The sequence below is a fragment of the Malania oleifera genome, chromosome 6 (genome assembly GCF_029873635.1).
Source record: "Malania oleifera isolate guangnan ecotype guangnan chromosome 6, ASM2987363v1, whole genome shotgun sequence".
NCBI lineage: Eukaryota > Viridiplantae > Streptophyta > Magnoliopsida > Santalales > Ximeniaceae > Malania > Malania oleifera.
This window is the reverse complement of record NC_080422.1, coordinates 87741398-87813486: the sequence shown is the minus strand read 5'-3', so window position 1 is coordinate 87813486 and position 72089 is coordinate 87741398.

The window sequence follows — 72089 nt, the reverse complement described above, 5'->3', positions numbered from 1 at the left end:
TTTTCCTCGATTGTTAATTAATAACATAAGCAAAGCATGTCACAATAATAGAAGAACAAAGCAAGATTTATACCATAATATATAATTCTAAAGTTTACTTAATAATTTTAAATCTTGTATAGATCTCGGGCTATGCATAGGAAATATTTTTGAGAAAAATATAATGTTCAATTACAAAGTTTTAAATATGTGGATAAATGATAGTCATATATTTTATTAATGATGTTTTTTTCTTTTTTTCTTCTTCACTCAATTCATCTAAATAGTACAACAACCAATCAAGTTCTAAAAATCAAGATTCCAGCATATTTTGTGGATTTCCAACAACGGTTCCCTTTTCCACCGCCCTCACTCAACTGTTGCTTGAAGCTCCATGTATCTTTTGGAACTTTTGCCTTCAATCGCTAATTGGTTGACTATAGGTCTTCTTCTAATTTCTTTGGGTGCATGAGGATAGACATGTGTTAACTCCAAGGTTTCGTTAACCATATTTTGATGATAACAAACTATTTTGATCTAATGATTTGTATTTAAAGTTGTAATTATACATGTAGTCATTTAGAGTTGTAAAATTTAAGAAGTTTTTGAAGACATAAATTGTTTAATTTGTATTATTTTCTCTCTATTGTATTGTTCTTTAATGTGTAAATCTCTAAGAATATTAAAGACATGACATTTTTGGACTTGTACTAATAAAAAATATTAAAAAGGAGATCGAACTAGGTATTGCAACTTGGGACAGTTGACTAGCCCATAGGGGGTGGTTGCCCGACCCCTAAAGGTGGTCCACAAGGTCACCCAAATTTGCCATAATAGTATGATTTTTTATTTTCTCTTTAATGGCTAGTGCTAAGCTGATCAACCTATGTAAACGATCGATCGGCCTCACAAAAAAATCTTTATAATGAGCATAAAATGGTTAGTTTTTCTCTAAACTATGTATATATGTCCATTTATGTCTAAAAAAAATTAAACTATTTGCCTTAAAAGGTTTAAAATCTTGTTTTAATGATAAATCAGAGGAACATAACATATTTAGTTAAGTGATGATATTTCATGACTCAAGTATGTGAATACAAGGTCAAGTGTTCACAAGGATCATTGAAAGCTTATACTCCAAATAAAGATGATTAAATGAAACCTAAAGAATATTAAGGCAAGGAAAGATGATCTAACAAAACTTAAAGATCATGAGAGTATGAATATTAAAGAGAACTTGCTAAAAGCTTAAAGTATATTAAAACTTGAAAACAAGATAGAGTCAAAGAAAGACAAGTATGAAGAGTTAAGCACTTAAAATGTCAATGTCTTAAGAAGTCTTTATATAAGTATTTCAAACAATTTTAATATGGATGCATGAAATTCTTAAGTCAATTTCTTGGACCTAGATATCTTTTAAAATACTTGGAAAATAATTTTATAAGGTCAAAAGTTATTTCAAAAATGTTAAAATTATTTTTGGAATGAAAAATACTAAAATGGAATTTTCCAAATTCTGCTATTTTTTTTCTATATCCGCACTGATGTACATTTTTCTTTATCAAACACTTCTTATCTTGTTGACCTTATAGGTTACATCCAATTTTAATAATGACAAATACTTATTGTATTTGATGGATGTTTGAGCATATGTGCAGGTATACAATTGGAAACTCAAAATGATGGCACAAGAAGTAGAAGTTGGAGGCCCTTAAGACCTTATTTATGTTGTATTTAAATTCTTTATTCATTATGGTTTGTAATAGTAAATAGGGTATGGATTGTAAGAATCATATACATCACTTGCATGGTATGATAGGTAAGCTCAAAACGAAAAAGGCCTAGAATGACCCTAGGACACTCACACACACACACACACACACACACACACACACACACACACACACACATATATGGTCATATGGAAAGGGTGATTACATAATTAAATAGAACCGAAATGCACTTAAGTTGCATGTTCGGTCAACCGTAAGTACAATATCTCTCGGTCGACTGAACCGGTGCCTAGGTCAACAGTTTGGCCATTGCTCGGTCGACCGAGCTATGCTAGTTCATTCCCTCCCGATCGACCGAACTCCCACCAAAGTCAACATTTGACCATACGGTCGACCGAGCCTAAATCTTAAGCCAACAACCTGGTCGACCGAGGTCACACGTGGGAGAACACAACGCTCCGGTCAACCGAACTACTTAGTTCAAAACCTCTGGTCGATCGAACCATGCAGTAAAGAAAAATCGCCTTTGAACCATGGTATCTAGTCGACCAAACTTCTAGTTCAATTTATGCCCAGTCGATTGAACGTGCACAACTTGTTTAACCAAACCTTACTTCGGTCGACCGATAATCTCGGGTTGCCCCAATATTTGCTAATAAGTATTCCTAGGGAAGACTTATTAGCAAAGTCTCCTAGGGAAACTTCAAGCTTAACTCTCTAAAAAAATAATTTTAATCAACAAAAAACAAGAGAGAGCTTAAGCCTAATGAGAAGAACACTCAATCACACTTACAAAGAGATTTAAGCAATAAAATCTGGTAAGAATGAGTGTAGGAGGCTCAAAAATGAGTATAAGAGATTTTCGAATTTCAAAGGATTTTTACTAATTAAGATTACTAATTTGATACTAATTATTCCAAATAAGGGGATATATATAGAGTTCATCAAAAATATAACTGTTCATGACACATGAAATTATTATAAATGTTTTGATACATTTTAACACAATTTACCCCGTTTAAGTATTTTAACCACGGTAAAAATATTAGGGCAACCCGAGAGTATCGGTCAACTGAAGTAAGGTTTGGTTAACCAAGTTGTGCACGTTCGGTCGACTGGGCATAAATTGAACTAGAAGTTTGGTCGACCAGATACCATGGTTCCAAGGCGATTTTTCTTTGCTAATAAGTCTTCCCTAGGAATACTTCATTGAGCCTTTGAGTTTTGCATTGTCATTGCAATACTCAAGGAGTTCACTTTGGATTTTCATTACTAAAATATTTTACAAATCATTCTCAAAATATCTCTTGTGCTTATATTTGATAAATATATATTTTGAGATATTTGCTTGAGTGCTAATAGATCTTTGTTGCTATACCCTTGATTGAGATCATCATTTTAATACGAAGATCAAATAACTATTTTTACAAATCATTGTTGAATATCTCTTATGGTTTACTTTGATAAAAACTTCTATTGAGATATTTGGAGTATACTTGCGATCTTTACTAGTGCACTTTGATTGAGAATATTATTTTGACACAAAAATCGTCTCACTTACACTCTCACGAAATTATTGCATTATTGACATTAATTTGAGAGTAGACACCTAGGCTACACTAAGCTTATCATATCTTATCATTTGATAGTGTGTTGATTATATTGGTACATATCAGCTTGTGTAAGAAGCATTTCCTTGTACGCAAAAATTGTATTTCAAATTGGTTGTATTCCAGGCATGAGCCCGAAGAGGGAGATTAGCCCTGTTGAATAGTCTTAAACTGGCTTAGACCCGATTAGGAAAGCTAGGTGCGCCATCTTGGTATGACATGTTGGTTGAGGTCAGCACCTTGAATTGACCTTCTTGTAACCGGTATTGCTCCATCCGTTAAGTGAGCCATTAATGGAATCCTCGGGCTTGCGAGCTAGAGGTAGGGACGTATGCATAGTTGGCCGACCCCGATAACATATCGTGTGTGTATTTTATTTTTTCGTAATTTATTTATCACACATGTATGTTATATTGTGAATGTCGCGCATGATTTAATTTTCGAACGTTATATTTATCTGCGTATTTGGACTGCATAGACAGACCCTAGGTTGCTAATATACTACTGTTAGATTAGCTAAACCTAGGAATAAATTTTAAAATTCCAATTCACCCATTTCTTGGGAATACACCAAAGCTAACAATTGGTATTTGAGCCTTGTGGCATTGACTCAAACATTTTTTTCTAAAAGATCGAGATGGCTCTCATTGGTGTATCCCCATTCGGAGAGGGACAGTCACCTTCCAGTCCTCCGTTATTTTGTGGTGTTAATTACACCGTTTGGAAAATTAGAATGTGCATATTTGTAAAATCTACAAATTGGAGGGCCTGGCAAGTGATTGATAAGGGAATTTGTATGCCAGTAGAAAATGATATTAATTTGTTGCATGCAAATTCACATGCCATGGGCATGCTATATTGTGCTTTAGACGCTAATATTTTTCTTGAGATTATGGCATGTACAAATGCAAGGGAGATCTGGGTTGAGCTGGAAAAGAGATATGGAGAGACCCAGGAAAGGAAACCATCACTCCAGAGATGTCAAGTTTAGATGATCAGGGAGTGGTAAGTGATAGGGATAGTGCATCAACAGAACATGAGGTATATGATTCTCACTCTAGCTCGTTTGAGGATTTATGTGTTGAATGTTGTGTTGCTACATGTGCTGAATCATTTGTTGAATACGATGATAATTTTGATGATGATGCCTGTGATGATTCTTATGCTGAATGCTATGCTGTGTCATATGATGAATCATCTCATATTCCCTGTGATAATACTGTTGAAATTGCATGCAATGATTCATATAATAGCTATGACATATCTTATGATGAATCATGTGTTGATATGATAAATCAAAGCATGCATTCGTATGAAAAGCTAGATAAAACTTTATTGTAAATGGATAATTTCTAGCAAAGTTATCTAAGCAGAAATCCATTTTGAAAAATGAAAACAAAAGCATGGCAAAACAATTAATAAAAATAAAAGATTATTATGCCATCTTAGAAAAGAGAAAGACTAAGAAGATATTGAAAATTATCTGCTTAGAAGAGAAAATGGATGAATACTCTAGAGCTTCACTCGAAATTAAAAATGAAAAGAATAATCATAATAAAGCCTTAAGAATTTAAAAAAAAAAATTTTCAACAAAGGTTCATCCTTTAAATCCAATAGCTATTTTTATGCCTCATCGAGCAAAAATAAGATTTGTAAGCATAAACTTTCATGTATTTACAAAACCTACGTACTTTATAAAAGAAAAGGGCACAACCGATTTACTTTCTCATCTAAAAGTGCCAGATGGTTAGAAAAAGAAATGATGTGGGTAATCATGAAGGCAAACACCGTAGGACTCAAGGAAAAGTGGATTCAAATTGAAATTATCTTCTGATTAATCTTTCCTTAGTTTCTAAATTTAGGGGTTGTGATGATTGTAAGTCTGGGAAGTGGTCTTCGCTTAAAATATCAAATCTTGGTATATGCTTTAACTATATAATATTGTTTTACTAAGAACCATTAGAAAATCACATCAGCATGGAAATACATGTAATATATCCAATCTGAACTAAAGGAGGAGTTTTTGGTCAAAATTAGGTCAAAACTAAAAAATTGACCATGCTCGGTTGACCGAGCATTAAATGAACTAGAGCTCCCGCTCGACCGTCGCTTTTGACTTTGACTGTGTGGTTAACCAACCTATTTAAGCTTCACAAATTCGGTCGATCGAACCTGTCGGTCTACACTTGGTCAACCGAACCGAAAACTGAGCACCTACCTTGGTCGACCACCCATTTCAATACAAGTTTCCTCCGGTCGACCGAACATTGCCGATTTGTAAAGAATTTAAAGGGACAGTCGACCAAACCTGTTCTTGGTCGACCGAACCTCAGTTCTTATTTATGTCCTTCACGTTTAGAACTCAGTTTTCACTTGAAAAACTTCAGAGCTCCTCCACCGTTCCTCTAAGTATTATCCCATATTCTTAGACCAGTACCAAACCCATCTCCTCCAGCATTCATGGCTCATCAAGATGATTGTATCGAAGCCCATGATATGGCGCATGCTAAGGACAACTAGTTTCGATGAGAACAAGCCAAAATCATATATGTGCGGGAGTTTCGCCCAAAAGAAGCTATCTTAGGTAAGATTCTAAATCTTGAATTTATGGAACAACGTTTCGAGAATATTATGAATACGTTCCATTATCAGGGGTGGAAGACCTTTATCTCTTATCACCCCAGTGGTCATTACCCTACCTATGTTATGTTGTTCTACGCAAACCTAGGTAATAACATAGGTAGGGTTATGTTGTTCTACGCAAACCTAGGTAATGACGTTCTCAGTATTTTTTTCTAGGGTAGTGAGGACTGATATTCGATTTGATACAAAATATTTATCTGATTTTCTAGATATTGATCATGGCTATTTTGAATGCCCTGACTCAATAACTTATTGGATACACGAACATGATTTTATTGTTGCCATCTTTGCTAATCTGACTATGTCTGATTCCCTAACCTCTAGTCAGAATCACCCACCTCAGTATAGGCAGTTCACCTTAGAGGCTAAGATTATGCACCACATGATTACATACAATATCCTACCTAAGGCAAGATCCAGGGTGCATGTCTCCTTCCTAGATTGCTTTGTCATGTGGTGCCTATTCGCACGGAAGAAGCTTGATTTAACCAGCTTGATAAGTCGATGCATGATGTCTAAGATAATCAGGCATAGGATCATTATGCCATATGGGAGGATTTTGAACAAGTTATTTCGAGCAGTGGGAGTCACCCGATCCAATGTCGCCGTGCTAAAAAGGAGAAGGTCTGCAGATATATTCTCCGCTGTCACCATGAGAGTGATGGGACATGAGCTGGTCGGCAACATATGGTTGCCATTTGGTGCGAGGGGTGCAACATCTTAGGAGGAGGCCCCATAGGAGTTACCACCATAGCCCATGCAGCCGACGAATACTGATATGGTGGCTTCCATCACCAGTCTTTTTGACTCCTTCGAGCAGTTCAGAGGATCCGTCCAGTCAAATGTTCGAGATCTAGCATCGTCATCCAGTGCACTTCATGATGAGTTTAGACAGTTCTCAATCTCTTCTGCGAACTGGTTCACGGAGATGGAGAGGGTCATTGCGGTTAACTTCAGTGAGTTGAATGACCGGATCTAGGAGATGTGGGATGAGAGAGATAAGATGACGATGGACTTTGACTTCGATGTAGGCAATGGCACCAATGGAAGTATAGATGGGGGCGAGATCTAGCTTCAGGGGAGTATTCTGTAAGATCAAGAATTGTATTTATGATTCATTATCATTTATATTCTCTGATCTGTACTTGTTTCTCTGATCTGTACTTATAAACAAATTTTATTTTTCTTTTCTTTCTTTTCTCTTTTCTTACATACTATACTCTCACCCGCTGTCCATTTTGGATTCTACGGATATTTGGGTTATCTGCTTTTATTTATGTCTGCTGGTATGTATTGATTTGGGAAAACCGTGGTTGACTATTTCTTAGGTATTGCATGTTCTCATGATTATGTTTGTGTGTAACTCATGTATGTATATGCCTAGATGATAGCTCTCTGTTCTCTTGTTGGATATCCTGTGATAAACGACATATAAATCACTATCTATCTGATTGCACGAGTAGTTTACAATGCCTCCTGCATGGCGGATGCAGTGGATGTGCAATTACTTGCTGGTAGATCATTAGGTTCTCGCAAGCCCTAAAACTTATGATATACTGGCTGTTGGGATTCTTTTATGTAGGTTTATTTGGGAAATGTCCTTTTTTACAAATGACATGCTGTCGAAATTTTGGTGGACTTTTCCAACATAAAACCTTGTCAAATGATGATTATAGTAAAATTAAAAGTTAAAATATTTTTGAAATGATGAGTGAAAACGCAATGAAAATTAAACTTCATCCTCACATAATCATCAAGTATTTAAGGAGCATAGCTCCATCCCTAGAGAAAGACCATAAAGAACTCATATGCATCATGTTTTGACTTTTTAAATATTGAGGCTCTTCTAAGAATCCTGATCATCATTATATCCTGTATGTTTTGATATGGATTGTTCTCGGTTATGTGCTTTATTTCATGCCTTAATGTATGTATTCTAATGCATGTGTGATCTATAGAGATGATTATACTAAATAAATGGTAAAATAAATAAATCAATTTAGTATATTCGTTTTAAAAGAATTAAAAATTGCTTGCTTACACGTCTTGGCATTCTTAATGAAATATTTATCCATCTAGTCTAAGCAGTTTATTTCATCTAAAGGTTGGATTCAATTTGTCAGGGGGAGCTTTCAAATAAATTTTACAAGTCTAACAACTAATCTACCGCTGATATCTTGTATTGACTTAGACTTTGTGAAACTTGATTATTGTTTGTAATGCATAATTCTTATATCTATTGCATAATGATGATGGTATTTATGTTTTATTGTATTGATTATACTGGACCAAAACTATTTGAGTTTCCTAGTTGTGGATAAATTGTTAAGTCCTATAAACTAAAAACATGTCATTTTTATACACGAGTTTTTTTGGAATGTCCTATTTTCAAATGGCATGCTGTCAAAATTTTTTGAAAATTTTCCAAACTTATTGCATATAAAAATTATTTTCACCCATTGCTTAAAGCTGTAATTTTTATGGCCTTTTTTGCTATTGCCAAAAAGGGGAGATGAAGAGGCAAAAAATTGGGTTGAAATTGGATTGCACTTAATGCATATTGTTAGGGAGAGTCGTCTAAGGCTATACCCATATTTTTTGCATGATGTATTTGTCATCATCAAAAGGGGGGGAATGTTGACCTTATAGGTCACGCCCGGTTTTGATAATGACAAATACTTGTTGTATTTGATGGATGTTTAATGATATGTGCTGGTATACAATTGGCAACTCAAAATTATGACACAAGAAGTAGAAGTTGGAGGCCCCGAAGACCTTATTTATGTTGTATTTAAACTTTTTATTCATTATGGGTTCGTAATAGTAAATAGGGTTTGGATTGTAATAATCATATGCATCACCTGCATGTTATGATAGGTAAGCTCAAAACGAAAAAGGCTTAGAATGACCCTAGGACACTAACACACACACACACACACACACACACACACACACAAACATATATATATATGGCCATATGGAAAGGGTGATTACATAATTAAATAGAACCGAAATGCACTTAGGTTGCATGTTCGGTCGACCGTACTGCACAAGTACAATATCTCTCGATCGACCAAACCGATGCCCGAGTCAACAATTTGACCATTGCTCAGTCGATCGAGCCATGCCAGTTCATTCCCTCCCGGTCAGCTGAACTCCCACCAAAGTCAACATTTGACCATATGGTCGACCGAGCCCAAATCCTAAGCCAACAACTTGGTCGACCGAGTTCACACGTGGGAGAACTCAACACTCCGGTCGACCGAACTACTTAGTTCAAATCCTCTCGATTGACCGAATCGCGTAGTAAAGAAAAATCGCCTTGGAACCCTGGTATACGGTCGACCGAACTTCTAGTTCAATTTATGCCCGATCGACTGAACGTGCACAACTCGGTCAACCGAATCTTGCTTCGGTCAACCGGTGCTCTCAGGTTGCTCCAATATTTTTACCGTGGTTAAAATATTTAAACGAGGTTAATTGTGTTAAAATGTATCAAAAAATTTATAATAATTCCATATGTGTCCTGAAAGGTTATATTTTTGGGGAACTCTATATATACCCACTCATTTGGAATAATTAGTATCAAATTAGCAATCTTAATTAGAAAAAATGCTCTGAAATTCGAAAATCTCTTATACTCATTTTTGAGCACCCTACACTCATTCTTACTAGATTTTTTAGCTTAAATCTCTTTGTAAGTGTGATTGAGTGTTCTTCTCATTAGGCTTAAGCTCTCTCTTGTTCTTGTTGATTGAGATTATTTTATTAGAGAGTTAAGCTTAAAGTTTCCCTATGAGACTTTGCTAATAAGTCTTCCCTAGGAGTACTTCATTGAGCCTTTGAGTTTTGCATTGTCATTGCAATACTCAAGGAGTTCACTTTGGATTTTGATTGCTAAAATATTTTACAAATCATTCTCAAAATATCTCGTGCTTATATTTGATAAATATATATTTTGAGATATTTTCTTGAGAACTAAAAGATATTTGTTGTTATACCCTTGATTGAGATCATCATTTTAATACGAAGATCAAATAATTATTTTTACAAATCATTATTGAATATCTCTTGTGATTTACTTTGATAAAAAATTCTGTTGAGATATTTGGGGTATACTTGTGATCTTTGCTAGTGCACTGTGATTGAGAATATTATTTTTACACAAAGATCATGTCACTTACACTCTCACGTACTGATTGCATCATTGGCATTAATTTGAGAGTAGACACCTAGGTTACACTGAGCTTATCATATCTTATCATTTGGCAGTGTGTTGATTATATTGGTACATATTAGACTGTGTAAGAAGCATTTCCTTGTACGCAAAAATTGTATTTCAAATTGGTTGTATTCTAGGCATGGGCCTGAAGAGGGAGACTAGCCGTGTTGAATAGTCCCGGATTGGTTTAGACCCAATTAGGAAAGTTAGGTGCGCCATCTTGGTAAGGCGTGTTGGTTGAGGTCAGTCCCTTGAATTGACTTGGTTGTAACCGGTTCCGCACCACCCGTTAGGTGAGCCTTTTGTGGAATCCTAAGGCATGCGAGTTAGAGGCGGGGACATAGGCACAGTTGACTGAACCCCGATAACATATCGTGTGTGCATTTTATTTTTCCATAATTTATTTATCGCACGTGTATATTATATTGTGAATGTCGAACATCGTTTAATTTTTGAACGTTATATTTATCTGTGCATTTGGAACTGCATAGGCAGACCCGTTGCGAATATATTGGTGTTAGATTAGCTAAACTTAGGAATAAATTTTAAAATTCTAGTTCACCCTCCCTCTTGGGAATACACCAAAGCTAACATATCTTAAAAAGCGTTCAACATGAAAGTTGTGGTATTTTTTCTTAGCTTTATATTGATACCAAGAACGTCTAATTTGGTGTTGTATATGAAATGTTATAACCACAATACTGAAGGGGGGTGGAAACTATCAGACGAATGAAGTTTAATCTTAGAAGGTTGAAGAATTTCCTCACACGGCTGAAGATTAAGTTTAGTCTACTAAAGAATTTCTGGATGAATTCTTGAAGAGGCAATGTGTCCTCAATAGAATGAACCTGAACTTTAGTAGACTGAACCTGAAGTTCAGTAGACTAAACCATGTCAGCCTAGTCGACTGACCTTGTCTCTAGTTAATTTTTTAGTGTTTTAAAGAACTTCAGAAGATTGAAATTGATACTTCAGTTTACTGAACACTGTTAATAGCTAAAATTTTTAAATGTTTTAAATTCAAATTTTGTATTTCTTGCGCCCCAAACTTTCTAAAAACTTGGGGAACACTCCAAGTAATCTTGGGCAGCACAAATGAAACCTTTATGAGCCTATTAATACATGGTTTATGAAATCAAAACACACCAAGAAAATACAGCAATCAAGCTTTCTTGCTCTCAAATCTCCCAATTCTCTCAAAGCTCTCTTGTACAATCATTTTCTAAATTTCACTACTAAGGTTTTGTTGATTTAAAAGCCACGATTCTTGTGTTTTTAACTGAGTTTTGCAACTAAGAAAGAACCCCGGTGATATCTTCTTGAGTTTTATCTTTCCATTTTGTGATTTTGATTGAAGTATATAGATTTTAATTGTACTAATATACTCTTTTGGAGAGTGTCTTTGTACACCAATATTTGTTTCTTATTTTGTAGACGGTTCGGGTTATTGAATCGTTGTTAGACCGAGCATGGGGTATCGCTTGGAGAGGCATTGCTCTAGCCTATTGAAGGAGTGACCGAGCGTGGGGTATCGCTTGGAGAGGGGGCTCTACCCTTAAGGAGGGAGTTGTAAAGGTTTGCTCCACTCGAAAAGGGGTGCTATAGTGGTTTTCTTAGGTGGTATTGACCTAAGGCGAGGATGTAGGTTGGGTATAAGCCGAACCTCGTAAAAAATCTCAGTCTCACTCTCTTCCCTACTCTCATTTAATTTCTTGTTTATATTAACTGCGTGGTTGGATTTTAATTCTTGATCATATATACTACGTGGATTGAAAATTAAATAAAGCTAGGTTTAATTTGTTTTAGAGATTGCGGAAACCGAAAGGGAGTACGTTGGTTGATCAATATAAATTGCGAAAACCTTAAAGGGAGTACGTTGATTGGTTAACACCCAAGACAAATTAACTAAAATATTATTTAAAGTTTGAGTTGTTGAAAGTTTGAATTAAGGAAACACAACCCATTCATACAGCGCTTTATTCAAATTCATGTATATAGGGTGACAAACAAATTGTACTTTGAGATCTTGTAAAAGCTAAAAATTGCAAAAGTACTACATATCATATCTTGATTAAGATATTGTGGTTGAATGGTTTAATGTTTGTTTAATTGATATTGTTGAGAATTATTGGGTCATGTTGATATTTAAGTTATGATTAATTTAACTAAGCATTAGAAGTTAAAGCAAACTTGTGTGTTCACTAAATTAACAAAAGGTTGCGAATTTGTAATAAGAGTTAAAAAAAATTTAATAACCCAATTCACCCCCCTCTTGGGACTACACCTTAACTTTCAATTGGTATTAGAACCGTGTTATAATAAATCATAAAAAGTAGTTATATAAAGATCTACATGACACATGTAGGAGTAGCTCCCTTTGGAAAGGGTCAATCCTCAACTAGACCACCTATTTTTTGTGGACTTAATTATACTTTTTAGAAATAACGAATGAGGATTTATCTTCAAACCATGGATTGGAAAGCTTGGAAGGTTGTCACAAATGGTGACTTAACTCCTACCAAACTAGTAGATGGAAAAGAGGTTTTCTAAGGAAGAAAAAGAGATGACCGAAATAGATCATAAAATGATGCAAGTCAACTCTAGTACTGTAAACGCCCTATATTGTGCACTTGACATTAATGAATTCAATAGAGTTATGGCTTGTAAAACTACAAAGGAAATTTGGGATAAACTTGAAGTAGCCTATGAATGTACCGTAGATGTTAGAGACAATAGAATTGATATGTTGACTAGTGAATACGAAACTTTTAGGATGAATCAATTACAAACATGTACACCAAGTTTACACATATCATAAACTCATTAAAATCTTTGGGGAAAACATATTCTACCTATAAGATGATACGTAAAATCCTTAGACAACTTTCACCCGTATGGGGACCAAAAGCTACAGCCATAACGAAAGGAAGAGATCTTAAAAACATGTCACTAGATAAACTCATAGGATCCCTTCTCACGTATGAGATAGCTTGCGTGTATTGTTAACTTTTTTGCACTTTACTTTTATTGCATGTGTATGTTTATTTGTTGATCGCATAGACTAACCCTAGGTTGTGTAATACTACTGTTAAACCAATTAACATAGGCGATAATTTTTAAATACACAATTCACCCCCCTCTTGGGATTGCACCAAAGCTAACAATATGTATAAACACTTAGAAGCATCTAAGCTATCACTTAAAAGGAAAGGGGGAGCATCTGAACATAAATTCCCATTTTGTTTTGCTCACATATATTTTTAACTTAGATCTATTTTGAATTCAATGTAGCATCTACTTAAATGAAATGATCTTTGTGAAAATTTTAAGTTGATATATATTGCTTTGCCACATATTGTTTATGTTTGCCATGTGATCCTTACTTTAAATTGTCTGGCATCCTTAGGATCATTGTGGTTGTGCTTTTTTGGTTATATTCTAAGTATGTGTTTAATTGACAAACCAGAAAAATGTTGTTTTCTTATTTTAAATTAAAATTTCTTTTTCAGCAAGCGCCCCCAGTACTTTTTGCAAATATCAAAGGGGGATATATATATTTATTTATTATTATATACATATATAGTTTACATTGCATAACTGGTTTGGTAACTTCACATGAAAATGCATGCGAACTAGTTAGATCATCTTTATGCTCAAACCTATTTTTTATATATGTCGCATGTCTTCAAATTCTAATTTTCTGCGGGTCTTATGAAATGCTTAAATTGCAATGGTTTGAGGATATTTTTGATTTGACTATGTTTTCATGTCATTTAAATCTTTAAATGACCAGTTATATTACTTGTGTGCTTAATTGCCATATTTTTCAAAAACAATTATATTTTTTTACATACCCTTTTGCTGATGACAAAAGGGAGAGATGTGTTAGAAGAGAAGAATTAGTTCTTTCTCCCTAAACTTTGTCATTCAAAATGGCAAATGATAATTGAACTTTAATGCAAAACTTGAGTCATTCTAAAGTCTTCATGCTTGTTTGTGAACTTTATTGAATATCATTACGTATCTATGCATACTGTTAAAGGGAGCCTTATCAGGCAAACCCATATTTTGCTCCTGTGTTTATCATCATAAAAAAGTGGCAGATAGTTGACTTTTTGGTCAGATTCCTATTTTGATTATGACAAATCACAATATCTCATCTGTGTGCTTTTAGTACTTGCGCAGGTTTATGTTTTAGTTAGCACAAATGATGATGCAATGTAGAAGTCATAAGAGCACCTGAACGAGCATACCCCGGCGTATTCTATGGAGTTGCAAAGGAGCAACGCATGAAGATCGATTTGTGTTTCAACTTGTATTATATTTTTTTATATTTATCATTCGGGTCTGTATTAATTATCTATCGATCCATAATAATTCGCATATCTTGCATGGTAGGGACTATAAGCTCAAAACCGTTGAATGACCTTAAGGATCACCCTTCGGTCGACCGATACAGGATTTTTAGGGATTAGCTTAATGACCATAGACTGACTTTAGGTCCCAAATTATCACATGAAAAGTCCTCTATAACTTAGAAGTTACATTTATGTGAACATGGGTGTCTTTAAAAGAGAGTTAGGGATTGAATGCACAAAGTTAGTGTGTTTAGTTGACCGAGCCCTAACATACAGAACAACTTATGTCGACCGAACCTCTCAAGGGTCAAAACGTTTGGCTATTTGGTCGACCAAGTTTGAAATGAGCGTCAATGCCCTGGTCGACCGAAATGGCACATAGGAAATCCCAATGCCCTGGTCGACCAAACACCTAGTTGTAAAATGGTCTGGTCGACTGAACGTTCAACTACGGTCCACCGAACTTAGCCTGGTCGACCGAACCTCAGAGGTTATGAAATCACCTCTAGTATGGTCAACCATCTTCTCAGTTCAAATACACCCTGGTTGACCGACCTGAGTGACCCGATTGACCGAACCTCTTAGGTTACCCAAATTTTACCAAGGTTAAAATGGTGTTATTTTTTTTAACCATGCTTAATCTTTTATAAAATTCCATCTATGTCCCCTAACAATTATATTTTTATGAATGTCTATAAATACTAGTTCATTTGGAAAGATTAAGTATGGATTAGAAAATATCATTAGCCAAAACTCTTTGAATTTCAAAACCCTTGTTTTATCATATTCAAGCCATAAATCCATCTCTTACTCATCCTACTTGCTAAAATCCTTTGGTAAGAGTATTATTGAGATTGTTTATAATGGCTCACACTCTCATTGTATATGTTTGATATTGATTTTTTGGAGAGTGAGCTTGAGAGTCCCCTTGTGATTTAGTTCATAAGTTTTCAGTGGGAATACTCTCTAGAGCTTGTGAATCTTACATTATTGTTAAAAGTATTCAAAGGCTTGTTCTTGTGCTTTGTGAAATATTTTTCAAACAAGTTTGATTTCAAATATCTCTTGTGCTAGAATTTTGAGAAAATCATCATAGAGATATTTTGATTGTATTCTTTGAAAATCTTTGAAACCCTACTTGTGGTTGAAATATGTTTACATATTGTTTCAAAGATAGATTAGTAATACACTCTTGTATTAGATTGCTTATTAACATTAGATTGAGTGTTATTGTACATATCTGCACTGAGCTTATAGTTCTATCATTTGACGTTCATTGATTATTGGTTGTACGTATTGATACATAATCTGCTTGTATTAGAAGCACATATCTTTGTATACAAAATTTGTATTGAATATCTACTATATTCCAGGTGTGGCCCGAGGGAGCATAGATCTAGCCCGTAAAGATCGGTAGGGCCTTCTCTGCCCCTCAAGGAAAGTGTGTAAAGGTTGAGGTCAGCCCTGTGAATTTGACCTAATTGTAATCGGTGCCATTCCACCCGCTAAGTGAGCCATAGTGGAATCCTCAGGCTTTTGAGTTAGAGGCAGGGACGTAGGTCGTATTGGCCAAACCCCGATAACATATCATATGTGCAATTTATATTTCTACAATTTATTTACTACACGTATATGTTACTTTCAATAGTCTGTGAATACTGCGTATGAATTAATTTCCGCACTTTATATTTATCTATGCATTTGGGATTGCATAGGCAGACCCTAGGTTGTGAAATATTGTTTGTGGAACTGGAATCAACTTAGGAAATTTTAAATACCCAATTCACCACCTCTCTTGGGAATACACCAATTCCAACAAATACGTTAAGCCAAACAAGGCTCCCCTTAAGATAATGCATGATTTATAATATAGCAATGTAATCAAAAAAAATATTTGCCCTAATAAATGTTCTCTCCCCTTTTTGACATCAATCAAAAAGGTATACAAAAATTTACAAAGTTAAATATTTCTCCCCTTTGTTAAAAAAAAATTGTCTCTCCCCTTGTGTGAAGCAAGTTATCTCTCCCCCTTTCTAAAGATATAGCTAGTTTATGAAATCAAATTTCATGTTGAACATACAACAACATTTCAATTGACATTGATATTGGTAAGCAATTCAGTTCATTAAAGTCAAAAATTCATGTGTGCATCAACATGTATCATATATCCATAAATAATTTAACATACAATAGCCATTACCAAATTTTAATTTAAGTTGCTCCCCCTTAGTTATGTATTCTAATATATCTCTAGACAACTTCTCTACTATGCAGCAATCCTAATTCACGTCTAATTTTGGATAAACTTATCCTACAAAAGTGGTTTTGTGAATATATCTGCCCATTGTTCATCTGTGCACACAAACTCAAGTGTCACATCCCCCTTTTGCACATGGCCATGAAGAAAGTGAGTCTAATTTCTATGTGCTTAGTTTGTGAATGTGATATAAGGTTCTTTGAGATGTATATTGCACTCGTATTATCACACTTTATAGGAATAAATTTATAGTGCAATCCATAGTCCATTAGTTGTTGCTTCATGTAAAGCGTTTGAGCACAACAGCTTCCAGCCGCTATGTATGTAGCCTCGGCCGTGGATAATGCAATCGAATTCTATTTTTTGGAAAACCAAGAAACTAAGGATTGTCCTAAAAAGTGACAAGTGCTGCTCATGCTTTTTCTATTTACTTTACTACCAGTAAAGTCAGCATCAGAATAACTAACCATCTTAAGAGAAGTGTACTTAGAATACCATAATTCAAGTTCAATAGTTCCACTAAGGTATCTAAGTATTCTTTTAACTGCTAATAGATGTGACTCTTTAGGTGCAGCCTGAAATCTTGCGCACAAGCATACACCAAACATGATATTAGGTCTGCTAGCAGTCAGGTATAACAAGCTACCAATCATTCATAGTAGAGCTTAACATCCATCGATATACCTTGCTCATCTTTATCTAATTTTGTGGTAGAGCTCATAGGTATTAGTAAAATTTTACCATCTTCCATGTTAAACTTTTTGAGCAAGTCTCTAATGTATTTTGATTGGTTTATAAAAATCTAATGTTTTTCCTATTGACTCTACGAGTCCAATCCTGTTTTGATAATGACAAATCATTTGGTATTTGATATGTGCATTGAGTTTGTGAACATGACCTATATTAAGCATGCACGGAAAGATAACGAATCATGGAAGTCATAAAGTAAAGCTGACACATTTTGGCAAGCTTTATGGAAATCAAAGAGTACAAGAATCAAGATGCAAGCGGCAAAGTTCAAGAACATCTTGTGAATGGATATTTAGAACTTATGTATTTACATTGTTGTATGATTTAATTTGAGGCTCAACATATACCTAAAATGATTTTAGGTTTCATACATTTCATGAACATCATTAGGGAACTTTCATGGACTTAGAAATATTCTTAAAACCTTGGAAAATGTTTTTATAAAAGAGCCAAGAAAAAAAGTAAAATTAGTTTTTTAAATTAAAAAAAAATGAGAAAAAGGGGACTTCGGTAGCCTGAACTCAACCTCAGTAGTCTGAAGAATTTCTTTAGAAGCCTGAAGATTAAGTTCGGTAGCCTAAAGAATTAATGGGAAACACAGCAAGTTGGTCGAGGTACTTCAGTCGCCTGAACTTGGGACTTTAGGCACCTAAACTTGGGACTTTAGGCGCCTAAACTTGCCACTTCAGGAGCCTGAACCACTCTTCAATTGCTTGACCCTGTATTCCAAGTTAATTTTTCAAAGGTTTAAGGAACTTCAGTCGCCTGGGCTTTGACCTCAGTCGTTTGACCTTGCGGGAAAAGTTAAAATTTTGATTTTTATTAAAAGAACCCGTGAGCTAAGTCTTTGATCCAGCGATTGAGATCAATTTTAAGGGTAAGACAATATATATACTGAATATCTAAACCCTAAAACAAAAGCTAAGACACACAAAAAAGAGAAGAACACAGCTTATTGAAAGAATATTGAGAAACTTGCTCTTATTGCTATACGATTGCCTACACTTCAACTTCTAATCATCAAGCTTGGGCAAATCAACTTAGAATCTCAAAGGGAACTCGTTTACTCATCTGGATTTTAATTCTAGTATTGAGGTTCAATCATTCAAGTTATTATTTTCAAGAACTTCTCATCTCATTACTCATTATTGAATATCATTAGAGAAATTGGTCTTGAGTGTGCACATACATATAAAAAGTGCCTTTGAAAAGATCATTACTTGAGAAAGTTTTTTAGTTGATTGGTTTTTGATATAAGAGTATATATATATACTGTTCATAGAGCTTATTATTGCAAAATCTATTTTTGACTAAGTATTAAGAGGTTGATCTTGAGTGTGCATATATATATTAAATCTTTTTTATAAGATTACCACTTGAAAAGAGCTTTAGCTATTGATTCAATATTTTAGGTCGAAGTGAGTTTTTCCATTCAAAGACTTGATACTTTTAATAGTGCAAATTCACTTGATTAGATATCCTTGGAGTTCTTAAATACATATATTGTTGAAGGATATTTTCTAAAATAAATCACATTGGTTTTTGATCTTTGGAATTCATATCTATATATATTTGCAGATTGCAAAGGCTATGTTGTGATTGAATATTTGAAAGAAAACTTTGTTATTTTGATTGATTTAATATTCAAGACAAAGTTTTTATTAATAAGTTCACATCAAATATATTTGTGCATTTTTGCAAAGTGAACTAAGAACCCTAAAATTCTCCAAAGCGTTTTAAATATATCATTACTTAGGAGTTTTGGTTAAAGAGGGATTTGTGTGTTGAAGCATATCATACATAAACGATTGCATCGTTTCATACATTCTGAGTTTCAAGTTATATCATATGTTAATGTATTAGGAATTTGAATTGTACTCGCGAGCTTTTTGTTGGAAGAAATTTTGAGTGTTTCAGATTTCATTGTATTCACGGTTCGGCTTGTGAACCGGGGTTTGAGGAGAGAGTTGTATCTCTTGTAAGTAGTAGAGTAGGAGGGAGTTGTGCCTCTTGTAAGTAGCTAAATGTATGGGAAGTTCCGTCCCAATTTAAGGAGCTGGGATTTAGTGAAATCCTTGAGTGGTTGCTCAAGGCGAGGACGTAGGCCAAGTCAATTGAACCTTGTAAAAATCATGTTTGTCTTCTCTCTTCCCATTACTCTTTACTTTCAGCACTGCATTTAAATTGTTTATATTGCATGTATAGGTTGGATAACATTGCACATAATTAATTGAGTAATAAGAACTCATTGGTAAATATATAAGAAGGGTTTAAGTGGTAAATAAGTGTCAAAGAATTTTTAAATACCCAATTCACCCCCTCTCTTGGGATTACACCTGATTCAACATTTTCTATTTGATCTGAAATCCTAGAAAGGAGTTAAGTTCACCCATCATGCTCATTTCAAATTTCCTTTGCATGCAGATGGCAAACTCATTACACAACTCTTCGTTTGTTGCTCCAAAAATGATATCATCTACATATATTTGTACTAGGAGCAAATTCTCATTTTTAGTCTTTATGAAGAGTGTTGTGTTAATTTTCCCTCTAGTAAACCCATTATCTAGGAGAAAATCACTACGTATTCTATACCAAGCTCTCGGAGCTTGCTTCAATCCATACAAGACTTTAGTCAATTTATAGACATGATTTGGAATTTTTGGTTTTAAAATTATGGGGGTTGTTCGACATAAACTTCCTCATTAATATAGCCATTTAGGAATGCACTTTTAACATCCATTTGATATAATTTGAAATTCTTAAAAGCAGCATATGCTAGCAACATTCTTATGGCTTCCATTCTAACTACAGGAACAAATGTTTCCTCAAAATCTATGCCTTCCTCCTGGTTATATCCTTGAGCTACTAGTCTAGCTTTCTTTTCTAACTACTATTCCCTTTTCATCTTTCTTGTTCTTATATATCCATTTTTTTCCAATGACTGTATGATTATCAGGTTTAGGAACTAATGTCTAGACTTTATTTCTCTCTAATTGATTTAATTCCTCTTACATATATATCACCCAAGATTCATCATCAATTGCCTCACTCATATTCTTAGGCTTTTCTTGTGATAAGAATGCAAAGTGACTAACCATATTTCTACGTGAAGATCGTGTAGCTACTCGACGTGATGGTTCACATATGATTTGATCAATGGGGTGATTCCTTACATGTTTCCATTCCTTAGGTAACTCATTAACCTCTCTTTCTACTTGATTATCTTTAGAAGATGTTTCCTTAACTTCATTGTTCTTATCTGAATTATTTTCAATAGATAGTTTTTCTAATCCCTTACTTATCTCAATTTCATCCTCATCAAACTTTTTAGAAAATGGATTGGACTCATCGAATACTATCTGAATGGATTCTACAATGGTCAATGTTCTTTTATTATATACCTTGTAAGCTTTACTATCTAAGGCATACCCTAGAAATATACCCTCATCAGATTTGGCATAAAATTTTCCTAAGTGTTCATCATCTCTAAGAATAAAACATTTGCAGCTAAAGACATGAAAATATGAAATATTTGGTTTATGGTCATTCCACAATTCATAGGGAGTTTTATTTACAGTGGATCTAATCATAACTCTATTTAATACAAGGCAGGCGGTGTTCATAGCCTCAGCCCAAAAATACTTAAGGTAATTTATGTTCGTTAAGCACAGTTCTAGCCATTTCCTGTAAAGATCTATTCTTTTACTCAACAATCCTGTTTTGTTGTGGAGTCCTAGGTGTTGAAAAATTATGAGATATACTCTTTATGTCGCAGTAGTTCTTTATACCCTCTTTAAATTCTGTTCCCCTATCACTTCTAATGTGGGTTATTTTGTATCTCTTTTCATTTTGGATTTTTCTGCAAAGTCTAGTAAATTGTTCACAAGTTTCATCTTTATGTGCTAGAAATAGTACCCATTTGAACCTAGAATAATCATCAACAATGACGAAAGCATATAATTTACCACCTAAACTTTGAGTTGGATTAGGACCATATAAATCTAAGTGCAACATTTGAAGTGGCCTAGTGGTGTAGATAACTTTCTTCTTCTTAAAGCTAGATTTTACTTGTTTTCCTAGTTGACATGCATCACATATTTTATCTTTCGCAAATTTTGTCTTAGGTAATCCCTTAACTAATTCTCCTTTGACTAGTTTAGATAATAAATCCATATTTGCATGTCCTAATCTCCTATGCCAAAGCCAACTAGCTTCATTTATAGCAGAAAAGCAAGTTACATGTTAAGAAGCAAGATTATCAAAGCTAGTGGTGTAGACATTTTCATGACAATCAGCAGTAAACAATATTTTGTTTTTAGATTTATTCTCTATAGTGCATTTGTCATGTTCAAATGAAACTCTATAACCTTTATTACACAATTGACTTATACTTAATAGGTTATGTTTTAAATCATCTACTAATAACACATTATCAATAACAAGGGAAGGTTCCTTACCAACCTTACCTCCTCTAATGATTCTACCTTTTGCGTTGTCACTAAAGGGGATGAATCCTCCATCCTTAGGTGTGATGGAAGCGAATTTTACTTTATCTCCAGTCATATGTCGAGAACATCCACTATCCATATACCATCTATCCTTTGAAGAGAATGATCTCAAACACACTTGCAATGAACATTCAATTAACTAATTTTGGTACCCATATTTTAATTTCAAATCAGAATTTTTCTTAGTCATTTTCTCAAGCATTTTAAGAGTATACAGATATTCTTGTTGCAATTCATCATAAAAAATCATGCTATCATCAGTATCAGAATCACTAGAATAATATGATGAAGCCGAGCAAAATGATTGTACCTCGTGGTCTTTGTTAGCCATTAGGCATAGATTTGCAATCTAGTCGTCACTAGATTCAGAGTCTGAACAGCTGGTACTGTGAGTGTCCCAACCGACCTTTAGTGTCTTCTTCTTCTTTTTGGATGCTTTCTTTAGTTGGGGACAATCTGGCTTGATGTGCCCAACTTCTCTGTAGTTATAGCACGTAGGAGGATAATCCTTTTGCTTCCTTCTACTTGACTCTCCCTTTTTTGTTTTTGAGAACCAAAATTTTCTAGTATACTTCCTGTTCTTTTTCAGGAACTTTCCAAACTTCTTGGTTAGAAGACATATTATCTCCTGATTTTGAATAACTTTCTTCACTGAAATTTCTTGAGGATGATTTGAGGGCAATTACTTTCTTATTTTTATTCTCCTCACAAAGTCTTTCATTTATTGTCAGCTCGTATGTGATGAGCGAACCAATCAACTCATCTAGTGTCATTGTTTTCAAGTTCTGTCCTTCTGCTATGGTTGTAGCCTTTGCCTCCCAAACTGATGGTAATCCTCTAAGAATTTTCCTGATCATTTCATAAGTGGGGTAAGTTTTACCATGAGCATGCAATGAATTCGTGATGTAAGTGAACCTGGTGTACATGGATTGGATTGATTCACTTGAAGACATTTTAAAAGCTTCGTATTCACTTGTTAGCATAACTATTCCACTGTATTTTACATCTTTAGTGCCTTCATATGTGACTTCTAATTTATCCCATATTTCCTTAGCAGTTGAACATGTGATGACCCCATTAAATTCATTTACGTCTAAAGTATACAACAGATTCATTGCAGTAACATTAATTTGAAGAGCTTTCATGTCCTTATTTGTGTATTCATCTTCAGTCTTGGCTATATTTTCTTTCTCTACAATTTTCATAGGAATATGATTTGCTCTAGAAACAACTTTCCATACTTTCCAATCAACAATTTGAAGAAAGATTCTCATTCTTTGTTTCTAGTATGTGTAGTCAACACCACAAAAGATGGGTGGTCGTGTGGATGAGGGTCTCTCACCGAATGGGGTTACACTGATGTGTGCCATTGTGATCTTTTACAAAAAAAAATAAAAAATAAAAAAATAAAAAATAAAAAAAAAACGTTTAAGTCTAGTGTATCTTGGCTCTAATGTCAAATGTCAATTTAGATGTAATCCCAAAAGGGGGGTGAATTGGGTATTTAAAAAATTACTTAAGATTATTGTATCATTCAATCCCTAATTTAAGATTTAACAGAATAATCACAAGTTAGGGAATACTTAGATTTCAATTTATTACACTATCTAATAAAATTAATTAAAATTAATATCTTAATAAGGTCCATAATACGCAATTAAATCTCAAGTGCACATAATATTTAGCAACATACATGCATATAAGATTGACAATTAAACACAAGCAGAAATTAAAAGGATATGAGGGAAGAGAGATGCAAACATAGATTTTTACGAGGTTCGGCCTACCCTGGTCTACGTCCTCACCTTGTGCAACCCACTCAAGGATTCCACTAATCCACTCTTTTAATTGGGATAGAGCTTCTCTTTGCAGTCCACTACTTACAAGAGGTGTAGCTTCCTCCTTACCTCGGTTCACAACCCAAACCGTCAATACAATAACATGATTACAATTTTCTGCAAACTCAAATGCTTCTTAACAAACTAATGAGTACAATCAAATCTTAATACATACTCAAATGATATAACTCGAAGCTCAATAGAATGTATATAATATGATCAATGAAATTCTTTTGCCATAATAATTTGATAATCTTTGTATAAATATAAATATATATATATATATATATATATATATATATGACTATTATGCTTCAAAGATTAAATCCAACTGGATGATCCTTATAAAAATATATGTAAAATAGTTTTGCTCCAAAAGATCTAAATCAAATAGTTATTTGCAATAGTGAAACTGATATGAAATCTTTGAATAAGATATATAAAATTGAATGTGTAGAGACCCGAAGATTATAATTATTAAATGATAAAGAGAAGGAAAAATTTTAAAGAATCAAAGTAGAGTTCGTTGAAAAATGTCCTGGTTTCGTCGACAAACCTTCACGCAGTAGTCGTGGATGAGCTTCAGTATCTTATCAACGAAGAGAAATTGAGAAGGGGTATTTCACACCCATTGGTTCATCAACGAGCTCTTCACCTTCATCGACGAACTTCCTTCATCGGTTCTTCGACAAATCCACGTGTTCCATTGACGAAACCACGTGGCAAGCCATCTATAAATATGCTTAGATCGAATTTTCAGCAAGAAAACCTCTCTCTCTCTCTCTCTCTCTCTCTCTCTCTCTCTATATATATATATATATATATATTTTGGTTCCTCCACCTTCTCTCTATGATTTCGGCCCCATTTCTCCTCTGTTCGATGATTAGAAGCCGCCACAAAGATCCTGGGGAGATTCTCTACAACTTAGCCAAAGCAGAATTTTTGTTTAAGGAGTTTAGGCACCATCCCAAAATCAGGGTGAGTAGGTTGTTTTAGGGTTTTGTAGTTATCGGGCTTTTCTGAACCCAAATTTTTGGTTAGATGGAAATATACTAGTGTTTGGGTTGATTAAATAAAGGTGCTGTGATTGCAGGGTTTGGGTTTCCAAACACCTCAGGCATGGGTTGAGGATCCCAATAGGTGTTTTATCAAGAACTCCGGTAATATTGATAAATAATTAATAGTTCAGGAATTTTATGAATAAAAGATAAATGTGAGCTTGGGGAAAAGGTAGGTATGGTTATTATTCTGAGATGGGTTAATTGAATTGGGAAGTGTATATTATTACAGGACTCTGTGTTTGGCGCGGCGGGCGTAGGAATATAATTGGAGTCAAATCTCTTAGCCAGTTAGGTAAGATATGCTATGCCAGCAAATTCAGAAATTTTATCTGTAAATTATAGTATTTGATTATGAGATAGAGAGTATAAATTATATAGTTATACAAATTTCACGATATGAGTTCTATTTATTAATTGTGTGGCTTGAGTCAGTATTTGTTCAATACAATATTTATACAATTTTCAGAATATCATAATCTACAATATTTATGCACAGAAATAATTTTTACCAAATTTATAGTCATGATTTACAATATATACAAAGACAGATATTTTATAGTATTCACAAAATACCATGATTCCCGGAATTACAAAACCATAACACTTAGATATTACGGTTTATTCAGTACAGATATTACAAATCATACAGATCAGATATTATAGATATTTTAGCTCAAATAATTTAGTATATTCAGATCAATTTTACAATGTTATGGTTATTTTGAAATCATGATGAAATAGTAAGATATATATAGAAAATAGTATTATACAGTATCAGACCCTGATGAATCATATCAGTATTAGAGTACGATACCGTAGCTATTTCAATTCAGAGTGCAACTATACGTCTCAGATAGAGTATGGAACAGCCGATTGTGCCACACGTGGTGTGTAGTGCTCTTTGGTGTCTAGACCAAGTCGAGTGGGCCTTTCTTGCTACATGCATGTTTATGCATATAGTTAGACTAGCACTAGTAGGCTAACTAGTGTTTAGTCTCGCCTACAGGCCGCACAACCAGTCATGTGGGGTAAATCATGACATACAGTTTTCCAGGGAATTTTTCACAGTTATTTATATGTATACAAATTTACAAAATAACATAAGATATATTATAATACTAGAAGTATGAATAAATAGAAAACTCAAATATTACAGTTGTATTTTAGGCCACATAGGTGTGAGTTATACTGTATATTATTTTACATGCTATCTTAGTTTAAGTTATTTATCAGTATATTATTCATGTAAACACACTAGTAATAGCATATTTCATCTTATTGAGAGTTGTCCCTTCCTTGTAATTTAACATATTTCAGGTGATCCAGCTAGATGAGCAGATCAAGCTTGGAGGTAAAGGGGATAGTTATACTACCCTGTCAGTAGGGTAAGTGGTTTTGGGTAGATATATTTAACAGTACCTTATAAGAGATATGGTGGGAGATTTTTGGAAAGATGTGTGTGTATTAATGTTTTGAAAAGGTACTAAATTCTGGTATTGTAAATATGGGTGTATGACTTTATGTTTTCCATTGCATAGGAATGCTATTTTGTGAACAGGAATTTCCTTAGTGCCCACCTAGGGCCTGAGATGTTACAATAGATAATACAAGGGTATTAGAGTAATTTTAACATATAATTAAAAAAATGGTATGATTTTTTGGGTCGTTACAAAATGCTTTCAAAGGTTTAAGCTTTAATAAACCCTTTAAAATTCTTTAAGTAATATATATATATATATATATATATATATATATATATATATATATGAAGATCTCAAGTTCTTGCTCTCAAGGAATATTTAACAATAGGATTGTGAGAGTATAAGCACTTTGATAATAAATATCTATATATCAAAAATGATACTTTGTCCACCAAACCTCAAAGAACATGATTTTGCTTGCAAAAAAATGAGTGAATGCCCTTTGATCGTGAGAGTAATGTGTCCCCAAAAATCTGAATGCAATAGCGTGTAGGCAAGAGGTTCAAACGTTGCTAAAGTACTTTTCTTCTTTTTTTTTTTCTTCTCCTCTTGTTCTTCTTGTTGTTCTTCTTTGTAAAACTAGGGTTTTAGGTTAAAATATATAAGCACGGTCGGCAAATGGGCGCATCTTAACCATTGGATCAACCAAGATATATTTTGGTTAAGAAAATTCTACCTGTTGTGCACTGGAGCATCAGTTTGCCCAACAAACTCGTCGACGAGTGCACACATTCATCAATGAGTGTTCAACACTCTTTCGTTGACTCCGTGCAACCTAACTAATGATCTTGCTCACAATCTCAATGCACAAGTAAGATACTATGTGATTTGTTGTTGACCTTATAGATCACACTCGACTTTGATAATGACAAATACTTTGGTATTTGATGGTTTTCAAGTGTATGTGCAGGCTTAGAAGAGCATCTCAAGGAATGGAACTTGAAGCAAGATATGAAGACCCTGAAGATTCTATTTCATATTGTAAATTCAATTAATGTAATATGGATCTGTAATAGTAACTAGGTATATGGTCTATAATAATTACCTGCATGTCATGCATATAAGATATATGACAAGCTCAGTAAGACCCTAGTATGACTCTAGGTCCCAACACTCATGCGCATATATCATACAAAATTGAGGAGTGTTAAAAAAGCATTAAAATTGAATATTATTGGGGAGTTTGAGAGAGCTCGAGTGACCGAACCCAAGGAGTTCAAAACTCCTCGGGCGCCTAAACTGTTGAAAAGTCAACAGTTGACTTAGCTCTCGGGTGACCGAGCCATTTTTTTGCATATCTTCCACGGGCACCTGAACCCTCTGAAAGGGACCCCTCACCAACTTAGGCTACTGAGGAATTTAGTTCAAAATAGGCCTCGGGTGACCGAACACATGTGTTTGGGCTGCCAAATTGTTTTAAAGACCTTTTAGAAATGTGTGTTCGAGCGACCGAACCTCAGTTTAGCTACCCAAACCCTGACGGGTTAAAATTATTTTAATTGAGGTAAACACGGGTTAATGAGGGTTAATACTTCCTTAACACTTTGAAATTTTTCTAATGCTACCTTGAAGGTCCCAAACAGTTATAATTTTTACCTTGCCTATAAATATAGGCTCATTTATGAGGATTAGTAATTAATTAGCAAAAATTATTAGCCAAAAATCCTCTATTTTGCAAATACTCATATTGTCCAAATACTCTCAAATTCCCCTGCTCTTGATACATTCTGAGATTGTGAGAGCTTATAGAGTGTGCTTGTGATTGCTAGATAGTGTTAAAACTCCTATTTGCTTGAATAATTATTGATATTAGTTTTAGGGAGTTTCGCTTAGTTTTATCCCACTGATTTCATATTATAAATCTTTGTTGGGATAGACTAGCAAGCTTAGGGATCTTTGCATAGTTGTTGCAAGACTTCCATAGCTTTGATTTTTTTTGTGCAAAAATATTTTCAACAAGCCAAAACATTTGTCAAACTAGTAGTGTGCTTATCTCATTGAAGAAAATTTTCTTGAGTTAGTTTGAATATCTGATTGATATCTTTGGAATCTTGATTGGTCATTGAAATTTGCTTTACCTAGTTTCAAAGATATTGCTTGTATTGAACACTCTTGAGCATTCCATTGATCATACCCTATTGAGTGTTGTTTGCACAACTATTTACATCACTGAGCTTACACTATATCCATATTGTTGATGTGTATGTGATTACACATATAGGGTACATATCTATTTTACATGGAAGCATAATCACTGTACTAGTCTTATTGAGAAATATACTTTTGTGTTCTAGGCATGGCCTGAGGGAGCATAATCTAGTCCGGTAAGGATTGTGTGTAAAGGTTGAGGTCAGCTCTATGCTAATTGACCTGGTTGTTTAGGTGCTACTCCACCCTCTTAAGTGAGCATTATAGTGGTAATCCTTGTGCTTGTTAGCCAAGGTGGGGACGTAGACAATTTTCTGAACCTTAATAACACTTCTGGGTGTCACTTACTTTTTACTGCTTTTTGGTGCATGCTTGATTGATTAAATTGTGCTATTTAATTTTTGCTACATATTGCAATTGATTTATTTTACTTGCACTAGATTGCCTTTAGGGTTGTCAAAATACTACTGTTAGGATATTGACCTAGGGCATCAATTTTTAAAATACCGATTCACCCCCCCCCCCCCCGCTTGGGATCATGGTAAAGCTAACAATTGGTGTCACAGCCACGTAGGATAGACTCATAGTTATTTTGCAAAAGATCTTAGATGACTCATGGCACGTGACCACTTTCCCTGAGGGACCATCTTCCACACGACCTCCGGTTTTTAGTGGTGTTAGTTACACCTTTTAGAAATAGAGGATGCACATCTACCTTCAAAACATAAATTGGAAGGTGTGGAGGATCATCTCTAATGGAAATTATGTTCCTATGAAAACAGAGGTTACAACTAGAGTTCCTAAAGCTGAGGAAGAATATGATGATGATGATATGAAAACTGTTAGTTTGAAAGCCACTACTATGAATAATATGTATTTTGGTCTTGATGTGAATGAGTTTAATAGAGTAATGGCATGTGCTACTGCAAAAGAAATATGGGATAAGTTAGAAGTCACATATGAAGGTCCTAGGGATGTGAAAGAAAGTAAGAAAGATATTATGACTAGTGAATATGAGGCCTTTAGGATGAATGTTGGCGAGTCCATTCATAGCATGTACACTAGATTCACACACATTATAAACTCACTGCATGCATTAGGTAAGACATATCCTACATATGAGATGATTAGGAAGATCCTTAAAAGCTTTCCTCCTGCTTGGGAAGCTAAGGCTACAACCATTTCTAAGGGTAAATACCTTAGGTTATGACTCTTGATGAATTGATAGGTTCCCTGATTACCTATGAATTAGCCATAAATGAGAGACTTGATGAACATAATAGGGCGAAAAAGGTGACTGCATTGAAAACCTCCACTAATACATCTAGTGCCATGCTAACTAGAAAATTCAGCAGATTCTTCAGGAAGAATAGAAAGTTATACAAAAGATATAGGGAGTCTGCATCTAAGAAGGGAGAGTCTAGTAAAAGAAAAGAAAAATCAATTGCTCCCAAGTTTTACAATTGCAACAAAGTTGGGCACATCAAGCCTGACTGCCCACTATTGAAAAAGGATGCTTGGAAAAAGAAGAAAGTCATGAAAGCAGGCATGTCATGGGATAAATTAAGTAGTAGTGACTCAGACTCAGATCGCAGCGACTCAGAGGTTGCTAATCTATGCTTGATGACACACAATGATGAGGTATCATCTTCTTCCTCTTTATCTTCATATTACTCGTCTGATGATTGTGACTTTGATTGCATGCCTACGTTTAAAGAATTAGAATTTGAATATATTCGTGTATCTAAACTATTGAATAAAATGACCAAAGAAAATGATGATTTGAAAAAGAAATGTGAAAATTGGTTAAAATTGTTTGGAATTGCAAAAACCTCTCATGCTTCAATTTTGAAAGAAAAAATGTGACTATTGCTGAGCTTGAGTGGAAATTGGAGGATAGCTCCAAAATTGTTTTTAAATTCACCGAGGGCAAACATAATTTTGAAAAACTACTTGGTGCCCAAAGAAATTCTCTACGTAAAGAGGGTCTAGGTTTTAATGGCATTGAAAATGTTAGATGACCTAATCTTTACTTGGGACATTTCACACGTGAATCAAAATCTCAAGTCCCACCTAAAGATCCTAAGTGTAGAACAAATGTTTTAAATGCAAACAAATTGGCCATATTCAATTTAATTGTCCACTTAGGAATAGGCATGCGAAAATTAGAAAAGTGTGGGTAGTTAAAGGTGATCAAGTTACTAACCCCTGTGGACCCAACAAAATTTGGGCACCAGCATCAGTTACTTATTCTATTTTGCAGGTGTGTTTGAGATCGTCCTCCTCTAAGGACAGATGGTACCTAGACAGCAGGTGCTCACGACACATAACCGGCAAGAAGGCAAAATTTGCGTCAATCATTCCCAAGGATGGAGGGTATGTGACGTTCGGCGACAATGAAAAGGGACGCATCATCGGCATAGGTAAGGTTGGTAAGGATCCTTCCTTGGTTATTGATAATGTTCTATTAGTTGATGGGTTGAGGCATAACTTATTGAGCATAAGTTAGTAGTGTGATAAAGGATATAAGGTACCATTTGAAAATGATAAATGCATAGTTGAAAATAAAACTGATCATAAATTTCTTTTTATTGTAGATCGCTATGAAAATGTATACACTACTACTTTTGATAACTTAGCTTCACAACAAGTAACTTGTTTTTCTGTAATAAATGAAGCTAGTTGGATATGGCATGGGCACTTAGGACACGCTAGCATGGACTTATTGTCAAAACTAGTAAGAAAAGATTTAGTAAAAGGCTTGCCTAAAACGTCATTTGTGAAAGATAAAATCCGTGATGCATGTCAAATGGGTAAGCAAAAGAAATCAAGTTTTAAGAATAAACAATTTATATCTACCACTAGACCACTTGAAATACTTCACTTGGATTTGTTTGGTCCTAATTCTGTGCAAAGTTTTGGTGGTAAATCATTTGCTTTTGTCATTATTGATGACTTTTCTAGGTTTACATTTGTGTTATTTCTCTCACATAAAAATGAATCATGTGAATAGTTTACTAAGCTTTTCAGGAGAATTCAAAATGAAAAAGTCATATAAGAAGTGATAGAGGCATTGAATTTAAAAATGAAGGCATAGAAAATTATTCAAATCCTAGAGGACATATCACATAACTTTTCTGCACCTAGGACCCCTCAACAAAATGACATGGTAGAAAGAATGAGTAGGTCATTACAAGAAATGGGTAGAACTATGCTAAATGAACATAAGCTACCTAAATATTTTTGGGCTGAGGCCATAAATACTGCATGTTATGTCATGAATAGGGTGTTAATTAGACCATCACTTAATAAATCCCCTTATGAATTGTGGAACAACCATAAACCTAATATTTCCTATTTTCATGTTTTTGGTTGTAAATGTTTTGTGCATAGGGATAATGAACATCTAGGGAAATTTGATTCTAAATCTGATGAAGGTATTTTCCTAGGCTATGCTTTTAATAGTAAAGCATATAAAGTTTTTAATAAAAGAACATTGACTATCATTGAATCTATCCATGTCGTATTTGAGGAATCTAGTTCATTTTTTAAGAAAGATGATGAAGATGATATTGACATTAGAAAATGCTTAGACAAGTTATCTATTGAAAACAATGCAAATGAAAATTTAGAAGTAAATAATAAATCATCTGAAGATAATGACAATGAAAATGAAGTTCAGGAGTTGTCTAGAGATTGAAAATTCATTAGAAACCATCCTATAGATCAAATCATAGGTGAACCATCCCATGGTGTAGCCACAAGATCTTCCTTGAAGAACCTAGTGAGTCATTCCGCTTTCTTGTCCCAAAAAGAACCTAAAAATATTAAAGAAGCCATAGAGGATGAGTCTTGGGTGATGTCCATGCAAGAATAACTTAATCAATTTGAAAGAAGTAGAGTGTGGACCCTAGTTCCTAGGCCTAATGATCATACAATTATTGGAATTAAATGGATATATAGAAATAAGAAAAATGAGAATAGGGTAGTAACTAGGAATAAGGTTAGACTAGTTGCCCAAGGTTACAATCAGGAAGAGGGGATAGACTTTGATGAAACATATGCTCCTGTTGCTAGGTTGGAAGTCATTCGTATGCTACTTGCTTATGCCACTTTTAAAAATTTTAAATTGTTTCAAATGGATGTTAAAAGTCCTTTTCTAAATGGCTATATTAATGAGGAAGTATATGTAGAACAACCACCCGATTTTAAAAATCATAAATATCCAGATCATGTTTACTAGTTGTCTAAGGCCTTGTATGGATTAAAACAAGCTCCTAGAGCTTGGTATGAGAGGCCTAGTGGTTTTCTACTAGAAAATGGGTTTACCCATGGATTAACACTACACTCTTCATCAAATCCAAAAAAGATGATATGCTCCTAGTTCAAATTTATGTTGACGATATCATTTTTGGAGCAACTAATGATGAGTTTTGTATTGAGTTTGTCAAATGCATACAAAGTGAATTTGAGATGAGCATAATGGGTGAGCTTATTTCTTTTTAGGGCTGCAAATTAAACAAACTGAATATGGATCTCTCATATGTCAATCCAAATATATTAGGGACTTGCTAAAGAAATTTAATATGGAAGAGTGTAAAATTCTTGGTACTCATATGAGTTCTTCCATAAAACTTGATAAAGATGAGAAAGGGATCCCTGTTAATGTGAAATTGTATCGTGACATGATTGGGAGTCTTCTATATTTTCACTTCTAGTAGGCCTGATATTATGTTTAGTGTATGCATGTGTGCTAGGTTTCAGGGCGTTCCTAAGGAATCTCATCTATTAGTAGTTGTACGAATCCTTAGGTACCTAGTTAGAACTATAGAGTTAGGCTTATGGTACCCTAAGCATACTACCTTTGAGATTATGAATTATACTGATGCTGACTTTACCGGTAGTAAGGTTGATAGGAAGAGTACTAGTGGCACATGTCACTATTTAAGAAAATCTCTTGTTTCTTGGTTCTCTAAGAAACAAAACTCAGTTGCCTTATCCACAGCCGAAGCAGAATATATCGTGGATGGAAGTTGTTGTGCTCAAAATCTTTATATAAAACAACAACTTATGAATTTTGGGTTGCACTACGATCAAGTACCGATTAAATGTGATAATACTAGTGCAATCAACATCTCTAAAAATTCTATTGCACATTCACGAACAAAACACATTGAAATTAGACATCACTTCCTTCATGATCATGTGCAGAAAGTGGATGTGACTCTTGAATTTGTATGCACTAGTGAGCAGTGGGCGAACATTTTCACTAAATCACTTCCAGAAGATAGGTTCATAAAAATTAGACATGAATTAGGTCTCATGCATAGTAGAGATTCTTCTTAGATATTTCATAGTTTGCACAAATTTAGGGGGAGCTTTCAAATAATTTCAAAGTCTAACAACTAATATAACTATTGATATCTTTCATTGACTTGGACTTTATGAAATTGATTTTGTTTTGCAATGCACAATTCTTATATCTACTGCATGATAATGATTGCATTTATGTTTTAGGTATTGATCATTCTGGAACTGTTTGAGTTGAGTAGTTATAGATAAATTGTTAGATCTTAAAAACTTGAAACAAGTCATTTTTATATAGAATTTTTTGGGGAAATGTCCTACTTTCAAATGGCATGCTGCCAAAATTTTTTAAAAAATTCCCAAGTTATCTTGTATACAAATGATTTATACCCATTGCCTAAGGCTATTACTTTCATAGCCCTTTTTGCCGTTGCCAAACGGGAGAGATGAATAAGAGGCAAAAAATTGGGTTGCAAGCACTTAAGGAAAATACTTTTACATAATGCACATTGTTAGGAGGAGCCTTCTAAGGCTATACTCATTTTTTGCATGATGTGTTTGTCATCAACAAAAAATGGGAGAATGTTGACCTTATAGATCACACCCGGTTTTGATAATGACAAATACTTAGGTATTTGATGGTTTTCAAGTGTATGTGCAGGCTTAGATGAGCATCTCAAGGAATGAAACTTGAAGTAAGATATGAAAACCCTAAAGATTCTACTTCATATTGTAAATTCAATTAATGTAATATTGGTCTGTAATAGTAACTAGGGATATGGTCTGTAATAATTACCTGTATGTCATGCGTATAGGATATATGGTAAGCTCAGTAAGACCCTAGTATGACTTTAGGTCCTAACACCCTGCACATATATCATACAAAATTGAGGAGTGTTAAAAATGCATTAAAATTGAATATTATTGGGGAGTTTGAGAGAGCTCGGACAACCGAACCCTAGGAGTTCAAAACCCCTCGGGCACCCGAACTGTTGAAAAGTCAACAGTTGACTTAGCTCCACGGACGCCCGAACCCTCTGAAAGGGACCCCTCACCAACTGAAGCTACCGAGGAATTCAGTTCAAAATAGGCCCTGGGCGACCGAACACATGTTGTCGGGCTACCAAACCTAGGACCGGGCACCCGAACCTACGAACAAATGTTTCTAACTTTTGTTCGGGCTACCAAACTGTTTTAAAGACCTTTTAAAAATGTGTCTGTTTGGGCAACCGAGCCTCAGTTCAGCCACTTGAACCCTGTAGGGTTAAAATTATTTTAACTGAGGTAAACATGAGTTAATAAGGGTTAATACTTCCTAAACACTATTGAACTTTTCTAATAATACGCTAAAGGTCCCAAACGGTTATAATTTTTACCTTGCCTATAAATATAGGCTCATTTGTGAGGATTAATAATTAATTAGAAAAAATCATTAGCTAAGAATCCTCTCTTCTGCAATTACTCATATTGTCCAAATACTCTCAAATTCCCATTCCCTTGATAGATTCTGAGATTGTGAGAGCGTATAGAGTGTGCTTGTGATTGCTAGATAATGCTAAAACTCCCATTTGCTCTAGTGATTATTGATATTATTTTTGGGGAGTTTGGCCTAGTTTTATCCCACTGATTTCATATTATAAATCTTTGTTGGGATAGACTAGCAAGCTTATGGGTCTTTGCATAGTTGTTGCAAGACTTTTATAGCTTTGATTTTTTTTGTGCAAAAATATTTTCAACAAGCAAAAATATTTTTCAAACTAGTAGTGTGTTTATCTCATTGAAGAAAATTTTCTTGAGTTAGTTTGAATATCTGATTGATATCTTTGGAATCTTGATTGTTCATTGAAATTTGCTTTACATAGTTTCAAAGATATTGCTTGTATTGAACACTCTTGAGCATTCCATTGATCATACCCTATTGAGTGTTGTTTGCACGACTATTTACATCACCGAGCTTAAACTATATCCATATTGTTGATGTGTATGTGATTGCGCATATTGGGTACATATCTGTTTTACATGAAAGCATAATCATTGTACTAGTCTTATTGAGAAAAATACTGTTGTGTTCCAGGCGTGGCCTGAGAGAGCCATAATCCAGCCCAGTAAGGATTGTGTGTAAAGGTTGAGGTTAGTCCTGTGCTAATTGACCTAGTTGTTTAGGTGCTACTCCACCTTCTTAAGTGAGCATTATAGTAGTAATCCTTGTGCCTGTTAGCCAAGGCGGGGAATTAGGCAATTTGCCAAACCTCGATAACACTTCTGCGTGTCACTTACTTTTTACTGCTTTCTTGTACATGCTTGATTGATTAAATTGTGCTATTTAATTTTTGCTACATATTGCAATTGATTTATTTTACTTGCACTAGATTGACTTTGGGGTTGTGAAAATACTGTTGTTAGGATATTGACCTAGGGCATCAATTTTAAAATACCAATTCACCCCACCTCCTAAGATCACGATAAAGCTAACATTTGTCATTATCAAAATGAGATTAGACTTATAGAGTCAACAGGGGAAGTTTGATTAAAAAAGGTTTGAGAAGATTTCGAAATTAATCAAAGTTACTAATTTAGCTTATGGAGGGGGGGTGTTTATAGATTTTTAGCAAATTTGACCGTTAAGGGATGCAAAGGGTATTTTTAGATTTGTTTAATTTAAATTAAACGTAAATAGCGCTGAAAAAATACCAAAAACCTGAGAGGTTCTATCAGTTGACCCTAGCGTTGGTCGGCTGACCTTTCACAAGGAATTTGAAATTCAAAACAAGTTCGGTCGGCCAAGCAAACAACCGATCAGCTGAGTTAGGGTGATTCCAAACCCTTTGTATGTTCGGTTGGATGGGATTAGGTTTGCTCTACCAAGCCATGAAGGTCGGTTGGCTGAGGCTATTTTTGAACCAAAGTGTCAGTCGGCTGAGGAAGGCAAAAAGGTTCAAGTTCTAAGGTTAGTTGACTGTGGAAGGTGAGTTCAAAAATGGTCGGTCGACCGAGCTAAGTCAAACTTTTGACTTCTGACCTAATGTGTGGTTGGTTAACTGAGCTGTTTTGAGCACTCAATGGTCTATCGACCGAGGCTAGTTAAAACATGATTTTGGCCCTATTTTTGACCTTAAATTATTTTGAAAACCTTTGTGTGATTTTGGCATTTAAGAAAAAAGGTTTATCCTTGAAAGGTTTAGTCTCCTAAGGTTTGTCTATGGTTCGTCCTGAGCATTAGGTCATATCATGCAGAGATGTGCATTATTATAGACCAAATATAAGAATTAAATGCAATATAAATTAAAATAGATGTCTTTTTCTTCTTCTTTACTCTTCAATCTTTATGGAATACGCCATGTTAGCTTAACAAGACTTACGAATCTTGTTTTGATGATAAAAAAGCAAAGGATCTTAACATGTTTTGCTAAGATACGTTTCAGGGCTCAAAAGCTTTCATAAAAAGATATCAAGCTCAAAAGTTTTTATAACAGATCAAGTCTCTAAAGGATCAAGGTTAAGTATTTGTAAAGAAGCTCATATGAAGATTATGCTTGGCCCATGATGAAACAAAAGAAAATTGAAGAAAGAAAAGCTTAGATTCAAAGATAAAAAAATTTGATGAAACCTAAAAAGTATATTGACGCTTGAAGACAAGATGGACTCAAAGAAAGACAAACATGAAGACGGAAGTGCTTAGAATGTCAAAGTCTTAAGAAGTCTTTATGTAAGTACTTCAAACAATTTCAATATGGATGCATGAAACTCTTAGATTAACTACTTGGACCTAGATACCTTTTAAAATACTTGGAAAATATTTTTATAAGGTCAAAAGTTATTTCAAAAGGTTAAAATTATTTTTGGAATGAAAGGCACCAAAACAGGATTTTCCAAATTCAGTTCTTTTTTTCTATATCCACATTGATGTGCAATTTTATCTATCAACGGATTTTTATCTTAAAAAATAATCAACGTGAAAGTTGTATAATTTTTTCTTAGATTTTTTTTGACACTAAGAATGTCTTATTTGGAGTTGTATATAAAAATTTATGACCAAAATGCTGAAGGGTGGTCAAAATTATCAAGTGATTGACCATATCTGTTCAGGTGATTGAACAGTAGACAAAACCTATCCAGGAAATTGACCCATCAAAGCCAGTCAACTGAACTTGTACTGACTTCAAAAATAAGCTAAAATTGAATGCAAAGGTGACTGACCCAATACTCTAGTCAACTGATTTTCGTTTTTCAAATTTAAAACAACATGGGAAACTTTCCAAAAGTGTTTTCTTGGCCACCAAACTTTGTGAAACTTGAGGAATACTCCAACCAACATGGGCAAAATGAAAAATACTTTTTAAAATCTATAAATACATGATTAAACCTAAGGATTAAATGCCAACGAGCGGCAAAGCAATCTAATTCTCATACTTTCAAAAAGCTCTCTTATTGAATACACACTGCTAAAAGTTCTTGCTGAAGTACAAAAGCTTACGATCATTATACTGAGATTTCAAATCTAAGATCAACTTCCGGTGATATTTATCTAGAACTTCATCTTTCTATATTGTTATTTGATTGAAGTATATTGTGCTAACCACTTGTACTAATCAACTTTTTCGAGAGTGTCTTTGTACACCGAATTTGTTTCTTGTTTTCTTAACGATTCAGGATTGTTGAATCGTTGTGCCAAGCGTGGGCTATAGTTTGGAGAGGGGGCTCCACCCTACTTGAAGGAGTGTATCTAGCGTGGGGTATTGCTTAGATAGGAGGGCTCTATCCTATTGAAGGAGTGCTGTAAAAGGTTTGCTCCACCTGTAAAGGAGTGGTGTAGTGGAATCCTTAGGTGTGGTTCTTAAGGCAAGGACGTAGGCGGGGATAGCCAAACCTTGAAAAATATTGGTGTCGCTCTCTCTTCCCTACTCTCTTTAAATTTCAACACTTATAAATTCCGTGGTTGTGTACTTAATTTTTTGGATATTAATTTGTCTTTGGGAATTGTGGAAACCATAAGGTAGTACATTGATTGATCAATATATTGTGGAAACCATAAGGGAGTACGCTGATTAATCAATACCAAAGCTCATTAATATATTGATTGGTTACATAATTCAAGTTACATATTTGACATCAATTTTTGAGTTTTGGAAGCTTGGTTGAATTTTCTATAGTGTTTTTGAGAAATCAAGCTCATCCTATTGAGTGGATTGACATATTCAAAAGCTGAATATTGGAAGCATTACTGGAATTGATATATTATTTTTATTGATTAAATTAATTCATTGGGTGTTGATCTAAGCTGCTGGAAGAAGTCTTGAGAAACCTACAAAATATTTAATTTGGTATTCTCATTCATAAAGAATTGTAACATAATTAATTCTTAGTTGGACTTGTGATTGAAATTCAAATTTTACATATGTGTTTGTTGAAACTAAAAAGGGTTGAGAAAGAATTAACTAAAGAAGTTTCTAAAGAAAATTTTTAATCCTAATTCACTCCCCTCTTGGGAGTACACCTTCCTTTTCACGCCAGTTGATGTGAGCTTCAAGTCCTTTTGGTTTCCATTTCCCTTTCCCTTGTGTGTGCGCTAAAATGTGAACCTACTAAAGCACTTACAAACAAACATAAGATACGAATGCTTTGTAAGCATCAAAATAGGGATCAAACTCAAAAAGTCAACATGTAGCATCATGGAGGTCTTCTTCAGCTCACCCAACCTCAACTGTTTATATATTGAGAATGGTAGCAAGTTCACACTACTGCCCAAATCAAGTAAAACTCTCCTAATGCTAGATTCACCAATCATAATGGAAATAGTGGGAGAACCAAGATCCCTGAGCTTTTGAGGAGTTTGACTCAATATCAATGCACTGACTTGCTCTGTCAATAAAGTCGTCTTCTTTACATTCATTTTTCTCTTCACTATGCACAAATCCTTCAAAAATTTTGCATATGAAGGAGCATATTGTATGGCATCTAAAAGCGGAATATTAAACTTCACTTTCTTGAAGATTTCTTGAATCCTTGTGTGATATTTGTTCTTTTGGCTAGCTGTTAACCTCTAGGGATAGGGTGCCACAAGTCTATACTCCTTACTAGTCTTGGCCTTTACATTGACTGACTTCTTCAATTGTGCGCTTGTTTCCTCTGATTTTTCTTTGGCTTCATCTGTCTCAGTTGCACCTTCAGTTTTCGAGACAACTATTTGTCTCTTAGCTCAGGAAACTTCTTTTCCACTTCTTAAAGTAATAACGGCATTCGCTATCTTAATAGAATCCTTTGAGACATTATGTATCTAATGTTGTTGTTGCTGGTGTACTTAAGGATTAAGCTAAGGCTGTGCGGAAAATTTCCCTTTCTCTGGGGTGCTCAATGTTATACCCATCTTATTAATGGTGCCCCACAATTCATTTATGGTCTAAGTGTTCTGATTGTTAGTTGTGACATGAATCTGTATGAATTTTTGAAGTGTATTGGCCATCTGTGCCATGCTATCATCAAGAGACTTCTTTGATGGGGTGGGTACTACATTGGATTCAAATCCCAGAGGTGAATTGTTTTGAAAAAATTTGATGTGGTTGATATTGATGCTGAGGAGTAATCCAAAGATATGTTAGCTGAGGAGGTGGTGCATAAGACTAAGGAGGTTGCTGAAATTGCAAAGAAGATTGACTAGACCGATCATTCCTCCATGAAAAATTTGGATGACTCCTCCATCCCAAATTATAAGTGCTCGAGAAAGTCTAATTTGGTGCTCTATTAACCCAATTTCCTGATTGCATCTGATCAGACCTACTCTCCTATAATATTGGCATAATCAGACATTCCTGAGTCTTATGGCTAGAATTGGCACAAAGAGAACACACCTCCACTGGTTTTACGACTTTCACATTCTTTAATTCCATAACCTCTACCCTCCTAGCCAACGCAGCAATGCGAGCCCGGACATCAATTTCCTCTTTGATTTCATATTTACCTCAACCATCAATTGCTCTAAGAGGTTGTACTGCCAGTGGTGTCTGATTAGATCGTGTATTCCATTGTTGGGCACTTTCAGTTAGGTAATCAAATTAAGAATGACAGTGCCTAATCCGGTTCCTTGCTAAAGAATTCTCCATTGCACATGGTTTGAACAAACTGTTTGCATTTAGGAGTAAGAGAGGTATAAAAATAATTAATCAGCCTCCAAGACTCAAACCCATTATGTGGACAAATGTTTATCAGCTCTTTGAACCTTTCCCAACAAGTTTGGAAAGTATCATCACCTTTCTGCATAAGCTGACTGATTTGCTCTTGCAGAAACTGGGTTCTGTGAAAAGGAAAAAAATTATATAAGAACTCATGCTCCATACCAATCCAACTAGAAATAGAGTTAGGTCTCAAAGAATTAAACTAAATTTTTGCTTTATCCTTTAAAGAGAAAGGAAATAAACGAAGTTTAATATACTCATCAGTTCTAGCTCTAGTAATGAAAGTGGTGTAGGCCAACTCAAAGTCTGCCAAGTGCTAGTAAGGACTCTCAGAATCCATGTCGTGGAACTGAGGTGTCACTGGCAGCATCCCATGCTTAATTGTGGAATTAGGTGCATCATTAGGCAAAACAATGCATGACAAGGTAGTGGTTCGTGTAGGTTGCAAAAAATCTTTTAGAGTGCATGGTGTAGGTGTAGCCATAACTTCTTTAAAACTCTCTTCCACAAAATGATTGTTTAAATCAATTTTCAGTGTCCTCACTTGTAAAAGAGATAGAAGAACTATCTGACTTTATGTTGTGTGTATCACTACTGGTACTGAGTGAAATTTTGTATAATATATTTGAAATGTCTCTGACCCAAGACATCAAACATCAATTCAAACAACAAACACTCACCAATACATTAGAAAACACACAAAAATGCACTAGAGATGGAGCTGCTCATGAAAAAAAAAATTCTTTTTTTCTTAGATTATGAGAAAAATCAAAATAAATGGAAAAACACTAGTTTGAAACTAAATCTGACAATTCCTCACTAACGGCGCAAAAAACTTGACTCACTAAAATAAGCAATGCAAAGACTATCCCAAGTATAAGAGTTCTATTGTGTAATAATTAGCCCAAAAGGTCATACCGTCTCCTTAGGGAAGGCATATTGGTTTCAAACTCACGTTAAAAAAATAAGGAGAAAAAAAAAAAACAATTTACTGAGCACAGTTTAGATTTGATTTCTTGGGGTTTTTGAGAGTTTGTAATGAAATTAAAATAAAAGCGAGTCCTAAACTAAAGACATAGCATGCTTAAATAGAAAAATAACTACCATGTAATTAAACAAACCAACCAACTATACCAACCCAGTATAATCCATTCAATGACTCATTCAACTATTCACATAAACAATACAAAATTAAACAAGCAAATGAACTAAACTTAAACAAAGGCCTAAACAAAAATAAACTACACCTAAACCAAGTCCTAAATGAAAATGAACTCAACCTAAATAAAGTCTTAAACAAAAATAAACTACACTTAAACAAGCGCCTAGACAAAAATAAACTACGCTTAAATAAATTCTTAAACAAAAATAAACAAGCTTAAACAAAGTCGTAAACTCAACCAAATGCTTAAACAAATTAAATCTACATTAAAATGAGCTCAAATGAAAATTAATCCAACAATAATAAGTTCCATTAAATATTAATGTGACATTGAAGTTTAAGCAAACTAATTAATTAAAGAAACAGGGGAGAGAGAGAGAGAGAGAGAGAGAGAGAGAGAGAGAGAGAGAGAGAGAGAGAGAGAGAGAACTTAAACAACAATTTATCTAATAAAAAAAAGAGTTCTTCAATAATGAAATAAACTTAACACACTAATTAACTTAAACAGAAATTTAATTTCAACAATGAATTTAAATGAAAACAAGGTAAGCTCAACAATAAAAATAACTCAAACAAGATATAATTCCAATAATGGCTTTAAATGAAAAGAAATTGAAATTAACAATAACTCAAACAAATATTAAAATAAAATAAAGTGAGAGAGAGAGAGAGAGAGAGAGAGAGAGAGAGAGAGAGAGATGACCGTAGGTGATTTCCACACAGCAGCAATAGCTATTGTGTTTGCTGTCGTGGAGCAAGCCCCCAAGCTCTCCTGCGGTTGTTCCTCGAAAAACACACCAAAAAGCAACAACCCCCTCCTAAAACCGTAGCTTCCCTTTTCAATTAAAGTCCCCTGGCCCCTTTTGCAATTCGGCTGCCCCTCTCGTCACTCCAGCGCACGGCTGTGCATGGCACGACCCTATTCTTTCACATGCATGGCCTATGCACATGACCCTCTCACACATGGGCCATGCACACGACCCTCTTTTCTTCTTGAAGCCTATACAAGACCTCCTTAATTGAGTGCATGGCCCAGCTCCGCTTCTTGAAGCTTGTACACGGCCTCCTTAATTGAGTGCATGGCCAAGCACGCCCACTCCTTTTTGCATGCATGACTTCTCTCTTTTGGGCTTCATCTCATTAAATGCATGCATGCCAACGGCTAGGCACGACATATCTTAATTATATTTTAATTTCATTTTAATTCCCTAAAAAATATCCTGCAATAATTAAATACGAATACTCATCAGTTTACAAGTAAAATTAGAATAGAAATTCAAATATTGTAAAGTGAGCTCAATATTGAAACATTGGACATAATTGGGCATTTAAGTAATATTAAAATCACCTAATTACACAACTTTGACGCGTAATTACACCCCCCCAACTAACGTTTTGTTAGTCTCTAATAAATAACGTGAATGCATTCATACAAGGGGAGTAACAACCATAATTCCAATAATTTTGAAAATCACAAGCTATGAAATATGTTTAATGAGTTTAGGAACACAAAAGACAGATTCATCCAAAATAAGTATCGATTGAGAGATTTATATATCATTTAGTAAGTCAATCAAGATAATGGAGTGTAACAAAGCTCACGTGCATGAGAACAAGGCTAGAATTCCAAGATTGACTACCAATAGACATTAATGGTTTCAATCACAACAATTAATCTAAGACAACCGCACGGTCTTACTCTAATTTAAAACCATTGTACTGGCGACTTTCACACTATTACACTTTAAAAGGCACCCACTTTCTTGTTTAGTTAGGACCCTAGTAGTAGGTAGTCATTTCCAGTGCATGAATGTACAATGGTGGCATTCACACTACCACACTTTAGAAGGCACCCACTTTTTTATTTAGTTAGGACCCCCGTAATAGGTAGTCATTTCCAATACACAATTGTTTCCCTCTTTTTATTTATATTTTTGTTCTTTTCTCTCTTTTTCTTCTTTTCTTTTTGCAATTGATCCCCGACTTGTTTCTTATTTTTATTTGCTTCAAAATTTTTATTTTTCTCCTCTTTTTTCTAAGCTATTAGAATATGGTTCATTAGAGTCCCAAACAGCTGAAGTATACATCAACCAAAAACGATCTAAGGTAGTCTTTCATGTATTCTGACCTATGTTGTGTGTATTTAACAATACTTTCAACATCCTTCCCTTGGTTGAAACTAACTGAAATGGATAAATTTCCCTTTTGATTCAAACTATGATTTGCACTACATCCTACATATTTCATATCTTGAAAATAAAAAAAAAAAAATTTATCAATTAACGTTCACAAATAAGGAATTTCGCATTCTCTGAGCTCAATATCAGCATTTCCCAAAGGTGGACCAAACTGACATTCAAACATCTCATGCAAATATCACATTGAAACTTATCAAATGGTAGCACACAATTGCACATGCAAATTCTTTCCCCCCAACTAAATAAAAACATTGTCCTCAATGTGAAACCATAAGGGAAATGGAAAAGATGTGCACGGGGGAAGCAAACCAAAACAAAAACAACAGAATATCACAACCAACAATTGTAATATAAAATTGTGTGAGTTAATTGGCTAAAATGAGAAATGAAAGAAAGAATGGAAATTGATAAATAAAGAATGTTAAATATGAGAAATGAACTGTGTGAGTTAATGACATAAATAATTGAGGCGAAATGAAACTCTCCGCCTGAGGGCTTACTGGGTATGGTGAGTGCCCTGATAGGTATCAGATGTGGCCATGCCCGGTTGCATAACGTGTTAGGGCAGAGGGAAGCTACCTGTATGGGCGGGTAATCTTCCTTATTCTCAGGAACTTCGCGGATAATTATGTGTTGAAATTATTGAATTTAAGAAATGGTTTTAAAGTTTATAAAATCATGTGTTGTATATCTATATGAGTATGAGAATGTGTATATCAGTCTATTTTCTCATATGAAACAATGGTTTGAAAAGTAAAGCATGTTATAACTAAACTCATATGGCCACACTGTAAATAATTTATTCCTTCTTACTGAGATGTGTCTCACCCAATTTATCTAAATTTTTTCAGGGAACAGAGACCGATCGGGTGATAGAGCTCCGTGATAATAGGAAGCTGGAACCCTAATATACAGGGTGAGTTTGGACTAGGGTTGTATTGTTTTTGGGTATGAGATAGTATTGTGTGTATGTGTATATTGATACTCTGGGTGTTGTATTCTAACTGATATGTATATACTGTCTCCCGCTGTTAGGTTGTATAATAAAATAACTTTTTACTTGGTACCCAATGCTGGTTGGGTCGTATGAATGATAGTAGGATTGTTGACGTGGCCGATTAGTGGGTGTTATGGATGACATGTAATTATTTATTATTATTGGAAAAAAATTGTACGAAAATTGGGGCATCACAGTTTGGTATCAGAGCCTAGGTTGCTAGGTTATGTAGACTTTAGTAGACAGCAGAATACAATACCAGAGTATAGGAGTGGATTTTGAGGAAAATAGGTAATGAGTAGACTAAAATGTGAGTTAGTGGTTGTTTTAGGATGAGGTGAGAATTTAGGGTTCGATCTTACGGCCTTGAGATAGGAGTGCCAAGGTTGTTTCTGTGTTTTTCCTGGGGTGACAATTTCTAGAAAATCATGGATACTACCGTTGGGTCTTGTTTCTGAGTGGTAGGATTGAATCTTAAATAGGGATTTAGGATGTAGATAAAGGAATAATTTATGAGTTATTGTAGTGTATGAGTTGCGTGATAGTGATTGTATGCTGAGATTAGTTGTTTCCTTTGTAGGATGGATCCGGGGAACAGTAACATGAATGCGGGAGGTGATGGAGTAGGACCTTCCAGTATGGGTGGTGCAGACCCTAACGCAATATTGCGTAGCGTCACTCAGCAGGTGATGGCTGAGATGGCCAGGAGCTCGTGGGAGAGGAGATGCACGATCGAGCAGTTCACGTGTATGCGACCCCCATCTTTTGCTGGAGGAGCAGACCCATTGGTAGCAGAGAATTGGGTTCAGGACATAGAGGACATACTGGCAATCCTCTCATGTATAGACGAGCAGAAAGTATTATTTGCTACTTTTAAATTGAATGGAGAGTCAAAGCGCTGGTGGAGGTCAGTGAGAGTACTGGAGGAGCAGAGGTCGGATCCTATAGTGATGACATGGAGTCGCTTTAGGGAGATTTTCTTCGAGCGGTACTTTCCCGCTACGGTTAGGAGTGTGAAGGCATCAAAGTTTCTGTATCTGACACAAGGGTCTATGATGGTGCAACAATATGCAGCGAGGTTTTTTGAGCTATCCCGGTTTGCCCCGTATATGGTGCTAGATGAGGAGAGGAAAGCGAGAAAGTTTGAGGAGGGCCTGAGACAGAACCTGTATGAGCAGGTGGTAGGTTTTTTAGCTCAAACCTTCTCAGAGATAGTGGACAGAGCTGCAGTGATTGGGAGCAGCTTATATAGAGGCGCAGAAGCTCAGAGCCAGAGGAAGAGGCCCGTACCTTCTGATTTTCAGGCAGGGCCCAGTCGAGGGCTGTGGAGGAGATATGATACCAGGGGAGGATGACTACAGGGAGGAGGAGAGCAAGTAGTACAGGGCAGAAAGATGCTCCCTCCTTGTCCCAGATGTTTGAGGAGGCACCCAAGAGAGTACTGAGCGAGGGAGGTGGTCTGCTATCAATGCCACCAGCTTGGGCATATCGCGAGAAACTGCTGGGCAGCACCAGTGGTAGCGACTGCTCCTCGACCATACAAAGGAGGTTATCAGGCACCTCGAGGTGGATAGCAGAGGAATACTGCGCCAGCGCGAGTTTATACACTAACGCCGGGAGATGCTGAGGTGGCGGGAGATGTGGTGACAAGTACAATTTTAATACTATCATTTAAAGCTATTGTTTTGTTTGATTCTGAGGTGATGCATTCTTTTATCACCCGAGATTATGTTAAATTTTGTGGGTTTGAGCCTCAATAGTTATAAATTAGTTTGTCTGTTGCTACGCCGACTGGAGCTGTAGGGGTATGTAGGAAGGTACTTAGGGACTATCCTGTGGATATTTAGGGGAGGTATTTGTTGGCTAATCTGGTGGTTTTAGACATGCATGGGTTTGAGATAATATTGGGTATGGATTGGCTAGCTTCCCACTATGCTAGCATTGATTGCCATCTAAGAGTGGTAGTATTCAGACCTCTAGAGAGACAGGAGTATAGATTCATGGGATCACATGTGCGCACCCCACCTCAGTTACTATCCACTATTCAGGCACGTGGATTCCTATCACAAGGTTGTCAGGAATATTTAGCCTATGTGAAGGTGGTATCATAAGGGGGGCTGAGGGTGGAGGATTTCCCAGTGGTGAGGGATTTTCCTGATGTATTCCTCGAGGATTTGTTGGGACTACCTCTTGATCGTGAGGTAGAGTTCATTATTGATCTGATTTCGGGGATAGCGCCGATTTCGAAGGCACCATATAGAATGGCACTGGCAGAGCTGAAAGAATTGAAAGATCAGTTATAAGAACTATTAGATAAGGGGTTCATTCGGCTCAGTGTGTCGCCTTGGGGAGCACCGATTTTATTTGTGAGGAAGAAGGATGGGTCAATGAGGTTGTGCATCGACTACCGGGAAATAAATAAAGTGACTATCAAGAATAAATACCCGATCCCACGTATCAATGATTTGTTCAACCAGTTACAGGGGACACAGATCTTTTCGAAGATAGACTTACACTCCGGGTACCATCAAGTGAAAGTTAGGGTAGAAGATGTTCCGAAGACGGCATTCAGAACACGGTATGGTCACTATGAATTTCTAGTTATGTCGTTTGGGTTGACGAATGCTCCTGCAGTGTTTATGGATTTGATGAATAAGGTCTTTCACCAGTACTTAGATCAGTTTGTGGTAGTATTTATTGATGATATACTGGTGTATTCAAAGAGCCCAGAGGAGCATAAGGAGCATCTGAGTATAGTGTTTCAGGTATTGCGAGAGAAGAAGCTTTATGTGAAGCTCAAGAAGTGTGAGTTCTGGCTAGAACAAGTTACCTTCCTTGGACACATTATATCGATGGGTGGTATTACTGTTGATCCGAGTAAGATTGAGGTGGTAGTAAACTGGGTACGACCAAAGAATGTGCATGAGATCAGGAGTTCCCTGGGATTGGCTGGGTACTATCGCAGGTTTGTTGAGGGCTTCTCTAGGCTGTCAGACCCACTGACTAGATTGACCAGGAAGGGAGTGAAGTTTAAGTGGTCTGAGGAATGTGAACAAAGCTTCCAGGAATTAAAGCAACGACTCATCACTATGCCTATGTTGACGATTCCTTCAGGAGAAGAGGGGTTTGTAATTTACAGTGATGTGTCCCATAAAGGGCTCGGATGTGTATTGATGCAGTGGGGGAGAGTGACAGCCTATGCCTCCCGACAGTTGAAAGAATATGAGAAGAACTACCATACCCATGATTTGGAATTGGCAGCAGTTGTTTACGCGCTGAAGATTTGGAGGCACTATCTATATGGGGCTAGGTGTGAGATATTTATTGATCATAAGAGCTTAAAATATTTCTTCACATAGAAGGAATTGAATATGGGGCAGAAGAGATGGTTGGAGCTAATAAAGGATTACGATTGCACTATCAGCTACCACCCAGGAAAGACTAATGTGGTCGCTGATGCTTTGAGCCAAAAATTAGTGGATGCATCTGTATCTGTAGTGGAGATTCAGCATCCTATCCAGATGGATCTAGAGAGGCTCGGTGTGGAGCTGGTAAAGGGCAATCACCAGACATTCATTGTTGACTTGGCTTTGTAGCCGACTCTACAAGAGAGGATTAAAGCAGCTTAGAGGAATAAAGTAGAACTAGTAGATCTTATAGGAAAGGTACATGATGGTCAGGAACCAGAGTTCAACATTTCAGATGATGAAGCCTTGAGGTTCAGTACCAGGTTATGCGCTCCTGCCAACCCTGAGATCAAGAAGGTTATCTTGGAGGAAGCGCATCGGTCCCTATATACTATACATCCAGGTAGCACTAAAATGTACAGGGATCTTCGAGAGTCCTTCTTGTGGAGCAACATGAAGAGGGAGATAGCCCAGTATGTAGATCAGTGTTTGACATACCAGAAAGTGAAGGCTGAGCATCAGAGACCGGAGGGATCATTGCAGCAACTTCACATTCCTGAGTAGAAGTGGGAGCATATAGCGATGGATTTCGTCTCATGATTGCCGCCAACATTGCATAGCCAGGACGCTATCTGGGTAATGGTAGATCGACTGACGAAGACTGCCCACTTTTTGCCGATCAGAGTTACCTACTCCACGAACAGATTGGCTGAGTTATATATTTAGGAGATAGTTAGGCTCCACGGCGTCCCAGTGTCTATAGTTTCAGATAGAGACCCACGGTTCACATCTCGATTTTGGATGAGTCTCCAAGGGGCTATGGGTTCTTGGTTGTCGTTCAGCACAGCTTTTCATCCTCAGCCATACGGACAGACGGAGAGGACGATATAGATTCTGGAGGATATGCTACGAGCATATGTGCTGGACTTTAGAGGTCGTTGGATATAGTATATACCACTGGTTGAGTTTGCGTATAATAACAGCTACCAGGCCAACATTGGGATGACACCGTATGAGGCGCTTTATGGCAGGAGGTGCCGATCCCCGTTATATTGGGAGGAGGTTGGAGAGAGAGAGATATTGGGGCAAGAGCTAATACAGCAGACTTAAGATAAAGTCAGACTCATTAGAGACAGGATCCGAACAGCACAGAGCTGGCAGAAGAGTTATGCAGATACTCACCGACGAGAATTGGAGTTTGACACAGGAGATCACGTGTTCCTGAAGGTGGTGTTGATGAAGGGAGTTATGAGGTTCGGGAGGAAGGGTAAGCTAAGCCCTAGGTATATTGGACCATTCCTGATTTTTGAAAGAGTGGGTCCAGTTGCCTATTGTTTGGCATTACCACCAGTTCTGTCTAGGATTCATGACGTATTCCACATTTCTATGCTAAGGAAATATGTCACCAGACCCCTCCCATGTGCTCAGATATGAAGCACTGGAGTTGGGAGACACTTTAGCTTATGAGGAAGTGCCAGTGCAGATTCTTGACTGGAAGGAACAAGAGCTACGTACGAAGAAGATTCTACTGGTGAAAGTTTTGTGGCGCAATCATGCAATTGAGGAAGCTTCCTAGGAACTAGAGGATCAGATGCGCTAGAGATATCCATATTTATTCAGTGGAGCTTAGAGTTGAACCAGTCAAGTGAAAAGAATAATATTGTATATTTTTATTTATATAGTGTAACATAGCATAAATAGGGTTTTTAGTTTTGAAATATGAATGGCTTTGGGAGAATTTTAGAAAAGTTGTAATCTCCCAGAACCCTTATTGTAACCACGGTATTCCTCCGCCATAAGTGAGGGTAATTAATAAAATTGGGGTGTTTCTCTTTAAGAATGAAAATGTGATGAATAAGCAAATTTCGAGGACGAAATTTTTATAAAGAGGGGAGAATGTAATAACCCTAAAAAGGGATATAGAATATTAGTGGAGTGATTCCCAAAAAAAAAAATTAATTAATTAATTAATTGGATTAAAAAAAGAAAAGAAAAAAAATATTTAAAATTTATTTTTTATTTTTATTAATAAAAGTATATTATTATTTATATTAATTAAATATTATTATTATTATTATTATTATTATTATTATACCCTCCTGAAGCTTAGGTTTCTTTTCTTCTTCTTCTTCTTCTTCTTCTTCTTTTCTTTTCTTTTCTTTTCTTCTTCTTGCACGCACGAACACTCTCTCACTCCTCTCATTCTCTCTCCCTCTCTCCTCGATTTTGTGATGAATTTTTGCTCGATTGAAAATCGAAAGATACTGTTTGAATCCATTTTCCGCTGTCGTCATTTCTACCGGAGCGAATCGGTAGTAGGATCGGCGTAAACGTATCTCCTTGGGTAAGCCTTTTTCTTTAATTTCTTGTAAAATATAAGTTCAATCGACGAATGGACACAACCACGAGAATCTAGGGATGATTCTCTACAAATCTAATAGGACAAAATTCTTGTGGGGTTGTCGTGGGCAAAAATTTGGGGTATGGAGTTATTAAGGGGCTTACTTTTAATTAATTAGGATTAATTTAGAAATGCTAAAATATTGAGCATCTGGAGTTGAAGTATGATTTCTGAAATTTAGGGTCTTGGTGAACGCCACGGGCGTAAATTTGGGACCTGCGGGCAAAATTCAGAAAATTAAGTGGGGCTATTAAATATTAGTTTAAATATTAATTTGAGGTATATGGAACTTAGGGAAGGTTAGATGGGTATTATTTTGGAGAAATGGATTAATTAATCTGAGGAAAATGTAAATTGCAGAAGTTGAATTTCAGGCGCCAAAGGCGTAGAATTTGGGTGTTAACGAGTCTCTCAGTAAGTCAGGTAAGGGGAATAAATTATAGCAATGTTTTTAGAATTATTATTTGAATTAATATGTGAAAATGAGCATATGATATTTTGTCTAAAAATTATTATGATATAAATATCAAATAAATTGTGTGGCATTTGAGTAATTGTAAATTGTGATATTTTGGAGTGTAAAATATAACGATGAGTAATTTCTGAGAAAATATTGAAATGAGAATTACTGATGTGATTAGTGAAAAATAAATGAAATATGGTATTTATATGTGAGTAGAAATGTTTTTCTTGAAAAATGAGATTTTTTGAATTACTGATGTTGGAAAATAATGAAATGTGATATTTATTTGTAATTGGAAATTATTTGCATGAGAAATGAGTTTGTACAAATTGTTGATATAGGTATTTTGAGAAAATGTGAAAAATATGTGAAATATGATATATGATATTACGAGATGATGAAATGTGCACAGAAAATGATGAGAATATTTATATTGAACTGAATTGTGATATACTGGAATATGATTGATGAAATGTCAATACCGCATAATGAATACAGGTATGTGGTGGTGAATCCTGTTGGATGGTTATGATATTGAGTACGGTACCGTTGCTATTGGTGTTAGTGCAACCATACGAACTCTTGAAGCGTGTGGCGTGATAGTCGATTGAGCCATTTTGTAGGGTTGTTGGACCCCTTGAATCCGGATTAGGGTTATAGGCGGGCTAGTTGTACTACAGACGCGATATATGATATGTTATTTGATCTAACTGGGTTGACCAACCGCGGTTAGATCCAGCCTTTGGACCGCACAACCTTGACCATGGGGGGAAGCATGGCATGGATAGAAAGAACCTCAGGGTGGCCATGAGTTACAGACGCGATGTTGGTATTTGATACCAAGGATACTCATGAGCCGGAAAGTAAAATTGGAAAGGGAAAGTGAAAGAATGATAAAATTGGCTAAACTGAGAAATGAAAGAAAGAATGGAAATTGAGAAACAAAGAATGTTAAATATGAGAAATGAACTGTGTGAGTTACGGACATAAATAATTGAGGCGAAGTGAAACTCTCCGCCTGAGGGCTTACTGAGTAAGCTGAGTGCCCTGATAGGTACCAGATGTGGTCATGCCTGGCTGCATAACGTGTAATGGCAGAGTGAAGCTACCTGTATGGGCTGGTAATCTTCCTTATTCTCAAGAACTTCATGAATAATTATGTGTTGAAATTATTGAATTTAAGAAATGGTTTTAAAGCTTATAAAAGCTTGTGTTGTATATCTATATAAGTATGAGAATGTGTATATTAGTGTATTTTCTTAGATGAAATGATGGTTTGAAAAGTAAAGCATGTTATAACTGAACTTATATGGCCACACACTGTAAATAATTTAGTCCTTCTTACTGAGATGTGTCTCACCCAATTTATCTAAATTTTTTCAGGGAACAGAGACCGACTGGGTGATAGAGCTCCGTGATAGTAGGAAGCTGGAACCCTGATATACAGGGTGAGTTTGGACTAGGGTTGTATTGTTTTTGGGTATGAAATAGTATTCTGTATATGTGTACATTGATACTTTGGGTATTGTATTTTGACTGATATGTATATACTGTCTCCCGCTGTTAGGTTGTATAATAAAATAACTTTTTACCCGGTACCTAATGCAGGTCGGGTCGTATGAATGATAGTAGGATTGTTGAAGTGGCTGATTTGTGGGTGGTTTGGATGACGTGTAATTGTTAGCCTTAGTGGCTACACCATCATTGTTTAATGTGTTTTGATGATATTAACATATATGTTATTCCTAGTGTTTTCCTATCTTTGCAGATCATGTTTAGTACAAGTACTTGTACATGAATTATTGGATCAAAGGCAAAGATTGGACCAAGTAGACGTCAAGAAGGAAAGATCAAATGGACACGTACTCGGAATGACCCAAGCACAACCAAAGAAAGCTTAATTGTAGAATTATTTGTAATAAGAGTTGTGTGAGGTAGTATGTTTTGTAACTCTTCCGAGTGTGTTTCTTGCATGATTTTTGAGTAAGAGTTGAGCAAAGCACATGTATACTAGGACACATGAGTTTATAGGATTGCACTAAAGACATAAACACAAACTCACCTTTCATAACTTTCTAAGTTAAAACAAGAGTTTGTCAAATGAATCCTAAAACTCAAATATGTTTTCAAAGGGACAAGTTCTTAACATCCTAGTTTTAAGAACATTTTTATACTTAGTCCCGATTGTGTTAAAACAAGTTTAATGTCATAAAGGTTCAAAGAAAGTCGAGCATATTTACAAAAGGACATACTAAGCATATAAGATATCAAAATGGGTTTTCAAATGTGTTTTATTAATTAAAATATCTTATATTCAAAAGGAAACTCATTTGGACAAGTTTTAATCTTCATTAGACTTAATATATTTCATATAATTTTTTCCAAGAATGATTTGAGTCATTAAAACACTTTTTGACAAGGAAAAACAAAGTAATAGTCATTGCCGTAGTGCAGTCTTCAGTCTTGAACACCTTACTGTATTTTGGGAATAACTTTTTATAGAAAAGTCCAAATGGACGATCTTGGTGTCCCTGAAAAGTTAAGACAAAATTCCACAACTTTTATGTTGGTGACTTTTTCTGATTCAGGAACCTCGTCGGCAAAATTCAGATTTCGTCTACGAATTCTGGGCAGAAGCGCTCCAACGGGCGGAAAACGGCTAGTTTGCCAAATAAAATATTTTTTCTTCTCCCCAATGGCTAGTTAATGGCTCCTAAGGTTCTTGGGCTATAAATACAATCTATTAGACTTGTATTAACAAGGTTTTGAAGGTCTTTGATCATTGTTAGTAAAAAACATCATTTTATACAAAACCTAGCACATTGCATATTAGTTCTTCATTACATGTGCTCATTCTCTCTTGCTCACTTATTGTGTTTGATTCAATTCTTGAGAGAATAGTGTGAGGTTTGAGTTGTAAATCATATTTGCTCATTGTAAGGAGCATTCTTTGTAATCTTCCATTTTCTTGTGAAAGGTTCTTTGTGAATCAAGTTGTAAGGTTCTTTGTGAACCGAATCGGTAAAGGCTCTTTGTGTGCAGTAGGGATTTGTTCCCAAGTTTGTAAGGCTTGCTCCACTGTGGGAAGAGCGATTATAGTGGATTGTAGAATCCTTGGCTTGGTGCTAAGGCGTGAACGTAGGCTTAGTGCCGAACCATGTAAAAATACCGGTGTTGTTCTTTCTCTCCCTCACACTCTTTATTTTATATCTTGTGCATGATTTACATTTATATTGCGATATAATTTCTTGTATCTTGCCAAGAGTTTTTATTTTGTAGAAAAATACGTATTCCGCGAAAAGAGTCTATTCACCCCCCCTCTAGACTATATACTCCGGGTTGGGACTTCCAACAGTAATAATTTATTATTATCGGAAAAAAAAACTATACGAAAATCGGGCTGTCACACTGGAGTACCAAGCCTGGTCATCCTTCCCAATGTTGGCATAGAACAGCCTAACGAGTATGGAGTAGATCTCCCTAGGCTGGAAACTTACAAACTCATACCATCCCTGGTATCTGAACATGTCTAACACATTATTAAAATATGCCTACATAAATTAAATGTCTAGGACCTTACCGAGGATGAGATCCTCGAATCGGAAAACTTTATTATACTTGATCCGTCCCTCAGGCGTACGGAACCATTGATCAAGTGCAATGTCTGCCTCAGAGCGTCTTTGGTCTCTAGACATGGTGGGAAGAAGTTTTTCTAAAAGGTATTAGGCTAGGAATGTGAATGGAGTGGCTAGAAGTAAGGAAAACCAAAGGAGCCCTCAAAAGTGGAGTGAAAATGAAGTTGTTTCTACGGGTGAAAATATTTATACAGCACGGTTTGGGCTCCTAAACAGGAATTCGGTTTCCCGAACTACAATTATTATCCTGGACGCTGAGTCTGTTCGGCTGATCAAATAAAGCTTCGATTTGCTAAATTTCAAGTCTTTTCAATTTTCCAATGCTCGGTAGCCCAAACTCAATTTGTTCATCAGAATTTGGTTAGCTGAACTTCTGATTCAGTTACCTGAATATACGTTTGGTTACCCGAACCATGTTCGGTTTCTCAAACAATTTTGAACTGAAAAGTTTAGCAACCTGAGTAAGGTCAACACGCTGGTCAACATTCCATGTTTGGTCGCCCGAAGAGAATAAGCTGAAATGATTCAGCCGACCGAACTATGTTGATTTCTCTTCCTTTGATCTTTTCTTAATATATATGACCCCCTATGATTTAGATATAAAACCTAAGGTTAATGGAGTCTACCTATTCTATTCAATTGGCACTTGGAACAGCTTCAGGTCACGAAGGGATGGAATTGGATTTTTCTTTTACTCTCCACACTTGTTTCATTTTAACCCCTTTCCTTTGAACGTACAATCAAACTTGGCATGTCCCTTCTTTTTACACAACGCACAGTAGATATGGGTATAAGGACCGAAGGAGGTACTAGCATAACACTCGAATTCTCTCACAAAGTACCCCATATACATATTTTTCTGCTTTCTATTTCTAATTTCGTTGTACCCTATACCTTCCCTGTCTAAGGTCATCTTCTGTGATCCTAGCAACTTATCAAAGTTGTCCTTCCCTCTAGTGAATGTATGGATGATCTTAGACTAGTCTTCTATTTTCTTTTCTAACTCTTGTATTTTAAAATTTTAAAGACTCTTGCAAACATCTTGTAATTTAATGAACTCTTTAGTCATATTGTTTGTTTTTTGTTCAAGTTCTGCAATCAGAAGATCTTTATTATTATCATTAGATATTTTGGATTTCAAGATAGACATTTCATTTTCTAATGATTCATTCTTATTTACTAATCTTTTGATTTTCAGGTCATTTTCTCTTTCAGCAAGAACTTGTTAGTTTTGGTGCAACCCCAAGAGGAGGGTCAATTGGGTATTTAAAAAATTATCACCTAAATCAATCGGTTTGATAACAGTATTACACAACCTATGGTTAGTCAATGCGATCAATAAATAAACATACACGTACAGTAAAAGTAAAGTGCCGATAAGTAAACAATACATGTAAATACCCTATTTTTGCCCGAATCAAATGTAACAAAGGGGTTACTATAGTATTATTATTATTATCATTATTACTATTATTATGATTATTATTATTATTTTATTATTATTATTATTATTATTATTATTAGTATTTTTATTATCATTATTATTGTTCTTATTATTGTTATTATTGCTACTTTACTACAATTATTTTTACTATTTCTATTTATTATTATTGTTATTAGTATTATCATCATTTTTAAATCCTATTATTTTACTATTATTATTATTATTATTATTATAACCATAAAAGTAAAAAAGAAAAAAAAGAAAAAAAGAAAAAAGAAAGGATTTTAGGGTTTAGTTTGGCTTATAAAAGAAGAAAAAGAACACAAGAAGGTGGGGTGGGGGCGGAGCCGAACCATTCAAAAAAAAAAAACCAAACCTTGCATGCGGAACCTCCGCTGTCTTTCTCTTTCACAGCATCCCAGCCGCTGCATCTCCCTCATTCTCAATCTCTCTTTCTCCTTCCTTTCTCCCCTATCCTCTTTTCCTCTCCCTCTTTGCTCCAGCCAACCTCTTGTGCTGCCAAGCATCCCCGAGCCACCAGCAACCGAAGCACTGCTCCAGGCCTCCTTCTGCAGCCACTAGCCGAGATCCAGCTCCCTCAGCAACTCTCCTGCCGCTGCTGCCAGCCACCACGCATGAGCCCCCCTGCTGCAACTCTCCAGCCACTGCTGCCAGCCAACACGCACAAGCCCTCCTACTGCAACTCCGTGTTCTCCAGTTGCACCACCGTTACCACCATTGCCGGACCTCACTGCCAGCACCCAACAGGCAGCCACCACAGCAGCCATCTACGGCAGTCCTCCACCTCCTCCCTTGCATCCACGGCCTCTTCTCCACCATCGCCGTTGTCCATCCTCCCCATCGGTGTCGCGCCCACAGCCACACACGACCCACATGATTCCTCTAGTGAACTCTCCACTCTCACATGCACACATTCACCTTATGTAAAGTTTAATTTTGCTTTGTTTATTCTTGTTAAATATTAAAATTATTAGTTGGAGGTTTTTTTTATTAATATTAATGTTTAAAAAAAAGTGTTATTGTTGCTTAATTTTTATATTTGGTTTAAATACTAATTGGCTTATTCTTCTTGTTGCAGGATTTTTGTTCTCATAATATTCATTCATATTTAAGTTTTTTATTGTTTTTATGCAGATTAAATAATAAATATTATTATTTTCAAAGTTATAATATTTGTTTTGATAGTTAATATTCATGTTATTTTTTGTCATATTTATTGCAAGATACTAAATGATTTTTATTATTATCGTAGAATTTTTATGGCTGGAATTGGTAAGTTAGATTTTGTTGTATTTAGTGTATATATTAAATGATTCATGTTATTGTCATAGGGTTTTCATTATGGTTACATTTTAAAGGTTAATGTTATTATCATTTAATATTCATATTGTAAGGATTGTCATTGTTGTACATATTTGGTGTTTTTGTTATTATTGCATTCATTTAATATTTAATATTTATATATTTAGGGTTGTGTATTAATTTTGGTGGCCATTGCATATTAATTTTAGAAGTGACTTGTTTCCATAAGTTCATTATTTTCTTGCCCTTTTCATTGGTTTCTATATTTTAATCCTAAGTTTGATTTGTTTCTTTAATTAATTATTTACATATGTGTGTATTATACATATCCTTAACTACGTGTTAATATTGAGGTAAGTATCATATTATCAAAATACGTATATTACCTTTATTATTATTATTATTATTATTATTATTATTATTATTATTATTATTATTATTATTATTATCGTTAAGGAATTATTTATTATTACTATTAATATTATTATCACTATTATCATTATTATTATTTGTTATTATTATTATTATCATCACTATCGTGTTTATTATTATTAAGATTATGATTATTATTGTCACTATTATTATTATTATTTATTATTATTATTATTATTATTATTATTATTATTATAATTATTATTAGTATATGTACTATGATATTTATTATATTATACGTGTTCATTAACTATTTTTAGTATTTTTGTTATTTGACCTTATATGTACTATGGTATTTATTTTTATAAAAATATTTTCTTAATTTTATCCCTATGATTGCAGTAAAAAGGGTACAAACTTTTAAAACTTCACATAACTCGGTTCTGAGAGAATATTATATATATATATATATATATATATATATATATATATTTGGGTATTTCAAAAATTCACTAAAAAGGAGTAATTTTAAAGGCTTTTTAAATTTACTTAGGGATAATTTCATAATTAATTAGGTACCGTTCATAAGAACGGGCGCGTAGGGGGTGCTCATACCTTTCCCTCGCATAATCGAACTCCCGATCCTAGTTTTGGTAACGTAGAACCCTTAACTGGGTGGTAATTAAGTGTTCTAACCACACCAAAAAGTTAGTGGCGACTCCAATATTCCTTTTTTTTCCTGAAAATATAAACTGATTTTTATCTCGTCGACCCCGGGGAACACGTGCTCTCGGTACGTTACGACAATACACACGATATGTTATCGGGGTTCGGCCAAATTGCCTATATCCCCGCCTTAGCTACACTAGCACAAGGATTCCACTAAAGCTCACTTAACGGGTGGAATGACACCGATTACAACCAGGTCAATTCAAGGGACTAACCTAAACCAACACGTCTTACCAGGATTACGCACCTAACTTTCCTAACTTGGTCTAAGCCTATCTGAGACTATTCAACAGGGCTAGTTTCCCCCTTCAGGTCCGTGCCTAGAATACAACCAATGTGTATAAAATTTGTACACGAAAATATGCTTCTACACAAGAAGATATATGCACTAGTATAGGTCAATCAATATTGCAAGCACGAATGATATGTAAATATGCTCAATACTCTAATGTGTGCTAAACACTTAACCAAGTATGATAATTAGTTCAGATCTAGAGTGTATATCAAAGTAAGATTTGAAATACAACAAGTTGAATCAAACAAACTCAATAAGATATTCCAATATACAAAGCACAATGGAGTTGTTTGAAAAACTAGCTTTTGAAAAGGATTTTTGCACACAAAAATATAGGTTTAGGTATCTTGCATTGAAAATGCAAGAACCACAAACTTCCAAGTCTTCCCACACAAGATTTATTAAGTTAAGTCAGTGGAAGAACTTGATGCTAAACTCTCAAAGAGAATTAATCAAGTAATAATACAAGTGAGAGTTTTAGCTAGTAAGATTAAGCACAATAGAGTTACAAATACTCACAATACTTAAAAGATCAAGAAATATGGAGTGTATGAGTGTTTTGGAGTAGTATAGGCTAAACTAGGGTTTTGGAAATTGAGAGAATTTTTGCCTTAATCAAAGTGTTAAACTTTGCTAATTATGACAAATGAACAGGTATTTATAGGCAAGGAGAAATTTTTTACCGTTGGGGACACAATGGGAATAATTAAATTTATTTTAAAACCCATTAAGAAAATTAACCCATTTTATCCTATTAAAAAATCGGTATAAAATATTTTAACCTGCGAGGTTTGGGTTCCCGGCCTGAAGTTCGGGTGCCCAAAAAGACTCAATCAGAAAATCGATTTTTAATGGTTCAAGTGCTTAAAGAAATGGTCAGTCGGTTGAACAAAAGTCAGTAGCATTTTGTTCGTAAATTCGAGTGTTCGGTTCCAAGTTCGGTTAACCGAACTATCTAATTCGGTCACCCAAGCCCAATTTGAACAAGATCGTTTGGTCGCCCGAGTAGTTGAAAAGTGCTCTGACACAGGTTCAGGTGCCCGAGGAAGATACGCTCAAATCAGGTTTGGGTGTCCAAACACAAAGTCAATATTTTGACTTGTTCGGTCGCCCGAGCCATTTTATACGACTTAAGTTCGGTCGCCCAAACCCTCTCAAGATTTTCAATTTAAGTCCATTTTTGCCAAATTTAATTCTCCTGATATGAAGATGATAATGGGGACTTATTATTGCATTTGTTTAGGGACCTAAGGACTTTCTATCCTACTAGAAAAATCTTGCATCGGTCTACCCCCTAAGGTCTCTCTAAGGTCTGTGTAGGTACCTAAAGTCCAACTAGGGTCTATTTGAACATACCTACCTATCATGCATGATACAAATTATTACAAGTCATATAAGTGTACAATCCACAATAAAGTTACATCCCAGAATGGAGAAACTGAATAATAATTACAAATGCAACACGTATTTCTTCATTCTTCGGCACGAACACTGCATGTCATCATAGTATGTCTTTCACTACAAATACACGTGTACAGTGAACCTGGATGCAAGCTTTAATACAATCATTAGTACCAAGAGTATTTGTCATGATCAAAACTGGATATGACCTATCAGGTCAACAGAACTTTAGATTCACATTCTTTCATATATGCCTCATACTTGTTCTCCAAAATAGTATATTTCTTATAACAAGTAACTTATGAATTCTAACATATTCAATTTGCAGTTCTTCATAAGTAGTCATGCTTTCACTATCACTACTATCACATGATTCAGAATTAGATACATCATTCAAATCATCACATGCATCATTTATAGATTTTTTTCAATAAAATGGAAGGAGTTGAGATTACCTCATCATTGGTCAAAGCAACAAGGCACAGATTACCTCCTTCAAGATCCGTAGAGCTTGAGTCATAGGAGTGATTACTTTATTTTGTAGGGATGCTCTATATCTCCTCTCAAGTTCATCCTAGATCTCTTTAGCACTGTTGCATGCCATAACCTCACATAAAATATCAGAATCCAAAGCATGCAGTAAGGTATTCATAGCATCAAAATTTACTTGCACTAAGTTCCTATCATTATCATCCAACTCATATTCAAATTTAGGAACATTAACACAATCAATTGTTTTTATAGGCACAATATCACCATGATTAATGACTTTCCAAAACCTCTAATTTAAAGTTTTCACAAATACACATTCTAAATTTCTATACAGCATAATTTTCACAGCAGAATACTGGAGGGTGCGTAACTAACCTTCCCTCACATGAAGGGAATGCACTAACACGAGCCATCATGATCTTTTATTAAGTAACGTTTAAGTCTAAGTGATGAGGCTATGATACCAAATGTTAGCTTTGGTGCAATCCCAAGAGGGGGTTGAATTGGAGATTTAAAAATTATGCCTAGGTTTATCTAGTCCTACAATCAGTATTATGCAACTAAGGAGACGGTCTAAGCAGTTTCAAACCTAAGCAGATATTCAAGCAATAAACACACAGGTGCAAAAAATAAAGTGTGGAAAATAAACTGACACCAGATATGTTATCGAGGTTCGGCTAAAGTGCCAACGTCCATGCCTTGGCTCACCAACACAAGGATTCCACTACATTTCACTTAACGGGTGGAGCTGCACCATTTACAACAAAGTCAACTAGCGGGGCTGACCTCAACCTACACCTTACCAGGATGGTAGACCTAGATTTCCTAACCGAATCTAAGCCAATCTGAGACTATTCCACAGGATTAGTCTTCCTCTTCAAGCCCACGCCTGGAATACAACAAATGTATGAAATTTTGCGTACATGCTTCTTCACAAGCAGATATGTACCACAGTATAGCTCAAATAATAACGCAAGCACGAATGATAGAAAATATGCTCAATGCTTAATGATGTATGCTAAACACTCAATCAAGTATAGATAAACAATCAGGACTTAGAGTGTATATCTAAGCAAGCTTTGAAACATAGTATTGAATATCACAATATTAGTTTAGGGTTTTAAAAATGCTAGTAAGATGATTCAAACAATCTTAACAATATGTTCTCAATAAACTAAGCACAAGAGATATTTGAATGCAAACTTGAAAACAATTTTTGCACACAAAAATACGGCCTAAGGTAACTTGCAATGACAATGCAAGAGAAACAAGTCTCTAAGTCTTCCCACACAAGATCTATTAAATAAAATCTGTGGGAAAACTTTAAGCTTTACTCTCAATAATAAAATCAATCAATGAGCACAACAAATGAAAGTATTAAGCTAATGAGAATGAAGCACAAATACTCTAAGCACACTCACAACTCTTGGACAAGAAAAATGAAACTTTTAAGTGTATGGGGGTAGCATAGGCTAAAATATGATTTTGGAATTTTGAGAGAATTTGGCCTTAATGATTTTACTAAACCTTGCTAATTTTTGCAAATGAACTAGTATATATAGGCAAGGAGCAAATTATGACCGTTGGGGACATATAGGGTATTTTTAATTCTTTTTGAAAACCAGTTAAGAAAATTAACCATGTTTACCCATCTTTAATCTCGGTAAAAATAAAAACAACCCGAGAGTTTTGGGTGCTCAGTTCATGGTTCGGGTGATATTAGGGTGACATATAGGGTCTCATGGTTCGGTCGCCCGAGGTGTTTTGAACACCAAGGGTTCGGTCGCTCGACTACTCACAAAATTTGGTCTTTTAGTCCAATTTTTCTTGAGATAATTCCTCTGATATATTTATGTGATATTAGGGACTTAGTGCACTATGTATAGGAACCTAAAGTCCAACTAAGGTCGTTTTGAGCATACCTACCTATCATGCATGATGCACATTATTACAAACCATTTTGAGGTACAGTCTATAATTAAATTACATCCCAGAATGAAGAAAATGAAAATAACCACAACTACAACACAATTTTCTTCAATCTTCTACTTGATCACCATATGCTATCATGATATGACTTTCTGTTCGAATATACGCGTAAGGTGAACCTGCATGCAAGCCTCAATACAAACATTAATGCCAAATGCATTTGTCATTATCAAAACCGGGATATAACCAACTAGGTCAACAAAAAAGATGCAGTCTAGAATTTTAAAGAAACACTTGCTGATTAGGGAAAAGTTGTTTGTCTTTAATTTTCTTGTCATGCAGCAACTTCAACCATTCCTTTGCTAGGCAAGAATTGTCATAGGCTTCCCTCCTGGATTCTTCAAGCTCACAAATGTGCAACTTTATTAAACCTTTAGCATCATCAAGTGAAAATTTAATCTGTTTTATAGCGCATAAAGCACGATGTTGAATTTCAACAGGCAAATGACAAGTCTTACCATAAACTAATTTATAAGGAGACGTCCCTAAATTTGTCTTGAATGCATTTTTATAGGCCTAGAGTGCGTCAACCAATTTTTCTGACTAATCCTTTCGAGTAGGATGGACTGTCTTCTCAAATATGATTTTGATCTCTCTATTGGCCAACTCAGCTTAACCAGCAGTTTGAGGGTGATGTGGAGTAGAGACCTTGTGAGTCACTCCATATTTTTACATGAGTTTTTCAAAAGGTTTATTGCAAAAATGCAACCCTACATTACTAATAATCGCCTTGGGTATGCCAAAATGTGCAAACAAGTCTTTAAGAAATTGGATGACAACCCTTTGATCATTTGTCCTACAAGGTATGACTTCCACCCATTTTGACACATAATCTACTACAACTAAAATGTAGGAATTCCCATAGGAGTTCAAGGAGGGTCCCATAAAATCAATTCCCTAATAATCAAAGATTTCAAGAGTTAAAATAGGGGAAAGAGGCATTTCATTCTTTGCTGTAATTTTTCTAAGTTTCTAATAAGGCTCATAGGTCTTGCAAAAATATTCAACATCTTTAAACATAGTAGGCCAATAGATTCCACTTTGCAAAATTTTTGAAATAGTTTTCTTTACAACAAAGTGGCCTCCACACGCTCCACTATAGCAAAAATGCAGCACAAAGGTAAACTCATCACTAGGCACACATTGACGCACCAACTGATCAGAACAATATTTAAACAAATAAGGATTATCAAAATAATAGTGTCATACCTTTGCAAGAAACTTAAGCTTGTCTTGAGCTGCCCAATGCCCTGACATTCGGTTAGTGACAAGCTAATTTACAATATCCGCAAACCAAGGAGTGAGTGACGCTACAAAAAATGCTCGTTAGGAAAATCATTATTTAAGGGAGGAAAAGATAAAAATACATCAGGTAGCTGCAAAAGAGAAAGATGTTCAGGTACAACATTTTTAACTCCTTTTTTTGTCTTGAATGGTAATGTCAAACTCTTGAAGAACCACTAATGAGTTGTTATCATCAAAATACAACAATTAGGTTCATGTAGCCACTTAGGCTAACATAGAGGTTAGGTGAGTATGATTTAAAAAAATATGGTTGATGAAATTAAATGGATGGAAATGAAATTAGGTGAAATTGAAGATAGCATGTGAAACTATATATATGAAATTAGGTGAAATTTTGTAAATTTTGTGTGTAATGTGAGAGAAATGTGTGAATTGGATTTTAATTTAGTGCATGTGGTGTCAATTCGTGTTCAATGCAAGATTTTGGTGTCGCATTAAGTTTAGAATGTGGATTTGGTTAGAGTTTGATTTTCTAGACTCAAACTTCAATCACGCTCAATTTAAAAGATTGAAACTCCATTGAGCTTATTTTGAAAATCAAGGTCTAATTTTACCTTAAATTTTGTAGTTAATGGCCATTAAAACCCCAATTATAGGAATTAGGGTCTGAATGGATTTCAATTGAAAATTTAGAGCTTAATTAAGTCTCAATTTGAAAATTTGGGACAAATTTGGTGGAAGTGAAGTTTTGTAATTTAAGTTTTAAGTTTAGGAGAATTTGTTGTGCTTTTATGTTTGTGTCAAGTTTAATGATTGAAATTTAATGATTTTATGCATTTTTGGCCAGTGAAGTGTCATGAAGATGGAATTGGCTGATTTTTTGTTGGTTTTATGATGTTAAGACTGAATATGGATGTTTTGAACTGTAAAGATAGCCTTTAACAAGGTGAAGGCGTAGCACATGCACGCAATGAAGGACAAGAAGCTGATAGACCACTAGAAAATAGGTGAGAAGGGGAAGTAAAGGGAAAGAGGATTTATTTTTGATAGTTAAAAAAGAAACAATTCAATATATGCATTTGATGAATAAACTTTAGTACATACATCAAGATTAAGTATGTAAACCATGCAACCGCGCAATATACTATAGAATAGGTCAATTGATGGAAACTCTAATAACAAATATATATAACATACAATTTTATTTTAATATAACTCAAAATTATACAAGAAAGTGTTTTTGAGATCATCAAAACTTAACTAAAATAAATTTAATTAAGCATGCACACCTGATATTTCATGAATAATATTCAAATTCAAATTTTCACAGAAATAGAGCGGAATTGAAGATAGTTATTGATGTTTGACCGTGTCGTTGAAATTTGATAAACTTCATCATGCGAAGAAAAAAGGCTTGAGCTTGAAAATATCTTTAGAAACTTGAAGATGATTATTAATGTCATATTGTCTTTGAAGTCTAATAAACTTCTTTGTGCATTAAAAAAAAAAAAAAAGCTTTTGAGTTGAAAAATAACTTCTGAAACTTAAATTTTATTAAATCATAGCTAACTTTTGATTTAAAACATGACATAATCAACAAATCATCAAATTTAAATTTAACAACTAAGATATGTTTACAAAATTTAAGGTTACTTTAATTGAAATAGCTAGTATTAAAGTAAAATAAATTATTTTTGATGTAGCTATAGGATGCATAAAAAATTGCAAATGATAATTTTGAATATAATATTTTAATTAGTTCATAAAAGCCAAAGTATCAAGTGCATGCGCACACACACACACACACACACACACACACATATATATATATATATATATATATAATTATTTAGCTCAACCACGCACACACGTATATAATTATTTAGCTCAACTTTTCTCCCCAATTTCAGCTTAAACTAATATAGATGAAATTATTTTACCAACTAACTCAATCCTTTCAAAACTTATAATGTGAATTTTGGAAGACCCCTCCTCCCCACCTCCTATTACAAGCTAAACAATTATACTTTTAAAAAGTTGATTTAAATTTTATAAACGGAAAAATTACATTACAAGTCTTCAAAATTTTACTAAATTACACTTAGCCCTTTAAATCCTCAAGCTTTTAATTTTGATTTTGATGGAAAAAAAAAATTTCTCGCTTTTTTAGGCAACCTTTGATTTTGGAGTCTCGAAAGAGACTCGAGTAATCTATGTACGTATGGAGAAACTTTTCTTTAGTTTCCTAACTTAATATAAAACATTAAAAATGAAATTATTACTATCCAAACTTTCAATAATAAAATATGGTTCCTTTCATTGAAAATTCGAAGAAAGGATAACTTAAGCTTTGAAAACAATTTTAAATAGTGCAGTCCCTTAAAATAAAATAACACTTTTGACTTTTAAAGTTTCCTTTCATTTTGTTTCCAATGAAACTCACACGCTCCGCCGCCTCATAATTTGTCTCCACTGCTTTTCTCCATCGACACTCGTTCATCACAAGGCAAAAGCATGGTTGCTAATGGCTGCATTTTTTTTTTTTTTTGGGTTTTGTTTTGGATGCTGACGGTTGACTATTTGCCACAACATCACTATCCGCGTTTGGATTGTTGGCAAAAGTTCGGAATTATTATTATTGCTATTATCATTATTATACTTTTCCACACACGTAAATAGTGGTCCTTTTTGCTCCGTCAAATTTTAGTTCTTTAGACAAAAGCCTAAAGTTAAAATTGTATGTCAATAATTCTCTAATAGATAAGGAGGACGGTTACTTTATTATTGAAAAATTATTTGTGCATAGACGACTAGAACTAGAGCTTGTTTAAGAGATTAAAATTAGTTCAACCTTATCTTTTTTTCTTATCATACATGTTGGACTTAATATGCTCTAATCACAACCCTTTTTACAAAAGTGAATAACTGTAAAAGTTCGAGCGTCATTGCTCATCAAGTCTAACAAATAGATAAGGCCAAGTTTTCAAATTATAATTCTCATATAGATAAGGAAGGAAATTGCTTTATTGTTCAGTTCATCGATGATGTATTTGATCAAGTTTAAGTCTTGTTTATGTCTCAGTTGCATGTCGAGTCTTCTATTAACGCATTTTTTATGCAAGTTGATTGCGGATAATAAAAGTTTGAAAGTCATCGTTAGTTAAAATTTAGGCACTTCTAAATTTTACACTCAAATTCATAAGTCAACAGAGTCTTGTTGCCTTAATGAAAAATATATTTTATTTTATTTTTATTAAAATATTTTTTTAGGTTCAAACCTGAATCCTTTTAAAATGAACTTTCTAAATACTTGCATCTATTTTCATTGAATTTAGTTTTTTAGTATTTTATCTCATTTTTAAAGGAGAATAATCTTCTTTTGTATGAGAAATGTTAATTTATATTGTTTTTGTTTAATCAAATAGGGTTTCTTCCTTCTAATTTGAACATGAAATTATCTAAAAATACACTTTCTAAATATAAAAAACCTTAACCTATTAAAAAAAAAAAAACTTTGAAATAAATTTAATATGAATTTTAATTATTTTATTTTATTTAAATATATTTTATCTTAATTTAAAAATAAAATTACATTTTTATCAATAAAATGATTTACACTAAGCATACTTTGTCAATAACTTTATCTAATATCGGTTTACTTTACTTTTAAAAGAATACTTTGTTCGTTTAAAATATAATTAGAATACTTTTCTCTCTCAAAAATAATTAGGCATAGCATTTTTTAGATTAAATGAATCAAAATTTAATATTTGATACATTTATTATTTATTTGTGAACCTTCTAACTTTGGTAATAATGAAACATAAAATAATATAGAGAACCTCACTTGAATTGATAATCCATATGTACTTAGACGGTTAAGATTAATTCAAAATTATTTTGCTTGTCGTTCACACGTTGAACTTAATACGTTCTAATCACAATCATTCATACCTTTTACACAAGTAAATAATAATAATAATAGCTTGGTAGTCAATCGTGCATCAAGTCTAAGCGTTTAGGTAAATATTTGAGGTCAAATTTTTTAAATTAATAATTCTCATTTGGATTTTGGAGGGTTATTACTAGCTTTACAATTGAATTAATTAAGGACGCTATTGGATTAAGCTGAAGTCCTATTTATGTTGGAGTTCAAGTCAACTGTGGATGGTAATAATTTGGTAGCCATTGTTATTTTAACTGTTAGGCACTGAATAAGTTTTGAGGTCAAATTCTTAGATCACCAAGTCTTCAAGTGGATAAGAATGCCTTGTATGGGTTAGTTAAATACATTGCATTCTTGCATTTTATGCAGAACTCTTTTGCATCTAAAGAATTTCAAGTTTGTGTATAGGTACTTATGAATTCGACGTCAGACTCTAAAATTGGCAGAAGGATTGTGCCATGCAAGATTTTAAAATCAATTTTGACAAAATTTTAAGCCTTCAAAACCTTTTAAAAAAAAATCAACTAAAATATTAAAGTCAATTTTTATTTCTTTAAAAATAATATCAAAAATAATAAAAGTTAATAGTAAAGTAAAGCATGAAAAAAAATTTTGTTAAGCATTAGAAACTATAGATAGTAATGCCTTATTTATGTTGAAATGCGTTGTCTAAATGAATTTGTTTGTTTTGTATAATTATAAGTTTATTTTGATGATTTTCAACTTATGATATTCTTGTGTTAAATTGTAATATTATTTGTTTTAATAATTCAAGTCATTAGAGAAATATACACTTTCCATCTTTGCAAAATATACTTCCTATTTTTTCTCTTTCCATTTTGTCCATTCCCTCATGTATATATACACACTTGTAATATTCAATAATTAATATAGAGAAAAAGTCCTTCATTCATAATTTAACATGGTATCAGAGCGAAGGTTTTTTTTAACCTAAGTTTTAACCTAGGTTTTTCTTACCTTGCCACCGCCGCACACACTCCACAGGCTCCTGCAGGTTCCGGCATCAGAGACCACAGTCTGGCCGTTCCAACGTATCTCAGTCGCGGCTTATCAGCGTCTTCTCCGGCGTGCGTCTTTCACGGCTCGTCTCTCCGATGGACTCCCATCTCTCTCCGTTTCCGACAATCGCTTTCTCTCAATTGTTGCTCTCATATCTCCGTTTCTCAGTTCCGTCGTTTGGCTGGTTCCTCCCCGATGCTCACAATCTTCTCAGCCTCTCTCTCGACTCGTCGTCTCTCAGACATCTTTGGCGATCTCTCATCTTCTCCGGCCGTCCTACCAGCAGTTCCCTCGTCGCTTTTATTTTCTTTTTATGGCTATATCTCAGCTCCTCCAGCCACTTCTCTGACGCCGTTGTCATCTTCGGTTCTATTCTGATGTGTGGCCGCCTCTCTTTCTCAGCTCTTCTTTCTAGCATCTTTCAGAAGATGTCGTCTCCTATTCAGTTTTGTTCAATGCTACCATCTCTTAGACACACTAAACCTATCGTCTCTGACTTCTAAGTTTCCAGCATCACCAGTGTTCGTTGGTTCATCATCTCTTAATATTTCGGCTATTCTGAGTTCTCGGTGTCGTTTGCGTCCTTTGCAACCAGCTATTTCGGCCGTCTTCTCCGAGGATCCCATATCAGTTTAGTTCTCCGGCGTCATCATCTCCGACATTATCTTAGTCTGGCGAAGTCTCGTCTCAGTTGACTCTCTCAGTCCAACGAAGCAGTAGTCAGTGCAGCAGATCTCCGACCTCTGGCTCTCTCTCTCATCTCTCAGTTACAAGTTCTTACAGTGAGATTATCAAATAGAAGGTTTATTTTTGGTTGCCACAAAGATCAGATTTGACTCGATTTGGTGGTTTGATTCATCTGAACTAATCTTCCGTTATGGAGGCATCTGGTTCTTCAATGGCTGCAAATACTATGACAGATTCTTCAATCTCTTCTAATATTGCTATCCCTGGTCTCAACAATACCATCAAGTGGATCTTTTATCACGCTTAAATACCAACTCTGCCAATTTTGCCAGTAACCTTGCTTCTTGTCAATCTGCTTCTTTTTCTAACACTAAATGGATTGTTGATTTAGGTGCCTTCGATCACATGACTTCCAATTTGTCTTCTTTTGATAATATTCAGCTTATCAATCAGCCATGCCCCATAAGCTTCCAAATGGTGACATTGTTCCTATAACTCATGCCAGCACTATGCGGTTTTCTCCTAATTTCCCTCTTTCTAATGTTCTTTATGTGCCTTCATTTAAATTTAATTTATTATCCATCAACAAACTTACCAATGATCTCAATTGTATTGCTATATTTTTTCCCAATTTATGTATCTTTTAGGACCTATCAATGAGGAGGCTGGTTGGAACGTGCGAAGTATGGGATGGGCTTTACCACTATAAACCTCCCTCCACCTCAGTTTTCCACTCTCAGCGTGTTTCTGACACTACTCTTTGGCATCAACGTCTTGGTCACCCTTCTATTTCATGTATTCCAAAAACCTTAAATATTTCTTCTTCTCATTTGCCTTGTGATGTTTGTGCTAAAGCAAAGCATACTCGTTTACCTTTTCTTTGAATACAAATAAGAGCACATTTTATTTTAATCCGATTTATTGTGATATATGGGGTGGTTATCCTATAGCTTCACTCTCTGGTGCACATTATTTTTTAGCAATCGTGGATGACTACTCACGTGCTACATGGGTCTATCTTATGCACATGAAATCTGATACTTTCACTTACCTTAAAAATTTTTGCGCCATGGTCAAAAATTATTTCAATTGCACTATTAAGCATGTATGCACTGATAATGATCGAGAATTTCTATCCACCCCGCTTCAAACTTTTTTCCATGATCAAGGCATTTTTCACGAGCGCACATGTGTGGATCGGTGTTGCCGAGAGTAAACATCGTCATCTTCTTAATGTGGTTCGGTGTTTACATTTTCAAGCCAATCTTCCCATCTCTTTTTGGGGCAAATGCATTCTCACATCTACCTATTTAATTAACCGCACTCCTTCACCCAGCCTCAATCATAAGTCCCCTTATGAACTTCTTTTTCAAAAACCACCATTGCATACACACTTGCGAGTGTTTGAGTGCTTGTGCTATACCCAAACCACTCGCCAACATCACGATAAATTCTCTCCTCGTGCTCTTCGATGTGTTTTCTTGGGTTATCCTGCTCATCATAAGGCTTATTGTGTATACAATCTTGAAAACAAAAAAAAAAATTCATCTCCTATGATGTCACCTTTAAGAAAATATTTTTCCCTATCATCTCATACCTCCAACTCCTACATCTTCTCATGTCCTTCCCCTTCCTATTCCTAATATACACCCTTCCTACACTTTACCTACCCAGTTAACCACACCTACCCCAAGCCCCCTACCTCTCTCTCCTTCTCCCTTGGTATCCTCACCGACACCCTCACCCTCGCCCCCTTCCTCACCACCCCCTCCACCCATCTCTTCACGGGCCAAACAAGCTATCACACATCACCCTCTT